This window comes from Lolium perenne, chromosome 3 (genome assembly GCF_019359855.2).
Source record: "Lolium perenne isolate Kyuss_39 chromosome 3, Kyuss_2.0, whole genome shotgun sequence".
NCBI classification, from domain to species: domain Eukaryota; kingdom Viridiplantae; phylum Streptophyta; class Magnoliopsida; order Poales; family Poaceae; genus Lolium; species Lolium perenne.
In genome coordinates, this window is record NC_067246.2 from 41,706,828 (window position 1) to 41,778,916 (window position 72,089).

General features: G+C 45.3%; 1 protein-coding gene across 1 annotated transcript; it reads right to left on the reverse strand.

Moving 5' to 3' along the window:
- Nucleotides 1-508: 508 nt before the first annotated feature.
- Nucleotides 509-58,626, reverse strand: LOC139837854 (uncharacterized). Its single transcript, XM_071827154.1, has 4 exons — nucleotides 58,515-58,626; nucleotides 1,066-1,188; nucleotides 934-987; nucleotides 509-846 (listed from the first exon to the last, which is right to left on the reverse strand). The coding sequence occupies exons 1-4, from the start codon at nucleotides 58,624-58,626 to the stop codon at nucleotides 509-511; spliced, it is 627 nt and encodes a 208-aa protein (XP_071683255.1).
- Between the last annotated feature and the right edge of the window lie 13,463 nt (nucleotides 58,627-72,089).

Genomic DNA, 72,089 nt, shown 5'->3' on the forward strand with positions numbered 1-72,089 from the left:
AGCTCCGGGTACCAGGAGCAGGCGACGCGGAGGGCGGAGTCCGCTCCAGCGCGGGCAGCAGAGCACTGCCACTCGCGGATCCTCCTGCCGGCACCTTTCAGACGGTCGCTGATGAGGGAGAAGGTGTCCGGCACCGCCTCGCCAGGCCACAAAGTCCTGTATAGCTGGGTAGCTACATCAGGGATGTCCCAAAGATTGCGGTCTATGCAGCGCATATGGGACACCCGCGCGTTAAGCGCGACCAGATGGTCCTTCGGCGTCCATGGCACAGTAAGATCCGCTTGGCCTTTGTCCTTGCGTTGCGCATCGACCTTCTTGACAGCGTACCTCTGCGAGTCCGGAAAGAGGCCTATGCAAAGAAAGAAAAAGTTTAAGGAAAAGAGTCCGGAAGAAAAGAGACCGGAAGGAGAAGGGTCCGGAAGAAAAAGAGACCGGAAGGAAAAGAGTCCGGAATGAAAGATAACGGAAAGAGAATGGGGTAGAAAGAAAAAAGGCTCGTATGCAGTAGTCAAAATGTAAAAGAAAACAACTTACGGAGGGCAAGTGTGTCGGTCTGCAGGATCAGCTGATCGCACTCCTTGTGCCCCTCCTCCAGCCGCGCGGCCTTCTCCTCGGCACCCTTCCGGGCCTTGGTCATCTCCTCCAGCTCTGCCCGCAACACCACAGTGGCATTGCAGGCATTCTCCAGAGCCTCGTCCAACTTGGCCGCTGCAGTCACTTCAGCGGCCTTGAGGGCCTTGGCGTGGTCAAGCCCCAGCTGAATCAACTGAGACTTGAGCTCCTGGTAGCTGGTCTTGAGGGCGTTTAGCTCCTCCTGGTGCTGCCGGCTGAGCTCATCCTTCTCCCCTGTAACCGGAAAAATGAGTGTTAGCAAGGCTACACTAGTAAAACTGAAAAGAAACCAAGTTCAAAGGAGAAAGGAAAAAATAGTACGTTGGGCCGTGGCGAGCTGCTCCTTGAGAGCATCGATGGAAGCTTCCGGGATCACTGTTGAACAGAAATTGTAAATATCACAAGGAAAAGAGGTTTCCGGTAGCAAAGATGCCGGTGAAACGAAAAACTTACCTTGGCACTTGTCATGTGCCTCAGCGAGCTCCCGGTGCTCCCATAAAAGCTCCTCGAAGAGGGCCTTCCGAGTGTCAGCGGTGACCTGTTCAAGAAAAAGAAGAAATAAGGTAAAATTTTGCGCTAAGAACAAAGTTCTTAACCCGAAACTCGGGGACTGGCAGTGCCGGTTTTGCGTTTCTAAATTAAGTTTTGCGCTAAGAACAAAGTTCTTAACCCGAAACTCGGGGACTGGCAGTGCCGGTTTTGCGCATTTCTAAGGTAAATTATGTGTTAAGAAGAAGATGTTTAACCCGAAACTCGGGGACTGGCAGTGCCGGTTTTGCGCTAGAAACTTAAGTTAAGTTTTGCGCTAAGAGCTGCGCTCTCACCACAAAACTCGGGGACTGGGAAGATAGACAAGAGAGAAACCGGCATGAAACTAAGGAAAAGATAAAGCAGAACCGGAAACGAAGAAACCGGCAAAGGTTGAAAGTTAATAGAACATACCGTCAGATTGTTCGTGGAATCGTACCACGCGCTGTCAAGCTCTTTTACGGCAGCCCGGAGCCGCATGAAGTGCTCCTCGTAACACCGATCCCCGACAGGATCAGGTGCCGCAGCCGATCCTTGCCCATGCCGCGGGTCGCCGGAGTGATGTCCGCGGCGTTCCACTTTTGGGCGTACGGCAGGAGGTGCCCCAGGTCCCGGCCTTGGCGCTGAAACTCCGTAATGCGGCCGAGGAGGCCGGTGGCCTTCATGCTGGCGCTTTTGGCAGCCTTGGAGACGTGCAGCACCAAGGGCTGCTGGCCGCCCGAAGGGGCGCTGGAGGCCGTCGCCTTCCCCTTGATGAGCTTGGAGGGCTTGGGCGGCGGCGCGGTAGAAGAGGCCCCGGAAGTCTTAGCCGGCGGCGCGCCAGGAGCGGCCTTGGAGGGCTGGGCGCGAGGAGCCTCAGGCGGAGGCATGAGGATGGTGCGTGGAGAAGGGGGAGCGCTAGGAGCGTCACCCGTCTTGGAGCCTTCCGGCGCGGAAGATTCCGGCGCGGAAGTTGTCTTTTCGAGGACGGGAGGAGCAAAAGGCTCCGCCCGCCCGGCAGCTTCTTCTTCTCCGGCGCCGGTGTTGCTGGCGCCGGTGTCTTGGTGTTCCGGGAGGAAGGAAAGATCCTCCTCCGTGCGGTGATCCGATGGTGAAGGGGCCGCACGCCCGACTAGTTGTGCCCCCGAAAGGGAGGCAGAGGTGTTGCCGGCACCAGATGGTGCCGGGCTTGAACGAGGAGGAGGGGTTGAGGTCCTTGCGGATCCCTCAGAGCCCGATGGCCTCGGGCCAAGTTTGAGAGCGGGGCTGAGAAAAAGAGAAAAGACAAGTGGTTGAGAAAAAGCAACCGGAAAAGGAACTTAGCAAAAAAGGAGGCAAGCCGGAAAAGGAAATTACCCGGAAGCGGTTGGCATCGCTTTGCGCCCGTAGCGGCGCACGCCCACTGCTTTCTCGCCCCAGGGCTCCGTCCGAAGCGCTTGGAGGGAGGAGCATGGCTGGAGCCGGCAGTAGATGCCGGCTGCTTGTTCTTCTGGCCCTGGGCCATGAGTTTGTCCACAAACTCAGGACCGGCATCGGCGCGCAGGGGCGGCACGCGCTCGTGGATCTGTGAGTTGGATATGGCTAAGAAGCGATTCGCGAGAAAGCGATAATGGCAAAGTATAAGAAGCCGGAAAAGAAAATACCTCGAGCACAACCAGCTCCTCGGGGTTTCCGGTGGGCTCCGGCGGGTCCCGGCCAAGGCGTGCAGCCGGGGTCTTCCCCATCTTCAGGTCCTTCCAATAGATGTAGGGATCCGGGTCGAAGGAGTCAAAGGCACGCTTCCGGAGAGGTCCTCGCGGCTCTGCCGGGATAGAGGGAAGCGGTCCCCGGCCTGAAACAAGGTAAAAGAAGGTTAGCAAAAGCAGAAACTTACCGGCAAAGACAACCCCAAGTGCGTAATCTCTTACTTCTTGGGTCGGACGGTTAGAGGAACTGAGGGGAAGGAGGCCCCATTCCCAAGTAAAAGGCATAGCAGTTTGACAAATCTGCTTAGCCTTGAGAACAACATCTTTCTTGCAGAGAGCACGGCCGGTGATCTTGGTAGGATCGCCTGGGCCATACATCTCGCTCATCCTATGTGCGCGGCGCTTAAGAGGAAGCACCCGGCGCGATATGAAAGTCCGGATGACATCGTCGGAACAGATGTTGGTCTCCTTCTTCAAAGAGGCCAAGAAGCGCACCACCCGATTGGTTTCGGCATGTTCTGTCCTCGGGTTGTAGCTCCAGTTGGCTCTGCTGGGGGGCCCCTCTTGGTATGGAGGAAGGTTGATGCGATCGGCGCGGCCGGTGTTCTTCACGTAGAAGAAAGTTCCTTGCCAGGTGCGGCAAGACTCGAGGCCGGTAAACTTAAGAAAAGTGCTCCCTTGGCGGGAGCCGACGATGCAGGAGCCGCACTGCACGGGCGGCTTGGGCTTAGGAATCTCCTTGCCCTGGACGGAGTTGATCCGCAAGTTGAAGAAGCGGGCAAACGTCTCACAAGTGGGACGAATGCCGATGTAAGCCTCCATGAAGGTGGCATAACAAGAGAGATAGAAAATGGCGTTGCCAGGAAGGTGGTGAGGTTGGAGTTCGTAGAAATCTAGGAACTCCCGGAAAAAAGTAGAGGCAGGAAGGCCGAAGCCACGCTCAAAGTGAGCAAGAAAAACAACAAACTCGTCGTCTTCCGGATCCGGTTCGATCTCGTCATCCGGAATCCGACAGGAAACTCCTTCCGGAATCCTTCGAGACCGGTACAGCCAATCAATCTCGAACTCAGTAACGTTGGAGCCCATCCAGGCTCCGCGAGTGGGTGGGGAAGGCTCCTCGCCGGAAGATTGGCTGGAGCTGCTAGAGGCTTGGCCAGAGCTGCTGGCCTCTTGGCTACCGGAAGCTTGGCTAAAGCTACCGGATTCTAGGTTGCCGCCGGACTCTTGGGGGTTCTGGGATTCCTGGCTGCCGGAATCGGTTTCCATTGGATCTGAGGCCGTAGATTCACCGGGAGAAGGTCTACGGCGCTTAAGAGAAAGGGAAGAAGAAGATGCGGAGGAGGATTCCTCGTCGGACATCGCGAGGGTAGGTGGAGAAACAGAAATCCCAGACTCGAACCCCGCGTGAAGATCTACGAGTAAGAGGAAAACCAAAGAAAAAGGAGCAAATGAGAACACCAAAGGCTCAAGATCTGGAAAGCAAGCGAACGGCGAGTAAAGAGAAATTAATACCAACCTTGAGCGGCGCGGTCGCTGGGGAGAGAGTTTGCTGGCGAAGAAGCGGGTCTACAGCCGCCGGCGAGCACCGTCGACGGCGAGGCGGAGAAGCTCGCGAAGAAGCACAAATGCGGCAGACGCGAAGAAGTTGCTGCCGAAGATCTCCGCACAGCGAAGTCCGGCGGCGGCACGGCGTGAGTTCGCCGGGCACCGAAGCTCGAACGGGCGACGGCGGACGGAGAGCGGCGGAGGCGCAAAGGCGTGGAGCTCTGTGCGCGAAGGAGAAGAATGCGAAGAAGATGAAGAGGAACGGGCAGTTGCGTTTATATACGCGAGCGAACGTGGGGGTGGAACCGCGGGGCCGCGGCGGTTCGCCTCGCGGCCCACGGCGGTTCGCATCATGGGCCGCCACGTGTCAAGGAGATACACGCAAAAACAGGAGGCCACACGGAGATACCCAAAGGATCCAGAGCGGCTAGTGGGATCCGCTGCGCTGCATTTAATGCGTGCGCGGGAGTCGAAACGATGTGACAGCGGACACTGGCGCGTCAGTTACAGTGCGCATGTCACTGGCAGGCGCGGGACCCGATATATTCTCGACTTCGCCGAGGAGGGAGTAAAGACACAAGGTGCCGGAGAAAAGAGGTGCCGGAACAAGCCTTGCGAAGAGAAGAAAAGGAACAAGGGTAAAGGTGCCGGAACCAAGCTCAAAAGATGAGTGACTAAACCGGTATCTTAAAAAGATGAAAACCTGGCATGGTCCGTAGGATAGGATCCTCCAGACTATACCAGCTTCGGGGACTAATGTTGGGGGGATAACCCCCGGTATGCCAAAGGCATGCCAAACCGGATGGTTTGAGCCATCAAGATACCGGTTTAATGTTCTTGCCGGAAGCCTAGTAGGAATCCGGGAGAGCAAGGCTAAACCGGTATCCCCAAAGGGGTATGCCGGAACCCGGTATAGAAGATACCGGAAAGGAGAGCCTGTCGGCAGGTCTGGTCAAAGATTCTCTTCAGAGCAAGAAGACAAGGATGAGCCAAGCAAAGTAACTTTATTCAGAGCCCTGGCGCCAAAGAGAGAGGTGACGTCCAAAGAAGCCGGAGGACATCAGCAGCCCTGATAAAAGAAGGCCCCGGTGTCATCTATGATTAAAGTAGCTTTGTACAGTAGCTCTGTAAAGTAGTTTGTCCAGTCAAAGATGCCGTTAGGGTTTCTTGCAGTGTAAGCCACCCTCTCCCCTATATAAGGAGAGGGGGCAGCCCTTCTCAAAGAGAGAGCAAGTATGTACGCGCGTGTGTAGGAAGGCAGAGCCTGTAGCTTGTGCATCAATGAAAATGGTGATCTAGAGGGAGTTCTACCTTGTGTCTTTCTTCTTCAACCTCTGGCCTTGGCCAAGTTCTTGAGGAAACCATCCGGAATCTCTTCCCACCTGATCGCAAACCCTCCCCCGAATCCTCTTGCGTCCATTCGGCCCCAATCTAAGCCATCCTATGGCATCTGCTCGTTCACCACGACGACATTTCTTCTTCGTTAAATTGTTATATGGTTGGAATTGGAAAATGATACATGTAGTAATTGCTATAAATGTCTTGGGTAATGTGATACTTGGCAATTGTTGTGCTCATGATTAAGCTCTTGCATCATATGCTTTGCACCCATTAATGAAGAAATACATAGAGCATGCTATAATTTGGTTTGCATATTTGGTTTCTCTAAGGTCTAGATAATTTCTAGTATTGAGTTTGAACAACAAGGAAGACGGTGTAGAGTCTTATAATGTTTTCAATATGTCTTTTATGTGAGTTTTGCTGCGCCGTTCATCCTTGTGTTTGTTTCAAATAAGCCTTGCTAGCCTAAACCTTGTATCGAGAGGGAATACTTCTCATGCATCCAAAATACTTGAGCCAACCACTATGCCATTTGTGTCCACCATACCTACCTACTACATGGTATTTTCCGCCATTCCAAAGTAAATTGCTTGAGTGCTACCTTTAAAATTCCATCATTCGCCTTACAATATATAGCTCATGGGACAAATAGCTTAAAAACTATTGTGGTATTGAATATGTAATTATGCACTTTATCTCTTATTAAGTTGCTTGTTGTGCGATAACCATGTTCACTGGGGACGCCATCAACTATTCATTGTTGAATTTCATGTGAGTTGCTATGCATGTTCGTCTTGTCTGAAGTAAGAGCGATCTACCACCTTATGGTTGAGCATGCATATTGTTAGAGAAGAACATTGGGCCGCTAACTTAAGCCATGATCCATGGTGGAAGTTTCAGTTTTGGACATATATCCTCAATCTCAAATGAGAAAATTATTAATTGTTGTTACATGCTTATGCATAAAAGAGGAGTCCATTATCTCTGTCTATGTTGTCCCGGTATGGATGTCTAAGTTGAAGAATAATCAATAGCGAGAAATCCAATGCGAGCTTTCTCCTTAGACCTTTGTACAGGCGGCATAGAGGTACCCCTTTGTGACACTTGGTTAAAACATGTGCATTGTGATGATCCGGTAGTCCAAGCTAATTAGGACAAGGTGCGGACACTATTAGTATACTATGCATGAGGCTTGCAACTTATAAGATATAATTTACATGATACATATGCTTTATTACTACCGTTGACAAAATTGTTTCATGTTTTCAAAATTAAAGCTCTAGCACAAATATAGCAATCGATGCTTTTCCTCTATGGAGGACCATTCTTTTACTTTATTGTTGAGTCAGTTCACCTATTTCTCTCCACCTCAAGAAGCAAACACTTGTGTGAACTGTGCATTGATTCCTACATACTTGCTTATTGCACTTATTATATTACTCTATGTTGACAATATCCATGAGATATGCATGTTACAAGTTGAAAGCAACCGCTGAAACTTAATCTTCTTTTGTGTTGCTTCAATGCCTTTACTTTGAATTATTGCTTTATGAGTTAACTCTTATGCAAGACTTATTGATGCTTGTCTTGAAGTGCTATTCATGAAAAGTCTTTGCTATATGATTCACTTGTTTACTCATGTCATATACATTGTTTTGATCGCTGCATTCACTACATATGCTTTACAAATAGTATGATCAAGGTTATGATGGCATGTCACTCCAGAAATTATCTGTGTTATCGTTTTACCTGCTCGGGACGAGCAGAACTAAGCTTGGGGATGCTGATACGTCTCCGACGTATCGATAATTTCTTATGTTCCATGCCACATTATTGATGTTATCTACATGTTTTATGCACACTTTATGTCATATTCGTGCATTTTCTGGAACTAACCTATTAACAAGATGCCGAAGTGCCAGTTGCTGTTTTCTGCTGTTTTTGGTTTCAGAAATCCTAGTAACGAAATATTCTCGGAATTGAACGAAATCAACGCCCAGGGTCCTATTTTGCCACGAAGCTTCCAGAAGTCCGAAGAGGAGTCGAAGAGGGGCCACGAGGGGGCCACACCCTAGGGCGGCGCGGCCCCCCCCTTGGCCGCGTGGCCCTGTGGTGTGGGGCCCTCGTGCCGCCTCTTGACCTGCCCTTCCGCCTACAAATAGCCTCTGTGACGAAACCCCCAGTACCGAGAGCCACGATACGGAAAACCTTACTGAGATGCCGCCGCCGCCGATCCCATCTCGGGGGATCCAGGAGATCGCCTCCGGCACCCTGCCGGAGAGGGGATTCATATCCCGGAGGACTCTACGCCGCCATGGTCGCCTCCGGAGTGATGTGTGAGTAGTCTACCCCTGGACTATGGGTCCATAGCAGTAGCTAGATGGTTGTCTTCTCCCCATTGTGCTATCATTGTCGGATCTTGTGAGCTGCCTAACATGATCAAGATCATCTATCTGTAATTCTATATGTTGCGTTTGTTGGGATCCGATGAATAGAGAATACTTGTTATGTTGATTATCAAAGTTATATCTATGTGTTGTTTATGATCTTGCATGCTCTCCGTTACTAGTAGATGCTCTGGCCAAGTAGATACTTGTAACTCCAAGAGGGAGTATTTATGCTCGATAGTGGGTTCATGCCTGCATTGACACCTGGGACAGTGACAGAAAGTTCTAAGGTTGTGTTGTGCTGTTGCCACTAGGGATAAAACATTGATGCTATGTCTAAGGATGTAGTTGTTGATTACATTACGCACCATACTTAATGCAATTGTCTGTTGCTTTGCAACTTAATACTGGAGGGGGTTCGGATGATAACCTGAAGGTGGACTTTTTAGGCATAGATGCAGTTGGATGGCGGTCTATGTACTTTGTCGTAATGCCCAATTAAATCTCACTATACTCATCATGATATGTATGTGCATGGTCATGCCCTCTTTATTTGTCAATTGCCCAACTGTAATTTGTTCACCCAACATGTTGTTTATCTTATGGGAGAGACACCTCTAGTGAACTGTGGACCCCGGTCCAATTCTCTTTACTGAAATACAATCTACTGCAATACTTGTTCTACTGTTTTCTGCAAACAATCATCTTCCACACAAAACGGTTAATCCTTTGTTACAGCAAGCCGGTGAGATTGACAACCTCACTGTTTCGTTGGGGCAAAGTACTTTGGTTGTGTTGTGCAGGTTCCACGTTGGCGCCGGAATCTCTGGTGTTGCGCCGCACTACATCCCGCCGCCATCAACCTTCAACGTGCTTCTTGACTCCTACTGGTTCGATTAAACCTTGGTTTCTTACTGAGGGAAACTTGCCGCTGTGCGCATCACACCTTCCTCTTGGGGTTCCCAACGGACGTGTCAACCACACGCATCACTCGGCTTCTTCCAAGTTACGTAGCCTCTGAACCCTACGCTTTTGGGAATGACTGAGTCCATCAGGGCACCACCTTGGCCGGTGGTATCTATCTTCTTCTTCATCTTCTGACTCCTCGAAGTCTTCCTCTCGAGATGACTCAGCTCGTCGGTTCTGAGGTGGGAGAGGCCCTAGATGCTTGAACACTGAAACCTCACTTGTGCCCTTCCTCTGCTGTCTACATTCCGGGTAGTTGTCGATTGTAGGAAATCGGCTCATTCCTGAGTCCCAGCAATGCTTAAAGAAAGGACAATCCCAGTGTCTATCCATGTCTTCCTGCTCTCTTGACTTCTCCTTAGCGCAGTGCTCATATCTTTCGTCATTTCTATCATAGCGACGATATTTTCTGCTGTCAACATCAGACCGACGATATCTTTCGTCATCTACGTCGTACCACCGGCGTCGGTCGTACTGATGTTCATATTTGTTAAGGAGATGCGTGGAGAGCAGTCGTTGATACCGCAATTTTCTCACTTGTTCCTCGGTCACATACCGTCTGTCATCATATCGGGGCCGGTCGCGTGGATCGGCCTCCTCCTTTTCCATGCCACGGGAGTGACCGATTTCTTTTTTATCCTTGCCATGGCGGTCTACAGACCCTGCCATGTTAACATCGAATGAGAAACCTGGCTCGCACCTCGTGGAGTGATTGAGTTCCACCATGTTGACGCCAGGAAACGGTTGCGTGTCCACTTTCATGGCAAACTGACCGAGGATCAGATGGCCTTGTTCTATCGCCATTTGGATCTACCGACGCAACTCTTTGCAGTCGTTGGTGATATGGGTGAACGAGTGATGCCACTTGCAGTATGGTCTCCCATTCATTTCTTGCGCTGTAGGAATTATATGGCCTTCGGGTAACTTCAACTGTTTTTCCTTCAGCAATAAATCGAATATCTGCTCAGCTTTGCTTATATCAAAGTCAAACCCTTTTGCAGGCCCTTGTTGTTTCACCCATTTGCAGGACACGGGAGCTGCCCCCCGAGCCCATTCAGCCACGGCTACTTCCTGGTGTTCTGCAAAGTCCTCAACATCTTCTGTCTCGACCAGGCCCGGGCGTTTGAACTTGTCTTGGTACAATTCTGGGTGGCGCTGCTCATACAATGTTAATTTCTGGACCATGTGCGCCAGTGAATTGTATTCCACTTGGAAGGCCAGATCCTTGATCGGCGCTGCGAGGCCCAATGCTGCCAAATCGACTGCTTCTTTCTCAGTTAAACGAGCCGAATAACATCGGTTCTTGACAGTCCTGAAACGCTGAATGTATTCCGACACCGTCTCTCCCCGCTTCTGCCGCACTTGCGCCAGATCAACAATGCCAGCCTCGGTAGCTTCTGAGTGATACTGAACGTGAAACTGCTCCTCCAGTTGCTTCCATGTCCGGACTGAATCTGGTGGCAACGAGGTGTACCACCCAAAAGCTGGTCCTGTGAGAGATTGCGCAAAAAACCTCACACGTAACGGGTCCGAAGCTGAAATCATGCCTAACTGCGCCAAATATCGGCTTACATGCTCAATTGAGCTAGCCCCTTCGGATCCATTGAATTTTGAGAACTCAGGGAGCCGATACTTGGGTGGCAGCAGAATCAAATCATATTCATTGGGATACGGCTTGGAATAGCCGACTGTTCTCCTCTTTGGTAGGATACCGAACTGGTCTCTCAAGATCGTACTGATTTGTTCCATGGTATGAGCTGCAGGGGTTGAGTTTCCTTGACTCGTTCCGGTGGCATATTTAGCTAGCCACGCCTGTTTATCGGCATCTGCTCCAGACATCCCTCCCGCTGCAATCTGGTTCGTGCGCGCCCAATTATTGCAGTCCGGCACGTATGTGCACACGTATCCATGTGGGATCTCCTTAGGCGGCTCATACAGGAATTGGCAATCGCCAGGATCGCCTCCAACCTTGTAGACGACGTATGCCGGTGAACCCTGTTGCTCTGGAGCTGCAAGCGTGAATGGTAGTTGCGGTCTGGTGTGGAACGGTATCTCTCCCTGGTGAGTTCCTAGGGCAGGCCCTGACGGAGAGTACTGATGCTTCATGATTTCCAGAACCACGCGAACCGCAATACGCTCCAAAGTGTTCACCAGGCTCTCAGAATGACGGTGTAGAGAATGAGCCACCATGTAATTAACTTCCTGGCGCAGAGCTCTGGTGCATTCCTCCGAAGGGAGAGACAGATCTACTTCATCGAGAATGCCTTCGGGTGAGAATCCTTTAAACCTAATGCCATGTGTACGGGTCCCTTCGAAAGAGCCGATGAGATCGGCTTCGAAGAGAGCTTTAAGTTCATCATATTTCTTCTTGTGATCTTCAGGCAGATCTTCGTACTTGACTGGTTCGTCCGACATCTCAGCCGCGGATGTTGACGTAGTTGCTGTAGAATGTCCCACCGGGCGTGCCAGAATGTGTTGCCTGCCAAAACCCACCGGCGAGCAGCGACGAGCAACACGGAGAGCCGGGAGGCTCCCAGGACTGCTGGTGGGCCCTGGTCCCTCGGGCGATGGCCCGCAATGCTCCGGCACACATCCTGGCGGTTGCAAGGGCGTGCCACCTGACCTATACCTGGTCAGGAAGGTGTTGGATTGCTTCGATTAGTTCCCTGCATGGCAGACACGTAAACATTAAATGAGCCTCGATCGGGTCTCAGGTTACCCTGTGAATCGGCTCAAAGAGCCGATTAACCCATGGTTCATGTTGGATCTACGATAACATGGGGATCCTGCTTTATCAAAACCAAGTTAAACTGATCTACGACAGTTTAGGGTTTTCACCGCATAACCGGAACGTCCTACGCGTAGTTGAGCCTGGCAGATACGAAAGATAACAGAAAACTAGTCCTAGAGGAGGCCTAAAAACCAACATGGAGTCGATTCCCGGAGCATCCCTTCTTGGATCGGCAAACCATACCTTACGCACTATTGGATCATTCAACCCGTTTGCAAGGCCTAACTATGCAGATGTCAAACTAAACCTTGAATAACAAGAAACAACCATAACAGATCAGATCTACTAAATAAAGATGAAGCAAGATGCTGCCCTTACACCCAAGATAAGTGTAGAGGCAGCTAGATATTGAGGGGCAGCATAACTAAGCAAACATATCAGAAGAGAATCGATGTAAGCCCCAAAACATCTATGATAAATGGTATTGCTCGCCATCAACAAGGCTTCAGTACGAGCAACACCAGACAACGAATAAACCGATACTGCCTAGATCGCAAGATGCGATCTAGGCAGCATGATGCTTACCCGGAAGAAACCCTCAAAACAAGGGGTGGTGATGCGCCTAGATTGTGTTTGTTGTGAACATGATCGTCCTCCTTTCTCAATAACCCTAGGTACATATTTATAGTCCGTGGACTTTCTATCTTTGGAATAAACCTAATTGTGTACGAACCAAACTCTATCTCTTAATTCTACTATAATGTACAGATACACGGGCAAACTAGCCCAAATTCTCGCACGAGGCCGATTCATAAACGCTTCATGTGCATATCTTCCAAGCCCATCTCAATCACGGCCCATCTTCTGATTTGGCTCAAATCTGGTGATAACAGATACATAGATAACTAACTAAAAGAGATATACTTCCATACTGCAACACATCTTATACGATAACTTCCCTACTCATGATATGACACTACTTGATAGTAAAAAGGTAAAAGATAGTGATGATGTGATACCGCGGCACTCCCCCCAAGCTTGGAACAAACCAAGGGGGTGCCAATACCGATGATGAATTACTCCTTCGGCGGTGGTGATGATGAATTCTTGATAAGCTTCTTAACAAGCTCCTTTAGCTCATCAATTTCGTACATGAGGTTGCGGATCATCTCCGAATTGTGCTCGACGCGGTTAAGAAGTATGTCCGACGGCGAGTCCCAACTATTAGAGTTGTTTCCCCACTCTTCAGCTTCAGGCTTCATCCTTCCTGTAGTGTTAGAACAATCTATATCCCAATTGCTAGGCAATACTGCCTTGGGAACCCTTTCAGTTTGACTATTATGAATTAGAATGTGGAAGGGGTGGTAGGTGCCTGGAGGAGATGTCCTTGGAGCTAGGTAGTGACGTGGGACTCCTCCTCCGGTGCTAATCCGTGCGCTTTTCTTGGTGTTGAACGGATTTGCCACCACTCCGATGCTTGCGACGGTGGCACGCGGGTATACTCGCGGAACTTCCTCAACTTCTCCGTCATCCTCGCTCTCGACTTCTTCCTTCAAATCGGGGTCTTGAATATCCTCCTCCAAAGGCCCCTTATCCTTGTTGTTGGAGACCATGGTGCTTCTAGATCAAAAACAGATCCTGGCAGAAAACAGCTCGAAACAAAACACGACGAGAAAACGATATACGGACCTCTAGGGGTCCGGGGGATTATATAGCAGAAATTTTCACGACAGAAGGAAAGTACCAGGTCGAACCAGAGTCGGAGAGGGACACTGAGGGGCCGTCCTCATAGGGCGGCGCGGCCAGGCTGGGGCCCGCGCCGGCCTATGGGGGCACTCCCTCGTGCGCCTTCTCCACTCCGTTTCGATCTCGTAATTTTTCATATTTTCCGAAAATAGCAAAAACATTGTTCGGAAAGTTAAACGCGGACTTTTATTACCAGTACTGTTACCTATTCAAAGTCGAACTCTGCAGAACTGTCAATTTGACCTTTGATGAAAGCTTCCGGAGTCACCACTTGAATAACATCAACATCTTCATTATAAGAATCACCAGAGATATATGCTTGAGTCTTTGTCCATTCACCACTTGTGTGGCATCTCCTTGCAGAGAACTAATTTTAATTGCCCCTGAACGATACACCTCCACAATGACATATGGTCCTTCCCATTTTGAGAGCAATTTCCCTGCAAAAAATCTGAGACGAGACCGATACAATAGGACTTTATCTCCAACATTAAATTCTCTTTTGATAATTCTTCTATCATGCCATTTCTTAACTTTCTCTTTAAAGAGTTTAGCATTTTCATAAGCTTCACTTCTCCATTCATCTAGAGAACTCAATTGTAGCAATCTCTTCTTACCGGCAAGTTTAGGATCTTTATTTAGTTCTCTTACAGCCCAATAAGCTTTGTGCTCTAGTTCTAAAGGTAAATGACAAGCTTTCCCATAAACCATTTTATAAGGTGACATACCCATGGGATTTTTATAAGCAGTTCTATAAGCCCATAGTGCTTCCTTCAATTTACTAGCCAAGTTCTTTCTAGATTTATTAACAGTCTTTCCCAAGATAGATTTAATTTCTCTATTTGATAATTCTACTTGCCCACTAGTTTGAGGATGATAAGCGGAAGCAATCCTATGATTAATACCGTATTTAGCAAGAGTTTTTCTAAAACCACCATGAATAAAATGAGAACCTCCATCAGTCATAATATATCTAGGTACTCCAAACCTAGGAAAAATAATATCTAAAAGCATTTTTAAAGAAGTCTCACCATCAGCACTTTTTGTGGGTATGGCTTCCACCCATTTAGTAACATAATCAACAGCGACAAGTATATGAGTGTTACCTTCTGAAGAAGGGAAAGGACCCATGAAGTCAAATCCCCAACAATCGAATGGTTCAATAACAAGAGTATAATTCATAGGCATTTCATTGCGTCTGGAGATATTACCAACCCTTTGACATTCATCACAAGATAAAATAAACTTTCTTGCATCTTTGAAGAGAGTTGGCCAATAGAAACCTGATTGTAGAACTTTTTGCGCGGTTCTATCTCCGGCGTGATGTCCTCCATAAGCACTACCATGACACTTACTCAATATCTCTTGTTGTTCATATTCGGGAACACATCTTAGCATAATACCATCCACTCCTTCTTTATATAAGTGTGGGTCATCCCAAAAATAATGCCTCAAGTCATAAAAGAATTTCCTCCTTTGCTGAGCTGAAAAGTTTGTTGGCAAGTACTTGGAAACAATAAAGTTAGCATAATCAGCGTACCAAGGACTATCTCGCGAGCTCACCTTTATTACAGCCAATTGTTCGTTTGGAAAACTATCATTAACAGGAACATGATCATAAGCAATATTTTCCAATCTAGACAAATTATTAGCAACAGGATTATCAGCACCTTTCCTATCTATAATATGTAAATCAAATTCTTGCAAAAGAAGCACCCAATTAATAAGCCTAGGTTAGCATCTTTCTTTTCCATAAGGTACCTAATTGCAGCATGATCAGTATGAATTGTGACTTTTGAATCAACAATATAGGATCTAAACTTGTCACAAGCAAACACTACAGCTAATAATTTTTTTCAGTTGTAGCATAATTTCTTTGAGCAGCATCAAGAGTTTTGCTAGCATAATTAATAACATTCAATTTTTTATCTACTCGCTGTCCAAGAACAGCACCTACAGCAAAATCACTAGCATCACACATAATTTCAAAAGGTAAATTCCAATCAGGAGGTTCAACTACAGGAGCAGTTGTTAAGGCTTTCTTTAGAGTTTCAAAAGCTTCCTTACAATCATCATCAAAAACAAAAGGTACATCTTTTTGAAGAAGATTAGTAAGAGGCTTTGAAATCTTGGAGAAATGTTTAATAAATCTCCTATAAAACCCAGCATGACCAAGAACACTACGAATACCTTTAACGTCCCTAGGATAGGGCATCTTCTCAATTGCTTCAACTTTAGCTCTATCAACCTCAATACCTCTCTCGGAAATTTTATGTCCCAATACAATTCCTTCATTAACCATAAAGTGGCATTTCTCCCAATTAAGAACAAGGTTAGTTTCTTCACATCTCTGCAAAACTTTATCAAGGTTTCGCAAGCAATTATCAAGAATTCCCATAGACAGAAAAATCATCCATGAATACCTCTACAATCTTTTCACAAAAGCCATGAAAAATAGCAGACATGCATCTTTGAAATGTAGCAGGAGCATTACATAAACCAAAAGGCATACGCCTATAAGCATAAGTTCCATAGGGACAAGTGAAAGTTGTTTTCTCTTGATCTTTAGCTCTAACAGCAATTTGTGAAAACCCAGAATAACCATCAAGAAAGCAAAAATGATTATTTTTAGACAACCTTTCTAACATTTGATCAATAAATGGTAAAGGGTAATGATCTTTCTTAGTAACTTTATTAACTTTTCGAAAATCAATGCACATTCTATACCCTACAACTACTCTTTGAGGGATGAGCTCATCATTATCATTAGGCACAACAGTTACTCCTCCTTTCTTAGGAACACAATGCACAAGACTAACCCATCTACTACCAGCAATAGGATATATAATACCTGCTTCAAGAAGTTTTAATACCTCATTCCTTACCACATCCTTCATCTTAGGAATTAGACGACGCTGATGTTCAACAACAGGCTTTGCATCATCTTCCATGTTGATGGCATGTTGGCAAATAGAGGGAGAAATCCCCTTCAAATCATCAAGAGTATAGCCAATTGCTCCTCGGTGTTTCTTCAATATTTCCAATAACCTTTCTTCCTCAAATTCTGAAAGCTTAGAACTAATAATAATAGGATATTTTTTTTTATCATCAATATGAACATACTTAAGATTATCAGGTAATGGTTTCAAGTCGAAAACAAGATCTTCCTTTGGTGGTGGTATTGTACCTAGATCTTCAACCGGCAAGTAATGTTTAAGAATAGGTTGACGAAGGAAAATTTCATCAAGCTCATTCCTTTCTTCCCTAAAAACTTCACTCTCACTATCCTCCAAATGTTGTTGCAAAGGATTATTAGGAGCAAGAGCAATAGACGCACACTGTTCAACTCTAAAATCATTATTAGGAAAATCAGCTTTATAAAGAGTTTTGGCAAATTTAGAGAAATTAAACTCATAAGATTCACCAGCAAATTTAGTCACAATTTTTTCCTTCTTGCAATCTATAACAGCTCCACAAGTATTTAGAAAAGGTCTACCAAAAATAATAGGACAAGACTTACTAGCGGCAGAACCAAGTACCAAAAAGTCAGCAGGATATTTAATCTTACCACATAGAACTTCCACATCTCGAACAATACCAATAGGAGAGATAGTTTCTCTATTAGCTAGCCGAATAACCACATCAATATCTTCAAGTTCACAAGAACCAATTTCATGCATGATTTCCGTATAAAGCTCATAAGGTATGGCACTAATACTTGCACCAATGTCGCATAAACCATAATAACAATGATCACCAATTCTAACAGAGAGCATAGGAACACTGGCTTTCCTAGACTTATTAGGATGCGAAACAATATTAGAAGCATCTTCACAGAAAATAATATGACCATCTTCTACATTTTCAGTCACAAGATCCTTAACTATTGCAATAGCAGGTTCAACCTTTATTTGTTCTTCAGGTTCTATTGGTTTCTTTGCACTTTTATTAACCGCACTAGTTATAACAGAATACTCCTTCATTTTAACAGGGAAAGGAGTTTTTTCTATATAAGCTTCAGGAAGAATATGATCAACAGTTTCAATTACAGCACATTTATTTATAGATGAATCAGTTTTATCTTTGTACGGTTCATGATACTTATCAAAATTCTTCCTAGGCAATTCAAAATGAGAGGCAAAAGCTTTATAAAAATTTGCAATAACTTGAGGGTCAAGACCATAAGTAGCACTCATATTACGAAATTTATCAGTATCCATATAAATTTCAATGCATTTATAATCATAGTTTATACCTGACTCTCTATCTTTGTCATTCTCCCATCCTTCAGTATTCTCCTGAATCCGATCAAGAAGGTCCCTTTTAAACTCTTCTTTGTTGCGTGTAAATGATCCAGAACAAGTAGTATCCAGCAAGGTTTTATCTTGAAAAGAAAGTCTTGCATAGAAATTATCAATGATAATATTACCAGGAAACTCATGAATGGGGCATTTGAGCATTAAAGACTTCAATCTCCCCCATGCTTGGGCAATACTCTCTCCATCATGAGGCCAGAAATTATATATGCGGTTCCGGTCTTTGTGAATTTCACTTGGAGGATAGAATTTAGAATAAAATAGAGGCACAATATCCTTCCAATCAAGAGAATCCCCATTCTTCAGCAATTTATACCAATGCGCTGCTTTACCAGACAGCGATATAGAGAATAGTTTTTTCCTAACTTCATCCATAGCAATACCTGCACACTTTAATAACCCGCATAATTCATGTAAAAACAGTAAATGATCTCCAGGATGGGCAGTTCCATCCCCTTCATAGCGGTTATCCACAACACGTTCAATAATTTTCATAGGTATTTTGTATGGAACCTTGATGTCTACGGGTGCTTCTATTCTTGTAGACAGTGTTGGGCCTCCAAGAACAGAGGTTTGTAGAACAGCAGCAAGTTTCCCTTAAGTGGACCACCCAAGGTTTATCGAACTCAGGGAGGAAGAGGTCAAAGATATCCCTCTCAAGCAACCCTGCAATCACGATACAAGAAATCTCTTGTGTCCCCAACACACCTAATACACTTGTCAGATGTTTAGGGTGTTGCGGTCAGAAACCCACCGGCGAGCAACGACGGGCAACACAGGAGAGCCGGGAACAACTTAGGGCTGCGGCTGGCCCTGGTCCCTCCGAGCGACGGCCCGCAAAGAACTCCGGCACGCACGTCCGATGCTGGTGCAAGGGCGTGCCACCTGACCTATACCTGGTCAGGAAGGTGATGGAGATGCCTCGCTTAGTTTCCTGCATGGCATACACGTAAACATTAAATACGAGCCTCGATCGGCTCTCAGGTTGTCCTGTGAATCGGCTCAAGGAGCCGATCCACCCATGATTCATACGAGGTGCACGAATATATGGTGGTCCTGCTTGATCAAGATAAAGCTAAAACGATCTACGACGATCTGGGGTTTTCACCGCATAATCGGATCATCCTACTCACGATTGGGCCTCGCGGCCACGCACGGTGATCGTAAGCCAATCCTAGATAGGGCCTAAAAACCAACAGGAGGTTGATCCCCGGAACATCCTGTCTAGGACTAGCAAACGACACCCTACGCGCCGCTGGATCCTCCAACCCTTTGTAAGGCCTAACTATTGCAGATATTAAACTAATCCTTGAAGAACAAGGAGCAACCGTAACGGATCGGATCTACTAAATAATGATCAAGCGGGGTGCCGCCCCTACACCTAAAATAGGTGTAAGGGCGGCTAGATGCATAAGGGTTGCACTACGACAGCATATGATACGAAGAACAATGCAAACCCTAACACATCTAAGATAACTACGTCGCTCACCATCAAAAAGGCTTCAGTACGAGCAACGCATGAACAACATATAAGCTTGTGCTGCCTAGATCGCAAGATGCGATCTAGGCAGCATGATGCTTACCGGTAGAAACCCTCGAGACGAAGGAGTTGGCGATGCGCCGAGATTGATTTGGGGTGAACGTTGGTTGTTGTTTATTTCATAAACCCTAGATACATATTTATAGTCCAGGGGACTTTCTAATTTAGGCGTGCACCTAACCGTGCACGAGTTAAACTCTATCTTTTAATCTAAGATGCGATCTACTATATTACAAATACACGGGCAATCATAGCCTAAACTCTTCGTGCAAGGCCGCTTCAGAGATCTTCCACGTGTAATCTTTCAAACCTATCTCCCTTACGGCCCATCTCCTGATTTGGCCAAAACCTGGTGATAACACATGCCCCCCTGGTTTTGGTAATGATAATTTCAAAACCACTCTACTTTATCGTCGTCGGGTCATGTCGTGGCAGAGCAGAAACGTCGCAGCAACCTTCATCATGATGCCTTGTCTTCTCAACTTCTCTGCACAACTTGATAGCTTTAGCATCACTTCCTTGGAAACTACAATGGCATTAAACCTCCACTAGGCTCCTCTTTATTTAACTGTGCCGATTGATTAGCCCTCTTCATCCCCTTCCTCTGTTCTAGCTATCGGCACCAAAAAACCCTCTTCCCCTGTAGCCATGTCTTCTTCTTCCTCCGTCTCCTCCGGCCTTTCTTTCCAATCTTCCTCCTCGAGTGAGCCGATGTCAGAGCCCGAGTGGGACTTCGACTTCTTGTCAGATGGCGACATGCCCCAGACTGATGAAGAGGACGACCTCCAGTTCCTCATTGAAGGGGAACTGGAGAGCGAGAACGAGGATGACCTCCACTCATGGAGGAACCCCACTTCCTCTGATAAGGAGGAGGAAGAGGAAAACGAGGAGGAAGAGGAAGAAGAGGAGGAAGATGACTCCTCCTCCTCCGCCGGGTACCCGCCGGCGAAGCGCTTCCATGCTTGGGCGGACAGTGAAGATGACGATGATGACACAGAGGAAGAAGCTCCGGCCGAAGGCTGGGGCAGCGGTGACGAAGAGTTCTCCGGAAGCAGCGCCGGCGGCAGCTACGACGCCGACGATGAGGGCAGCGAGGATTAGTCGAATAGGATCAGTAGTATGCGAGCAATCGGCTCTTCTTTTGTTCCTCTTTTCTTTGAGCAATCAGCTCTTCATTGTAAAAACCCTCCTTTTGTTAATGAAGAAGTATTTCCCGTCAACTTTTTGCCGATAGTCAAAGTCAAACGATCTCCCAAAAGAGCCGATGGCATCGCATCGGCCTCTACCATAAAAACGCGAGTAAGGTCGACCTAGCCGCCCCTCCAAACGGTAACCTGCGACCTCCGTCCGAGAAAGCAAACTCAGATCCCCAAATCGCCGCCTGAGCAGTTCCAACTCACGGCCGCCTGCATCCCAGATCCCGACCGTGCCGTCTGCAACTCTACAGTGCATCCAATGGCGGAATCATCCAACACCAACGCCATGGTCTCCGATCTGAAGGTAATCCTTAATCTCCTCTGGCAAATCGAATCGACGTTAGGATTAATAGCAAACACCTGAATTAATGTTTTGCTCCGTTACTAATTTTAGGTTTCAGACATCCTACTGCCACATCCTTCTCTCGCAAATTCTATGTGCCTCGGTCCTCGTTCTTCCGAGAGTCCCGCCCTCTTAATTTCATGCGAAGCTAACCGAATCCCCTTCGTGAATCAGAACTTAGATCTGACTTCCTGGGCCGACTGCCTGCGAGCCTGGCCTAATCCTCCTGACGGTTGGGTGGCATGGTACAATAGAGTATCCAAAACCCATTATGCCACCTGGGAAACCATAGGGATAGCCGATGCATTGTCATTATCATTGTCTCCTCTTGAGAAGAATGAAAATATTCTGAAAACCATCGGCTACTTCTGGTCCGACGCACTGAACTGCTTCATGTTCGGCCATGGCCCCATGACACCAACTCTGCTGGATGTGGCCATGATCACAGGCCTAGACATTGCATCCCCAAGCCCTTCTGCATTCAAACTGCCGAAAGTCCCTTTCACCCTGTCTTCTAAAAAAGAGTGTACCAGCTGGGGTGCCTACCTTAGTCGTTATATGAAGACCAAGGGCCCTGTGACAGAGAGAGAACACACAGCCTTCCTGAACTTCTGGTTGGAGCACTTCATATTCTGTGGCCCATCACTTGCCCCTACCAAGAATTACCTTTCCCTGGCCTATGAACTTGCCAAAGGCACCCAACTTGGCCTAGGCAAACTGTTTCTTGGAGAAGTCTATCGATCTCTTCAACTGATGTCTGTCAAACTGTTCTCGCAAAAGACAGTTAAAACTGGCGGCCCTTGGTGGTTTATTCAGTTATGGGCGCAGCTATACTTTCAGAACCAGATCCCAGACTTCCCACCTTTGACCACCTGCACCTTTCCAGATGTTAATGGAAAGGATATCCGATGCACCAGCTATGGCCAAGCTTTGTATGGTCTCCCAGGCAGCAAGCTGATCCCTAAGGAAGCGGCAGGGTGGTTCAAGATTTTCTTCCAAGGTTTGGACAACCCCCTGTTCTTTCCTTATACTGAATCGGCGAACTTTGAAAGCCCAGTCTCCTTTCGATTGGATAATTTTGCCGATGACGCTAGCACCCAGCATCTGTATTCCATCGTGATTCGTCCTTGCTTCCTCCCTGTTGGCATGAGTACATCGAACCGGATCATCAAGCCCGGTTATGAGTGTTACCAACCGGTAGTGGTAGCCCGACAGCTTGGTCTCGGGCAGGTGCCTCCACACTTCTTCTTACACCACCTGACAGCAAGCCGAGCTGAACTGCCTGACGTCCTTACTGGCCAAAGGTGTTATACCTTCTTTGATGCTTTGGCCATTCCAATTCCCCACAACCTCCATTTCTCCTTCACTACCGATGGTTTCGAGACTTGGTGGTCCATGTGGAAGACCCATGTCTTCAGAAGGGCCCTAGGACCGCTGGTGAGACAACTTGATGCCGAGTATGACCTCCCTGCAGACCAGGTACCATTACTTAAACATTTCTTGTAACAGCTTATGGTGATTGTCTGTGACCTGACTCCATCTCCTGGCAGCAACAAGATGGCCCGGCTCCCACACAAGCCGATGGCTCCCCCTTCGTATTCCTTCCTCCGGCACCAGTGGTTCTCTTCTGCCAGAGCTCGCCACCCCTGAAGAAAGTCATAATGCAGAGTCAGCCGATTTCACCGAAATCGGCTCCCAAGGGTAAAGCATCTTCGGGGCCAGTTGCCCCCCGAGCCTTGACTCAGGCGAGGACAGCAGTGAGGAAGGTGGCTGCTAGGAAGACCCTGAAGCGCAAAGCCCCCGCCCAAGAAAGCTTGCACGTAAGTTGGTTCGTGCACTGTCCACATTCATATTTGCTTTCCCAGTCTTTTGCAACACGCTCGCATTCTTTTCTCCAGACTTCTACCGAGGAAACCTCCAGCGGGGCCGCAGAATCCAGCCAGAGGGACTCGAGCTCGGGCAATTCCGAGAGGTCCACCACCCAGAGCCAGACGGCTTCGCCAGCGCCGGCTTCTAAGAAAAGGTCGACTCCCGAGCCTCCTGCTCCCCCAGCCCCGACCAAATCGGGGTCACGTATGAAGCGTCGATGCGTCAAAAGGGCTCGTAAAAACCCACGAGCTTCTCCATCAAACCAGGAGGTCTCAAATGTAATTATCTCCCCGGTCACACTTCATGCTAACCCATTGTCATTTGGATCGGTAACCACTTCCTCCTGCAGACCGAAGAAACCTCTAGCGGAGATGTCGAGGAGGTACTGATGCCCACAGAAAAGCCGATTATCACCACATCGGCTGCTCCTCCTACCTTGGGAGAGGTATACCCCCTTTTCTTGGCTCTATCACCTTCTTCGTTGTATGCTAAACTCACTTTGTTTGCCCTGTCAGGGTTGTGATCTCTCGAGCTTGCTGACGTTCGATCCAGAATCCATTGAACCGACTACTTCCAAGGCAAGTGGAGAGCCGAGTCCTAGCACGATCCATGGTCCACTCCAGCGTCTCAAGGATTTGCTCTCTTCCTCAATTGAGACCCTGATTGCAAATTCTGAGGAAGTTAAAGGCATCCTCGAAGATATCCAGCCCCAGCTCCCTATGACACTGCAAGTGAAGCTCTGGCCAGCTGTTACTCTGTCAGTCTTCAAGTCAAGGGTGCAATCGGCTCGACAAAGGATTACTCTTTGCCACACCCAGCTTCCGTTGAGAGCCGATATTGCAGAAAAGTGTCAACGGCTCAACGAGAAGAAGGCTGCTTTGGACGCCAAGACGGACACTTCTGCCAATCGCGCCGCACTCGAGACCCTGCGCAAGGAACTGGAGAGCCTTGAGGAGAGGGTCAGGGCGACCAAGCAGCTTATCCAAGACAAGGAAGCCCTTATCGCCCGTTCTCAAGAGGAAGCAAAAGGCCTCACAGCCGATCTGAAGACCGATCTGGCTGAAATTCGTACCCTGAGCAGTCAGCTGGTGACAGGTAAAGATGAGGACGACGAGGCTGAGATCGCCGAGGTGGATCACATCCGTGTTGACGCCCTTTACGCTCTCAGCGCGTTTCTTCAGTAGGGCCTTCAGAGACAAATGTTTCGCTGAACTTGATCTTCTAAAGTCGATGCGCTTCGGCTGTATTTGATACATTTTTTTTACTGGCCGATTTTCCATCGGCTACTACTATTTTATTGCACACATGTCCATCCGCACATGTTCACCTGATTAGATGCCCCCCGAGCCGAATCTGCCGGGTGACTGCAGATATCGGCTTTGTGGTTAACCAAGGCACCGCATTTGTACGTCGGCTCCCTTAGGATTCGTGTTGACTCTCATCCGCCGACGTGACCGCCGCCCAGTAGATCGATGCTGAACACAAGTAGAACATGTGGTGAGGATAATTTTAGCCGATTGCTGGAATCGGCCTCCATATTGAATCGCTCAGTGAAGGTTTTGTAACGTTCCTTCATAGATCCTTGGGGCCGATCCCAAGGATCGGCATCGCCACGTTTGCTCATCGGTCCGTTCTTGCTACACGGTCAGGCCGGTGGATAAGACCAGCCTAACCCCATCCTTTTGTCACGTCGATGCGCTCGCCGTCGTCCAAATTGAGTGCATCGTTTAATCCTGGAGTACTAAACTCTGTTGGAAGGATGAGCACCATGTTTGTGCCAGCCGATGTTTCATCATCGGCTTTCCTTTGCTTGGGGCGCCACTCCATTTTCTGTGGTCGACCCTCTTCGTCCCACCGGGCGTGCCAGAATGTGTTGCGGTCAGAAACCCACCAGCGAGCAACGACGGGCAACACAGGAGAGCCGGGAACAACTTAGGGCTGCGGCTGGCCCTAGTCCCTCCGAGCGACGGCCCGCAAAGAACTCCGGCACGCACGTCCGATGCTGGTGCAAGGGCGTGCCACCTGACCTATACCTGGTCAGGAAGGTGATGGAGATGCCTCGCTTAGTTTCCTGTATGGCATACACGTAAACATTAAATACGAGCCTCGATCGGCTCTCAGGTTGTCCTGTGAATCAGCTCAAGGAGCCGATCCACCCATGATTCGTATGAGGTGCACGAATATATGGTGGTCCTTCTTGATCAAGATAAAGCTAAAACGATCTACGACGATCTGGGGTTTTCACCGCATAATCGGATCATCCTACTCACGATTGGGCCTCGCGGCCACGCACGGTGATCGTAAGCCGATCCTAGATAGGGCCTAAAAACCAACACGAGGTTGATCCCCGGAACATCCTGTCTAGGACTAGCAAACGACACCCTACGCGCCGCTGGATCCTCCAACCCTTTGTAAGGCCTAACTATTGCAGATATTAAACTAATCCTTGAAGAACAAGGAGCAACCGTAATGGATCGGATCTACTAAATAATGATCAAGCGGGGTGCCGCCCCTACACCTAAAATAGGTGTAAAGGCGGCTAGATGCATAAGGGTTGCACTACGACAGCATATGATACGAAGAACAATGCTAACCCTAACACATCTAAGATAACTACGTCGCTCGCCATCAAAAAGGCTTCAGTACGAGCAACGCATGAACAACATATAAGCTTGTGCTGCCTAGATCGCAAGATGCGATCTAGGCAGCATGATGCTTACCGGTAGAAACCCTCGAGACGAAGGAGTTGGCGATGCGCCGAGATTGATTTGGGGTGAACGTTGGTTGTTGTTTATTTCATAAACCCTAGATACATATTTATAGTCCAGGGGACTTTCTAATTTAGGCGTGCACCTAACCGTGCACGAGTTAAACTCTATCTTTTAATCTAAGATGCGATCTACTATATTACAAATACACGGGCAATCATAGCCCAAACTCTTCGTGCAAGGCCGCTTCAGAGATCTTCCACGTGTAATCTTTCAAACCTATCTCCCTTACGGCCCATCTCCTGATTTGGCCAAAACCTGGTGATAACATAGGTGCATGATGTCTACGCCTCCTCCTTTTCCTGTAGACAGTGTTGGGCCTCCAAGAGCAGAGGTTTGTAGAACAGCAGCAAGTTTTCCCTTAAGTGGATCACCCAAGGTTTATCGAACTCAGGGAGGAAGAGGTCAAAGATATCCCTCTCATGCAACCCTGCAACCACAAAGCAAGAAGTCTCTTGTGTCCCCAACACACCAAATAGGTGCACTAGTTCGGCGAAGAGATAGTGAAATACAGGTGGTATAAATAAGTATGAGCAGTAGCAACGGTGCCAGAAAATAGCTTGCTGGCGTGTAGTGGATGGTGGTAGTATTGCAGCAGTAGTAACGCAGTAAAACAGTAAACAAGCAGCGATAGCAGTATTTAGGAACAAGGCCTAGGGATTAGACTTTCACTAGTGGACACTCTCAACTTTGATCACATAACAGAATAGATAAATGCATACTCTACACTCTTGTTGGATGATGAACACATTGCGTAGGATTACACGAACCCTCAATGCCGGAGTTAACAAGCTCCACAATTCAATGTTCATATTTAAATAACCTTAGAGTGCATGAAAGATCAATTCGACTAAACCAAGTACTAACATAGCATGCACACTATCACCTTCATGCTATGTAGGAGGAATAATACACATCAATACTATCATAGCAATAGTTAACTTCATAATCTACAAGAGATCATAATCATAGCATAAACCAAGTACTAACACGGATGCACACACTGTCACCATTACACCGTGCAGGAGGAATAAAACTACTTTAATAACATTGCTAGAGTAGCACATAGATAAATTGTGATACAAAATACATTGCAATCATAAAGAGATATAAATAAGCACTTCACTATGCCATTCATAACAGTGAATAAGTATTCTGTGAAATATAGCCTAAGAGACCCACACGGTGCACACACTGTCACCTTTACACACGTGGGACAAGGAGTCTCCGGAGATCACATGAGTAAAATTCACTTGACTAGCATAACGACATCTAGATTACAAGCATCATCATATGAATCTCAATCATGTAAGGCAGCTCATGAGATTATTGTATTGAAGTACATAGGAGAGAGATGAACCACATAGCTACCGGTACAGCCCCGAGCCTCGATGGAGAACTACTCCCTCCTCATGGGAGCAGCAGCGGTGATGAAGATGGCGGTGGAGATGGCAGCGGTGTCGATGGAGAAGCCTTCCGGGGGCACTTCCCCGTTCCGGCGGCGTGCCGGAACAGAGACTCCTGTCCCCCAGATCTTGGCTTCACAATGGCGGCGGCTCTGGAAGGTTTCTGTGGGTTTCGTCGAACGTCTCAGGGTTTTCGCGACGGAGGCTTTAAATAGGCGAAGAGGCGGCGCAGGAGGGCTGACAAGGTGGCCACACTATAGGGGGGCGCGGGCCCCCCCCTTGGCCGCGCCGGCCTAGGGTTTGGTGGCCCTGTGCCCCCTCTCTGGCGGTTCTCGTGTGTTCTGGATGCTTCCGGGCAAAATAGGAACCTGGGCGTTGATTTCGTCCAATTCCGAGAATATTTCCTTACTAGGATTTCTGAAACCAAAAACAGCAGAAAACAGGAACTGGCACTGCGGCATCTCGTCAATAGGTTAGTTCCGGAAAACGCATAAATATGACATAAAGTGTGCATAAAACATGTAGATATCATCAATAATGTGGCATGGAACATAAGAAATTATCAATACGTCGCAGACGTATCAGCATCCCCAAGCTTAGTTCTGCTCGTCCCGAGCAGGTAAAACGATAACAAAGATAATTTCTGAAGTGACATGCCATCATAAACTTGATCATATTGTAAACATATGTAATGAATGCAGCGATCAAAACAATGGTAATGACATGAGTAAACAACTGAATCATAAAGCAAAGACTTTTCATGAATAGTACTTTCAAGACAAGCATCAATAAGTCTTGCATAAGAGTTAACTCATAAAGCAATAATTCAAAGTAAAGGCATTGAAGCAACACAAAGGAAGATTAAGTTTCAGCGGTTGCTTTCAACTTATAACATGTGTATCTCATGGATATTGTCAATGCAAAGCAATATAACAAGTGCAATAAGCAAGTATGTAAGAATCAATGCACAGTTCACACAAGTGTTTGCTTGTTGAGGTGGAGAGAGATAGGTGAACTGACTCAACATAAAAGTAAAAGAAAGGTCCTTCAAAGAGGAAACCATCGATTGCTATATTTGTGCTAGAGCTTTTATTTTGAAAACATGAAACAATTTTGTCAACGGTAGTAATAAAGCATATGTATCATGTAAATTATATCTTACAAGTTGCAAGCCTCATGCATAGTTTACTAATAGTGCCCGCACCTTGTCCTAATTAGCTTGGGTTAACACCGATCATCATTGCATAACATATGTTTCAACCAAGTGTCACAAAGGGGTACCTCTATGCCGCCTGTACAAGGGTCTAAGGAGAAAGTTCGCATTGGATTTCTCACTTTTGATCATTCTTCAACTTAGACACCCATACCGGGACAACATAGACAACAGATAATGGACTCCTCTTTTAATGCTTAAGCATTCAACAACAGTTAATATTCTCATAAGAGATTGAGGTTTTATGTCCAAACTGAAACTTCCACCATGATTCATGGCTTTAGTTAGCGGCCCAATGTTCTTCTCTAACAGTATGCATACTCAAACCATTTGATTGTGAAAACCGCCCTTACTTCAGACAAGACAAACATGCATAGCAACTCACATGATATTCAACAAAGAGTTGATGGCGTCCCCAGGAGCATGGTTATCGCACAACAAGCAACTTAATAAGAGATAAAGTGCATAAGTACATATTCAATACCACAATAGTTTTTAAGGCTATTTTGTCCCATGAGCTATATATTGCAAAGGCGAATGATGGAAATTTAAAGGTAGCACTCAAGCAATTTACTTTGGAATGGCGGAGAAATACCATGTAGTAGGTAGGTATGGTGGACACAAATGGCATAGTGGTTGGCTCAAGGATTTTGGATGCATGAGAAGTATTCCCTCTCGATACAAGGTTTAGGCTAGCAAGGTTATTTGAAACAAACACAAGGATGAACCGGTGCAGCAAAACTCACATAAAAGAAATATTGTAAACATTATAAGACTCTACACCGTCTTCCTTGTTGTTCAAAACTCAATACTAGAAATTATCTAGACTTTAGAGAGACCAAATATGCAAACCAAATTTTAGCAAGCTCTATGTATTTCTTCATTAATAGGTGCAAAGTATATGATGCAAGAGCTTAAACATGAGCACAACAATTGCCAAGTATCAAATTATCCAAGACATTTTACCAATTACTACATGTAGCATTTTCCAATTCCAACCATATAACAATTTAACGAAGAAGAAACTTCGCCATGAATACTATGAGTAGAAACTAAGGACATACTTGTCCATATGCAACAGCGGAGCGTGTCTCTCTCCCACACAAAGAATGCTAGGATCCATTTTATTCAAACAAAACAAAAACTAAAACAAACCGACGCTCCAAGCAAAGCACATAAGCTGTGATGGAATAAAAATATAGTTTCAGGGGAGGAACCTGATAATGTTGTCGATGAAGAAGGGGATGCCTTGGGCATCCCCAAGCCTAGACGCTTGAGTCTTCTTGATATATGCAGGGGTGAACCACCGGGGCATCCCCAAGCTTAGACTCTTCACTCTTCTTGATCATAGTATATCATCCTCCTCTCTTGACCCTTGAAAACTTCCTCCACACCAAACTCGAAACAAACTCATTAGAGGGTTAGTGCATAATCAAAAACTCACATGTTCAGAGGTGACACAATCATTCTTAACACTTCTGGACATTGCCCAAAGCTACTGGAAGGTAATGGAACAAAGAAATCCACCCAACACAGCGAAAGAAGCAATGCGAAATAAAAGGCAGAATCTATCAAAACAGAACAGTCCGTAAAGACGAATTTTAAAATGGCACCAGACTTGCTCAGATGAAAAAGCCCATATTGAATGAAAGTTGCGTACATATCTGAGGATCAAGCACGTAAATTGGCAGATTTTTCTGAGTTACCTACAGAGAGGCAGGTCGAAATTCGTTACAGCAAGAAATCTGTTTCTGCGCAGTAATCCAAATCTAGTATCAACCTTGCTATCAACGACTTTACTTGGCACAACAAAACACAAAACTAAGATAAGGAGAGGTTGCTACAGTAGTAAACAACTTCCAAGACACAAATCTAAAACAAATTACTGTAGCAAAATAACACATGGGTTATCTCCCAAGAAGTTCTTTCTTTATAGCCATTAAGATGGGCTCAGCAGTTTTAATGATGCACTCGCAAGAAATTGTATTTGAAGCAAAAGAGAGCATCAAGAGGAAAATTAGAAACACATTTAAGTCTAACATGCTTCCTATGCATAGGAGTTTTGTAAATAAACAAGTTCATGAAGAGCAAAGTAACAAGCATAGGAAGATAAAACCAGTGTAACTTCAAAAATTTCAGCATATAGAGAGGTGTTTTAGTAACATGAAAATTTCTACAACCATATTTTCCTCTCTCATAATAACTTTCAGTAGCATCATGAGCAAACTCAACAATATAACTATCACAGAAAGCATTCTTATCATGAGTCTCATGCATGAAATTATTACTCTCCACATAGGCATAATCAATTTTATTAGTAATAGTGGGAGCAAATTCAACAAAGTAGCTATCATTATTATTCTCATCATCAAATATAGGAGGCATATTATAATCATAATCAAATTTATCCTCCATAACAGGCGGTAACAAAAGACTACTATCATTATAATCATCATAAATAGGAGGCAAAGTATCATCAAAGAAAATTTTCTCCTCAATGCTTGGGGGACTAAAAAGATCATGAAAACCAGCTTCCCCAAGCTTAGAACTTTCTATATTATTATCAACAATGGTGTTCAAAGCATTCATACTAATATTACTACCAGCATGCAAATAAGATTCCATAGGTTTTTTAATTTTCGCATCAAACAATCCATGTTTTAAATCAGGAAATAGAATAAGAAGCTCATTCTTGTCCATTATGCCAAACTAGTGTAAACAAGAAACAAAAAGATGCAATTGCAGGATCTAAAGGAAATAGCTTCGAGTACTTACAACGGCGAAAATAGCTTAGTAGCCGAGATCCGGAGTGTGAGTACCTTTTACCTTTCCTCCCCGGCAACGGCGCCAGAAAATAGCTTGATGTCTACGCCTCCTCCTTTTCCTGTAGACAGTGTTGGGCCTCCAAGAGCAGAGGTTTGTAGAACAGCAGCAAGTTTTCCCTTAAGTAGATCACCCAAGGTTTATCGAACTCAGGGAGGAAGAGGTCAAAGATATCCCTCTCATGCAACCCTGCAACCACAAAGCAAGAAGTCTCTTGTGTCCCCAACACACCAAATAGGTGCACTAGTTCGGCGAAGAGATAGTGAAATACAGGTGGTATAAATAAGTATGAGCAGTAGCAACGGTGCCAGAAAATAGCTTGCTGGCGTGTAGTTGATGGTGGTAGTATTGCAGCAGTAGTAACGCAGTAAAACAGTAAACAAGCAGCGATAGCAGTATTTAGGAACAAGGCCTAGGGATTAGACTTTCACTAGTGGACACTCTCAACTTTGATCACATAACAGAATAGATAAATGCATACTCTACACTCTTGTTGGATGATGAACACATTGCGTAGGATTACACGAACCCTCAATGCTGGAGTTAACAAGCTCCACAATTCAATGTTCATATTTAAATAACCTTAGAGTGCATGAAAGATCAATTTGACTAAACCAAGTACTAACATAGCATGCACACTGTCACCTTCATGCTATGTAGGAGGAATAATACACATCAATACTATCATAGCACTAGTTAACTTCATAATCTACAAGAGATCATAATCATAGCATAAACCAAGTACTAACACGGATGCACACACTGTCACCATTACACCGTGCAGGAGGAATACAACTACTTTAATAACATTGCTAGAGTAGCACATAGATAAATTGTGATACAAAATACATTGCAATCATAAAGAGATATAAATAAGCACTTCACTATGCCATTCATAACAGTGAATAAGTATTCTGTAAAATATAGCCTAAGAGACCCACACGGTGCACACACTGTCACCTTTACACACGTGGGACAAGGAGTCTCCGGAGATCACATGAGTAAAATTCACTTGACTAGCATAACGACATCTAGATTACAAGCATCATCATATGAATCTCAATCATGTAAGGCAGCTCATGAGATTATTGTATTGAAGTACATAGGAGAGAGATGAACCACATAGCTACCGGTACAGCCCCGAGCCTCGATGGAGAACTACTCCCTCCTCATGGGAGCAGCAGCGGTGATGAAGATGGCGGTGGAGATTGCATCGGTGTCGATGGAGAAGCCTTCCGGGGGCACTTCCCCGTTCCGGCGGCGTGCCGGAACAGAGACACCTGTCCCCCAGATCTTGGCTTCACGATGGCGGCGGCTCTGGAAGGTTTCTGTGGGTTTCGTCGAACGTCTCAGGGTTTTCGCGACGGAGGCTTTAAATAGGCGAAGAGGCGGCGCAGGAGGGCTGACAGGGTGGCCACACTATAGGGGGGCGCGGGCCCCCCCTTGGCCGCGCCGGCCTAGGGTTTGGTGGCCCTGTGCCCCCTCTCTGGCGGTTCTCGTGTGTTCTGGATGCTTCCGGGCAAAATAGGAACCTGGGCGTTGATTTCGTCCAATTCCGAGAATATTTCCTTACTAGGATTTCTGAAACCAAAAACAGCAGAAAACAGGAACTGGCACTGCGGCATCTCGTCAGTAGGTTAGTTCCGGAAAACGCATAAATATGACATAAAGTGTGCATAAAACATGTAGATATCATCAATAATGTGGCATGGAACATAAGAAATTATCGATACGTCGCAGACGTATCAGTGCACTAGTTCGGCGAAGAGATAGTGAAATACAAGTGGTATGAATGAATATGAGCAGTAGTAACGGCGCCAGAAAAGTACTTGCTGGCGTGCAGTTGATGGTAGTAATATTGCAGGAAGTAAAGATGCAGTAAAACAGTAAACAAGCGATGATTGCAGTATTTGGAAACAAGGCCTAGGGATCGTACTTTCACTAGTGGACACTCTCAACATTGATCACATAATAAATAAGTTCTCTTCCTTTGTGCTACATATACTCTTGTTTGATAATGAACACCATTCGTTGTGTAGGGCTACAAGAGAACCTCAATGCCGGAGTTAACAAGCTCCACAACATTCGGCATTCATATTTAAGTAACCTTAGAGCATAATAGATCTTTGCAATTTAAACTGAGTACTAACATAGCATACACACTGTCACCTTTACACTATGAAGGGGGAATAAATCACATCAATACTATCATAGTAATAATTAACTCCATAACCTACAAGAGATTATGATCATAACCTACGCCAAGTACTACACGATGCACACACTGTCACCATTACACCGTGAAGGAGGAATAGACTACTTTAATAACATCACAAGAGTAGCACATAGACTAATAGTGATACAAAACTCATATGAATCTCAATCATGTAAGGCAGCTCATGAGATCATTGTATTGAAGTACATAGGAGAGAGATTAACCACATAGCTACCGGTACAGCCCTTAGCCTCGATGGAGAACTACTCCGTCCTCATGGGAGACAGCAGCGTTGATGAAGATGGCGGTGGTGTCGATGGAGAAGCCTTCCGGGGGCACTTCCCCGTCCCGGCGGCGTGCCGGAACAGAGACTCCTGTCCCCCAGATCTTGGCTTTGCGATGGCGGTCGCTCTGGAAGGTTTCTCGTACCGTGGCTTTTTCTTATCGAAGATTTAGGTCAGGGACCTTTAAATAGGTGAAGAGGCGGAGTCGGAGGGCTGACGAGGCGGTGACACAATAGGGGGGCGCGGCCCAGGCCCTGGCCGCGCTACCCTGTCATCTGGTGGCCCTGTGGCCCTCCTCTGCTGGCTCTCGGGTGTTCTGGAAGCTTCGTGGAAAAATAGGATGCTGGGCATTGATTTCGTCCGATTCCGAGAATATTTCCTTACTAGGATTTCTGAAACCAAAAACAGCAGAAAACAGCAACTGGCCCTTTGGCATCTCGTCAATAGGTTAGTTCCGGAAAACGCATCAAAACGATATAAAGTATGAACAAAACATGTAGGTAATGTCATAAAACTAGCATGGAACATAAGAAATTATAGATACGTTTGAGACGTATCAAGCATCCCCAAGCTTAGTTCCTACTCGCCCTCGAGTAGGTAAACGATAACAATGATAATTTCTTAAGTGACATGCTACCAACATAATCTTGATCAACATTATTGTAAAGCATATGAGATGAATGCAGCGATTCAAAGCGATGATGAAGATAATGAGTAAACAAATGAATCATATAGCAAAGACTTTTCATGAATAGTACTTTCAAGACAAGCATCAATAAGTCTTGCATAACAGTTAACTCATAAAGCAATAAATTCAAAGTAAAGGCATTGAAGCAACACAAAGGAAGATATAAGTTTCAGCAATTGCTTTCAACTTGCAACATGTATATCTCATGGATAGTTGTCAACATAAAGCCATATAACAAGTGCAATAGGTAAACATGTAAGAATCAATGCACACAGTTTACACAAGTGTTTGCTTCTAAGATAGAAGGAAGTAGGTAAACTGACTCAACAATAAAGTAGAAGAATGGCCCTTCGCAGAGGGAAGCATGGATTACTATTTTTGTGCTAGAGCTTTTCATTTTGAAAACATAGAAACAATTTTGTCAACGGTAGTAATAAAGCATATGTATTATATATAAGACATCCTATAAGTTGCAAGCCTCATGCATAGTATACTAATAGTGCTCGCACCTTGTCCTAATTAGCTTGGATTAACACGGATTATCATTGCATAGCATATGTTTCAACCAAGTGTCACAAAGGGGTACCTCTATGCCGCCTGTACAAGGGTCTAAGGAGAAGGTTCGCATTGGATTTCTCGCTTTTGATCATTCTCAACTTAGACACCCATACCGGGACAACATAGACAACAGATAATGGACTCCTCTTTTAATGCTTAAGAATTCAACAACAGTTAATATTCTCATAAGAGATTGAGGATTTGTGTCCAAACTGAAACTTCCACCATGATTCATGGCTTTAGTTAGCGGCCCAATGTTCTTCTCTAACAATATGCATACTCAAACCATTTGATCATGAAAATCGCCCTTACATCAGACAAGACGAACATGCATAGCAACTCACATGATATTCAACAAAGGTAAAAGTTGATGGCGTCCCCAGAAACATGGTTACCGCTCAACAAGCAACTTATTAAGAAATAAGATACATAAGTACATATTCTTCACCACAATAGTTTTTAAGGCTATTTTCCCATGAGCTGTGTATTGTAAAGGCAAAGAATAGAATTTTAAAGGTAGCACTCAAGTAATTTACTTTGGAATGGCAGAGAAATACCATGTAGTAGGTAGGTATGGTGGACACAAATGGCATAGTTTTGGCTCAAGGATTTGGATGCACGAGAAGAATTCCTCTCAATACAAGGCTAGGCTAGCAAGGTTGTTTGAGGCAAACTCAAGTATAAAACGGTGCAGCAAGACTCACATATGAACATATTGTTAGCATTATAAGACTTTACATCGTCTTCCTTGTTGTTCAAACACCTTAACCAGACAATATCTAGACTTAGAGAGACCAATCATGCAAACCAAATTTTAACAAGCTCTATGTAGTTCTTCATTAATAGGTGCAAAGTACATGATGCAAGAGCTTAAACATGATCTATATCACAACAATTGCCAAGTATCAAATTATTCAAGACATTATACCAATTACCACATGAAGCATTTCCTGTTTCCAACCAAATAGTAATTACGAAGCGGTTTTCAACTCCGCCATGAACATTAAAGATAGAACTAAGAACACCAGTGTTCATATGAAACAGCGGAGCGTGTCTCTCTCCCACACAAGCATGAATTTATTCAAACATAAACAAAAATAAAAGCAAACAGACGCTCCAAGTAAAGCACATAAGATGTGACCGAATAAAAATATAGTTTCAAGAGAAGAAACCTGATAAATTGTTGATGAAGAAGGGGATGCCTTGGGCATCCCCAAGCTTAGATGCTTGAGTCTTCTTGAAATATGCAGGGATGAACCACGGGGCATCCCCAAGCTTAGACTTTTCACTCTTCTTGATCATAGTATATCATCCTCCTCTCTTGACCCTTGAAAACTTCCTCCACACCAAACTTAAAACAAACTCATTAGAGGGTTAGTGCATAATCAAAAATTCACATGTTCAGAGGTAACACAATCATTCTTAACACTACTGGACATTGCCCAAAGCTACTGGAAGTCAATGGAACAAAGAAATCCATCCAACGCAGCAAAAGAGGCAATACGAAATAAAAGGCAGAATCTGTCAAAACAGAACAGTCCGTAAAGACGAATTGTTTAGAGGCACTGAACTTGCTCAGATGAAAATGCTCAAATTGAATGAAAGTTGCGTACATATCTGAGGATCACACACGTAAATTGGCAGATTTTTCAGAGTTACCTACAGAGAACCCTGCCCAAATTCGTGACAGACAGAAATCTGTTTCTGCGCAGTAATCCAAATCTAGTATCAACATTACTATCAAAGACTTTAATTGGCACAACAATGCAATAAAATAAAGATAAGGAGAGGTTGCTACAGTAGTAACAACTTCCAAGACACAACAAAACAGTAGCAAAATAAAGACATGGGTTATCTCCCAAGAAGTTCTTTCTTTATAGCCATTAAGATGGGCTCAGCAATTTTAATGATGCATTCGCAAGAAATAAGAGTTGAAGCAAAAGAGAGCATCAAGAAGCAAATTCAAAACACTTTTAAGTCTAATATGCTTCCTATGCATAGGAATCTTGTAAATAAACAAGTTCATGAAGAGCAAAGTAACAAGAATAGGAAGATAAAATCAGTGTAACTTCAAAAATTTCAGCATATAGAGAGGTGTTTTAGTAACATGAAAATTTCTACAACCATATTTTCCTCTCTCATAATAATTTTCAGAGGCATCATGAACAAACTCAACAATATAAGTAGCACATAAAGCATTCTTATTCACATGCATAAAAGTATCATTACTCTCCACATAAGCATAATCAATTTTATTAGTTGTAGTGGGAGCAAATTCAACAAAGTAGCTATCATTATTATTCTCATCAAGTGTAGGAGGCATATTGTAATCATAATTAAACTTATCCTCCATAGTAGGCGGCACCAAAAGACCACTATCATTATAATCATCATATATGGGAGGCATATCGTAATCAACATAAACTTTCTCCTCAATACCCGGAGGGCTAAAGAGATCATTTTCATCAAAACCGACCTCCCCAAGCTTAGAATTTTCTATATTATTATCAACAATGGTGTTCAAAGCGTTCATACTAATTTTACTACTAGCATGCAAATAAGATTCCATATGTTTTTTAATTTTCGCATTAAACCATTCATGTCTTGACTCAGGAAATAGTTTAAAAAGCTCACAGATGTTTTCCATTATGCCTTACTAGTGTTTAACAAGAAACAAAAAGATGCAATTGCAGGATCTAAAGGAAATAGCTTCGAGCACACACACAACGGCAATAGAAAAGTACTTAGTTACCTGGGACCGGAGTATGAGTGCCTTTTACCTTTCCTCCCCGGCAACGGCGCCAGAAAAGTGCTTGATGTCTACGGGTGCTACTATTCTTGTAGACAGTGTTGGGCCTCCAAGAGCAGAGGTTTGTAGAATAGCAGCAAGTTTCCCTTAAGTGGATCACCCAAGGTTTATCGAACTCAGGGAGGAAGAGGTCAAAGATATCCCTCTCAAGCAACCCTGCAATCACGATACAAGAAGTCTCTTGTGTCCCCAACACACCTAATACACTTGTCAGATGTATAGGTGCACTAGTTCGGCGAAGAGATAGTGAAATACAAGTGGTATGAATGAATATGAGCAGTAGTAACGGCGCCAGAAAAGTACTTGCTGGCGTGCAGTTGATGGTAGTAATATTGCAAGAAGTAAAGATGCAGTAAAACAGTAAACAAGCGATGATTGCAGTATTTGGAAACAAGGCCTAGGGATCATACTTTCACTAGTGGACACTCTCAACATTGATCACATAATAAATAAGTTCTCTTCCTTTGTGCTACATATACTCTTGTTTGATAATGAACACCATTCGTTGTGTAGGGCTACAAGAGCACCTCAATGTCGGAGTTAACAAGCTCCACAACATTCAGCATTCATATTTAAGTAACCTTAGAGCATAATAGATCTTTGCAATTTAAACCGAGTACTAACATAGCATACACACTGTCACCTTTACACTATGAAGGGGGAATAAATCACATCAATACTATCATAGTAATAATTAACTCCATAACCTACAAGAGATTATGATCATAACCTACGCCAAGTACTACACGATGCACACATTGTCACCATTACACCGTGAAGGAGGAATAAACTACTTTAATAACATCACAAGAGTAGCACATAGACTAATAGTGATACAAAACTCATATGAATCTCAATCATGTAAGGCAGCTCATGAGATCATTGTATTGAAGTACATAGGAGAGAGATTAACCACATAGCTACCGGTACAGCCCTTAGCCTCGATGGAGAACTACTCCCTCCTCATGGGAGACAGCAGCGTTGATGAAGATGGCGGTGGTGTCGATGGAGAAGCCTTCCGGTGGCACTTCCCCGTCCCGGCGGCGTGCCGGAACAGAGACTCCTGGCCCCCGGATCTTGGCTTCGTGATGGCGGCGGCTCTGGAAGATTTCTCGTACCGTGGCTTTTTCGTATCGAAGATTTAGGTCAGGGACCTTTAAATAGGCGAAGAGGCGGAGTCGGAGGGCTGACGAGGCGGTGACACAATAGGGGGCGCGGCCCAGGCCCTGGCCGCGCCACCCTGTCATCTGGTGGCCCTGTGGCCCTCCTCTGCTGGCTCTCGGGTGTTCTGGAAGCTTCGTGGAAAAATAGGATGCTGGGCATTGATTTCGTCCGATTCCGAGAATATTTCCTTACTAGGATTTCTGAAACCAAAAACAGCAGAAAACAGCAACTGGCCCTTCGGCATCTCATCAATAGGTTAGTTCCGGAAAACGCATCAAAACGATATAAATATGAACAAAACATGTAGGTAATGTCATAAAACTAGCATGGAACATAAGAAATTATAGATACGTTTGAGACGTATCAAACCTCTTTCTTACCTGGCGCCTCATCCACTACCTTTACAGTAGTAGTAGATTTTCCAAATAGGAATTCAAGAGAAGACCTCTCCGTAATGAATTATAGCAGCATGCAGAAATAAAATCAGCACGTACAGTAAAGGTTTCCCTTACCAATTCCACTTACCAATAGCGCTTCACTCCCCGGCAACGGCGCCAGAAAATAGTCTTGATGACCCACAAGTATAGGGGGTGTATCGTAGTACTTTCGATAAATAAGAGTGTCGAACCCAACGAGGAGCAGAAGGTGTTGACAAGCAGTTTCGATGAAGGATTCACTGTAAATGCTCACAGACAAGTATTCAGGGGGTTTTGATATAGAAGATAAATAAAGTACAAGTAAATAAAATGCGAGAGTAATAGTTGCAGCAAGTGGCCCAATCCTTTTTAGCACAAAGGACAAGCCGGTTTGTTTACTTATAATGACCAAACGTTCTTGAGGACACACGGGAATTTAGTCTAGTGCTTTCGCTTCATATAGCTGATTAATCTTCATTGTTTTGATAAGTGTTGTGTGGGTGAACCTATGCTAATGCACCGCCCTTCCTAGGACTAATACATACTTGTGATTATACCCCTTGCAAGCATCCGCAAATACAAGAAAGTAATTAAGATAAATCTAACCACAGCCTTAAACTCTGAGATCCTGCTATCCCTCCTGCATCGATATACCAACGGGGGTTCAGGTTGCTGTCACTCCGGCAACCCCACAATTAGCAAACGAATACAAGATGTATTCCCCTAGGCCCATAAAGGTGAAGTATCATGTAGTCGACGTTCACATGACACCACTAGAAGAATAACACCACAACTTAAATATCATAACGTTGAATATTACTCAACATAGTTCACTACTAACATTTAGACTTCACCCATGTCCTCAAGAACTAAACGAACTACTCACGAGACATCATATGGAACATGATCAGAGGTGATATGATGATGAATAACAATCTGAACATAAACCTTGGTTCAATAGTTTCACTCAATAGCATCAATAACAAGGAGTAATCAATACCGGGAGAGTTTCCCCTATCAAACAATCAAGATTCAACCCTAGATGTTACAGCGGTGACGAGGTGCAGCGGTGAAGATGGCGGTGACGGTGGTGGAGATGATGGTGATGATGATCCCAATGAAGTCCAGCTCGATGACGGTGACGATGGCGTCGATTTCCCCCTCCGGGAGGGAATTTCCCCGGCGGATTTCAGCCTGCCGGAGAGCTCTTTTCTCTCTGGTGTTTTCCGCCCCGCAGAGGCGGCTGTGTCTCCTCGCGATTCTCCTTTGGAGCTTAGGTTTTCGGGGAGAAGAAGTACGCGAAAGAGAGGCGGCCGAAGGGGGCTGTGGGCACCCTCCCCACAAGGCGGCGCGGCCAGGCCAGGGCCTGCGCCGGCCTATGGGGGGGCCCATGGCGGCCCTCCTCGGCTCCTCCTTTTGGATGGCTCATTCTTCTGGAAGAATAAGATCTTCGGTGTAATTTCCGTCAATTATTGATCTCCAGAAATATTGCATTCTGACGGTGCTTTTTCCAGCAGAATCCTGACTCCGGTGAATGATCCTCCAATAATCATGAAACATGCAAAATAGATGAAATAACATAAGTATCATCTCTAAATATGAAATATATCAATGAATAACAGTAAATTATGATATAAAATAGTGATGCGAAATGGACGTATCAGTGCGTAGGTGGTCTACAATCATCGCACGGAGGTTTCACATCATACTAAAATACGCCCCATGTAGCTGCTTCACAAATAAAAACCGTTTGGGCATGCGAAAAATGAAAAGATGGTCGTCCGTGGGTCAGATTAGAAATCCGCGTTCGGGGTCTTGCTTCCCATCCTAGGGTCCACACAAGTGCCAAATATGACCTTGTTTCAGCAAACTATGCCATGCCGAGACCGTTTCCCACCTTATTTCACTTGAAATCCATAAAACTCCGGACGTGATAGTCCTTTTCATGAAGGGTTTTTTAAAATAATTGCCGTAACCCAGTTTTGACAAATGGAATAGTTACTATGACATACAAAATGATGCACCCGGCTCCGTGGGATTTTTTTGACTTCGTTCAAAAAGCCATTTGGCCAAAACAGGGGCCCCGGGACATGCGGTATAGCCGTACCGAGCGTGCGGGTGCACCCATTCGTGAACAAACTAAACGGACAAAAAATAGCACATATAATGATGCGTCGTTGAACTAAAAACAATTTTTTCGGAATTTCTGGAGCGACGGATAGTTGACCCCTAGTTCAAATCCGGTCAGTTTCCAACGGATTCGGCGGGACACCGCCAGAAGCCGCATGGGTTTCCAAAAAGCTAACGCGTGCATATGTCATGTGATAGGTGGTGCGTAGGTGGTCTACTATCATTGCACGGAGATTTCATGTCATACTAAAATGCGCCCCATGTAGCTGCTTCACAAATAAAAACCGTTTGGACACGCTAAAAATGAAAAGATGGTCGTCTGTTGGTCGGATTAGAAATACGCGTCCGGGGTCTTACTTCCCATCCTAGGGCCCACACACGTGCCAAATATGATCTCGTTTCGGCAAACTATGTCATGCCGAGGCCGTTTCCCACCTCATTTCCCCTAAAATCCATAGAACTCCGGACGTGATAGACCTTTTCGTGAAGGGTTTTTAAAAATAATTGCTGTATCCCGGTTTTCACAAACGGAATAGTTACTATGACATATAAAATGACATCACGCGGCTCCGTGGTATTTTTTGACTTCCTTCAAATTGCCATCTTGCCAAAATAGGACCCCCAGAACATGCGGTATCGTCGTACCGGGCATGCGGGTGCACCCATTCGCGAACAAACTAAACGGACAAAAATTAGCACATATAATGATGCGTCGTTGAACTAAAAATAATTTTTTCGGAATTTCTGGAGCGACGGATAGTTCACCCCTAGTTCAAATCCGGTCAGTTTCCAGCGGATTCGGCGGGACACCGCCGGAAGCCGCATGGGTTCACAAAAATCTAACGCGTGCACATGTCATGTGAAAGGTTGTGCGTAGGTGGTCTACTATCATCGCACGGAGGTTTCACGTCATACTAAAATGTGCCCCATGTAGCTGCTTCACAAATAAAAACCGTTTAGAAACGCTAAAAATGAAAAGATGGTTGTCCGTGGGTCGGATTACAAATCCGCGTCCGGGGTCTTGCTTCCCATCCTAGGGTCCATACACGTGCCAAATATGACCTTGTTTCGGCAAACTATGCCATGCCGAGGCCGTTTCCCACCTCATTTTCGATAAAGTCAGTCAAATTTAAACTAGAGGTACTTGATCTAATGCTCATGATTTTTGGGTAAGTTAGATGTCATATTTGTATTCCTCTCATTTTTTGATCAATTTAGACATATTATTTGCCAAATTCGCATTTACTGATATTAATTATTCCATATTAAATAAAAAGACAAAAATAAAAATATTTAATTGTTTTCAAATTCTATATTATTATTATTTATATATATTCATTGTTGTTTACTTAAGTAATTGTTTAGAATTCAAAAATATAGAGGTGTGACATCACGGTCAAAGGGTTAATATGATAGATATGGTAATATTAACATCAACGTGTCATTCCTTTCATTGAAGCTCATCCGAACAGAACCAAGAAATTAAGCGTGCCGAGGCGCGAATAGTGTGATGATGGGTGACCAATTGGGAAGTAGTGCAATTTGACCTAAGATTAAGTGTAGTAAGTGTTATTGTGAAAGATTAACAAGTAAAAAAGTAGAAGAAGAAAGGTAAAAAAATAAAAAAAAAATTTATTTTTTTCAAAAAAAAATTAAAATATTTTTTCGAAAATAAATTTGAAAATTTTGAAATACTATGCCGACGGTTTAACCGTCGGCAAGTCTGTCGACGACGGTATGCCGACGGTCACCGTCGGCACAGCCTGTGCCGACGGCCTTCTAGGCTGTGCCGACGGCTGTCGGCCGTCGGCATACTCCATCTCTCCCGTAGTGTTTGAATTTTAAGTATAGCTTAATTTATTGTGGAGTTTTCATTTGTAAAATTGTAAGGGCATCTCCAACGGGGCACGGACGTAGTGCGACCGTTTGCGTCCGAGCGGACCGAAAATGCGTCTGCACCCTGCTCCAGCGGGCTGACTTATCGTGTACGAGGCGTCTGCCGCGATGCAAACGCGACGGAAATATGCGGCACGTTTGCATCTCCGCGGACGCTGCGGGGTCGCGCCTAGCGTCCGCTCGCTTCCCCCACGGGCCGCGGGCCTGGTTCGATCGGCCTCGAATTAAAGCACAGCAAGCGCGCCAATGTCAACCGTCGGAGTGGCAACTGCGCCGATCAACCCGCCAACCGCCGGAATGGAGCGCCGAACCGCCGCGGAAGAGCAACCGCAGGTCTCTTCGTTATACACGCCGGCATTAATCCCGCAGAATATAACCCATGCGTCTACTGTAATTCACGTCGAACCGCTTGGCTTCGAGTAATCTATCCAGTGAACTGTTTATGGCAGCAACAAAGATCATTCAGTACTACTTATTTTCGCGTTTAAACTTGATCATTCAAATTGGGAAATCTTTCAACAAAAATAAAAAGGAGCAGGAAAACATAAAGTTACATGTCCAAAATGTGTCGAACCGCTGGGTAGCCCCGTCGCAAACGAACATTTCGCTCCTCGTGGACATTTACGCGTCCGCCAGACGACGGAAATGGACAGCCGCGGATAATTTAGACATCCAAAATGTGTCGCCTTTTGAATCTTATATATTTACTAATTGGAGACTCCCATCAAACCACCACGTTAATCCTGAAGGTTATCAAATTTTACCCATCCGATTAACCTTTAATTGCTCTACAGTCGTCCGATGTCATGCTGCCCTCGCGTGAAGCGTTTCCATCCTAGAAAAGAAAAAGAAAAACATATCTAACCATCCCCCCGCCACAATCTGGCGACAAGGAGATCTTCGGGGACATCCGATCTGGGTAGAAGGAGATTGATCTCCAAGATCGTCATAGATGCCACCTCTGTCCTGGTCTTCGCTGGCTGGCCGTAGCCTCCTCCACATCGTGCAGGTCGTGTGCAATGGCGGCAGCAGCTAGCAGCCAAAGTTCGCCCATCTCCGATATATACAACAGCGTTGGACGCTGGACTTGGAAGTGATCACCCTAATCTCAAGTATATATTCCAATCTCCTATATCGAACTAATTAGATCGGCGAGCTGCTCGACCTGCAATCTTGCATCTGTTTATTACGTGAGTTCATGACTCTAGCAATAACTTTGAGACAATTAAATTGCATCTATTTGTATCAGATACTGATTTCGCACACCACCGGTCCAGCGCCGCTCAATCTTTGTCTTAATCATGATGGTGACACGATGGTTCTCCTCTTAATTCTCTATGTTGTTTCGCTATGCAGAGATTGATTTTTCTGCTGGGCGACCCTTTCCAGATTTTTGACCTGAGGTGAAAAAAAGAGTTTGCATTTCTTCTCCATCCGCTAACATTTTTTTATCCATCAAGCTTTGCAAAGAAACTACGGCATGCCATCGTATTTTCATGATGCAAGTTGATGAATATTATATAGCCTAAGCCTGAAACGTTGTTTGATAGACACCGGTTGTTGCTGGAAGTGCTGCCTTCTCTGCATGTCAGTGTAGATGAGTTAGCCTGGCCTATACAAGAGCTACTCTGATACGTTGAGATGAAGAAGACGGTGGCAAGCACATGCATGTGGTTGCAGCCTGCCGGAGACATGGAATAATTATTAGTAGCAGTGATGCTCTTTCGCCGGGGAAACAATCTCAAACCGATAGCAGCATCGTTTTGATACTCATATCAAGTAATATTTGACATTGTTGATTGCTTTACTTGACTTAAAGATTTAAAGATTTAAATTAGTTAAAAGTGGAACCTGTCTTTTGGTTGCAGCGACGCAAGTTAATCCGAGGTGCTTTTATCTAAAAAAAAAAGTTAATCCGAAGTGATCATAGTTTGCAAGTACCCAAAAACAGTTCCAAGCGGCATCAGAGATGGATTATTCCAAGAGAGACACTCAAATTTATTTTGCTTATAGATTGAATGTATGCATATATCTTTCTCGGCCAAAGGAAATTCCATGTTTAGAGTAAGATCTTATATATATACTAATCTACTGCCAATGCGTGCATGAAAGGTAAACTTAATTACTTGATTATTATTTTTTGTAATGCTTAGTTTTCACACGGTTGTTCTGTGTACATCAAAAGCACTCATCGCTTTTTTTTTAGCATTCAGGATTCTTAATTTAAGTCCATGCTCACCACAATCCGACAATTTTTGGTCAAATTATGTCAACAGTGGTGGCTGATGTGGCTCGGGGGACAGTGGTTCGCCTTCTTTAATTACGACACTCATGTTGGTCACTCCTATTAAAAGTTTTAATCTCTTTGTAATTTGTTTAGATAGGATTCTAGGCTCTAATCCAGCCTAGGCTCACCAGAACTCAATAATTTCCAGGAAAATTATATCTACGGTGGCAACTGACATTGCTCAGGGGCGCGGTGGTTCGCCTTCTTTACAACGTTCCAGTTGGTCGCTCCCCAACTAAACATGCAAGTAACTCCAAATGCCATTTCCCTACTTTATTCTCCATCATATTGAATTCATCACAAAACACAACACAAATCGGCTTGGTTTGCATCCTTCAGATTTTGCATCACATAGGAAGCAATGTTCTGCTGAATCTAATCAAAGCTGTCTCTTTTCTTATCTTTTGGAAATGAATCTCCAAGATATCCACATGGGACTTCAACTAGGGGAAAAGCACTCTCTTTGTCTGATGGTTTGCTTGGTGTAGTTATGATGCATAAGTTCATGTCAATGTAGAGAAGAGTAAAGGAGAGCACGTGAGGTATGCATTATATGGTTTGTTCCCAAATTTTATCCGTCGTTATGACAAAATAGGTAAGTGTTGATTGTTAATCCCGCAGTAAAGGAGGCTATTATTTCAAAAAAGGACAAATACAACAACTATTACTAAGGATCTCATCTTTGGACTAAAAGAAAGCAAGAGGTGCAATACCAAAAAGAGAATGTGTTGAAGGAGATATGCCCTAGAGGCAATAATAAAGTGGTTATTATTTATATCTTTATGTTTATGATAAATGTTTATATATCATGCTATAATTGTATTAACCGAAACATTAGTACATGTGTGATATATAGACAAACAAGAAGTCCCTATTATGCCTCTTAAACTAGCTTGTTGATTAATGGATGATTAGTTTCATAATCATGAACATTGGATGTTATTAATAACAAGGTTATGTCATTGTATGAATGATATAATGGACACACCCAATTAAGCGTAGCATAAGATCTCGTCATTAAGTTATTTGCTATAAGCTTTCAATACATAATTACCTAGTCCTTATGACCATGAGATCATGTAAATCACTTATACCGGAAAGGTACTTTGATTACACCAAACACCACTGCGTAAATGGGTGGCTATAAAGGTGGGATTAAGTATCCGGAAAGTATGAGTTGAGGCATATGGATCAACAGTGGGATTTGTCCATCCCGATGACGGATAGATATACTCTGGGCCCTCTCGGTGGAATATCGTCTAATGTCTTACAAGCATATGAATGAGTTCATAAGAGACCACATACCACGGTACGAGTAAAGAGTACTTGTCAGGAGACGAGGTTGAACAAGGTATAGAGTGATACCGAAGATCAAACCTCGGACAAGTAAAATATCGCGAGACAAAGGGAATTGGTATTGTATGTGAATGGTTCATTCGATCACTAAAGTCATCGTTGAATATGTGGGAGCCATTATGGATCTCCAGATCCCGCTATTGGTTATTGGTCGGAGTGAGTACTCAACCATGTCCGCATAGTTCACGAACCGTAGGGTGACACACTTAAAGTTGGATGTTGAAATGGTAGTACTTGAATATGGAATGGAGTTCGAATATTTGTTCGGAGTCCCGGATGAGATCCCGGACATCACGAGGAGATCCGGAATGGTCCGGAGAATAAGATTCATATATAGGATGTCATTTTATGTGAATTAAAATGTCGCGGAAGGTTATATGGATGGTTCTAGAAGGTTCTAGAAAAGTCCGGAAGAAACCACCAAGGAAGGTGGAGTCCACATGGGACTCCACCTCCATGGCCGGCCAACCCTAGTGGGGGAGGAGTCCCAAGTGGACTCCCCCTTAGGGGGCCGGCCACCCCCCCATATGGGAGGTGGAACTCCCACCTTGGTGGGAGTCCTAGCTTGGCTAGGTTTCCCCCTCTTATGGGAAGTTTTTGGTTCGGGTCTTATTCGAAGACTTGGAGACTAACTCTTGGGAATCCACCTATATAATGAGGGGCCAAGGGAGGGGGCCGGCCACCTCAAGACCACAAGCTGGCCGCCCCCCTTGAGTGGCCGGCCACCCCCTCCCAAACCCTAGCCGCCCCCCTCTCCTCCATATCTCCCGCGTAGCTTAGCGAAGCTCCGCCGGACTTCTTCACCGCCACCGACACCACGCCGTCGTGCTGTCGGATTCAAGAGGAGCTACTACTTCCGCTGCCCGCTGGAACGGGGAGGTGGACGTCGTCTTCATCAACAACCGAACGTGTGACCGAGTACGGAGGTGCTGCCCGTTCGTGGCGCCGGAACCGATCGTGATCAAGATCTTCTACGCGCTTTTGCAAGCGGCAAGTGAACGTCTACCGCAGCAACAAGAGCCTCTTCTTGTAGGCTTTGGAATCTCTTCAAGGGTGAGACTCGATAATCCCCTCGTTGCTACCGTCTTCTAGATTGCATCTTGGCTTGGATTTCGTGTTCGCGGTAGGAAATTTTTTGTTTTCTATGCAACGTTATCCTACAGTGGTATCAGAGCCGTGTCTATGCATAGATGGTTGCACGAGTAGAACACAATGGTTTGTGGGCGTTGATGCTTTTGTTATCTTTAGTTGAGTACTTTGCATCTTTGTGGCATAGTGGGATGAAGCGGCTCGGGCTAACTTTACATGACCGCGTTCATGAGATTTGCTCCACGCTCGACATGCAACTTGTATTGCATAAGTGGCTTTGCGGGTGTCTGTCTCTCCTACTATAGTGAAGATTCAATTTACTCTTCTATTGACAACACTAGTATCACCGTTGTGGTTCATGTTCGTAGGTAGATTGGATCTTACTAAAAACCCTAAACCACGTAAAATATGCAAACCAAATTAGAGAACGTCTAACTTGTTTTTGCAGGGTTTGGTGATGTGATATGGCCATAATATGATGATGACTATGTATGAGATGATCATTATTGTATTGTGGCAACCGGCAGGAGCCTTATGGTTGTCTTTAAATTTCATGTTGAGTAGTATTTCAAAGTAGTTGTAATAGTTGCTACATGGAGGACAATCATGAAGACGGCGCCATTGACCTTGGTGCTTCGCCGACGATGATGGAGATCATGCCCGTTGATGATGGAGATCTTGTCCGTGCTTTGGAGATGAAGATCAAAGGCGCAAAGACAAAAGGGCCATATCATATCACATATGAACTGCATGTGATGTTAATCCTTTTATGCATCTTATTTTGCTTAGATCGCGACGGTAGCATTATAAGATGATCCCTCTCACTAAAATCTCAAGATAATAAAGTGTTCATCCTTAGTAGCACCGTTGCCAAGACTTGTCGTTTCGAAGCATCTCGTGATGATCGGGTGTGATAGAATCAACAAGTGCATACAACGGGTGCAAGCCAGTTTTGCACATGCGGATACTAAGGTGGCCTTGACGAGCCTAGCATGTACAGACATGGTCTCGGAACACGTGATACCGAAAGGTAGAGCATGAATCATATGATTGATATGATGAACACTTTGAATGTTCGCCATTGAAATCACACCTTGTCTCGTGATGATCGGACATAGGTGCGGTGGATTTGGTTCGTGTGATCACTAAGACAATGCGAGGGATATTGTTTTGAGTGGGACTTCACCTAGTTTTTAATTAAGTTGAATTAAAATTTGAACTCAATTTGTCATAAACTTAGTCTAAACTATTGCAAATATATGTTGTAGATATGGCGTCCTCAATCAATTTTAACCAGTTCCTAGAGAAAGAAAAGCTTAAGAGCAACGGTAGCAACTTCACCGACTGGTTCCGTCATGTGAGGATTTTCCTCAATGGCGGAAATCTGCAATATGTGCTTGATGCACCGCTAGGTGACCCTCCTGCAGAAACTGAAACCGATGAAGTAAAAGCTGTTTACGCAACTCAGAAAACTCGGTACTCTCAAGTTCAGTGTGCCATCTTATGCAGTCTGGAAGCCGATCTTCAAAAACGTTTTGAGCACCACGATCCACATGAGTTAATCAATGAGTTGAAGACTATATTTGAGACTCATGCGGCCGTGGAATGCTATGAAGCATCGAAACACTTCTTCAGCTGCATGATGGAAGAAGGCAGCTCCGTTAGTGAGCACATGCTCGCCATGACCGGGCATGCGAAGAAACTCAGTGACTTGGGAATAGTGATTCCTAATAGACTGTGGATTAATCGTGTCCTTCAATCACTGCCACCTAGTTACAAGAACTTTGTGATGAACTACAATATGCAGAACATGAACAAAGAGTTACCTGAACTCTTCTCCATGCTAAAATCTGCTGAGATTGAGATCAAGAAAGAGCACCAAGTGTTGATGGTCAACAAGACCACCAGCTTCAAGAAACAGGGCAAGTCTAAAGGCAAGAACAGGAAGAGTTGCAAGAAAGCTGCCACGCCTCCTGTGAAACCTAAGACTGGCCCTAAGCCTGATGCTGAGTGCTATTACTGCAAGGAGAAGGGACACTGGAAGCGTAATTGCTCCAAGTATTTGGCGGATCTGAAGAGCGGCCTTGTCAAGAAGAAGAAAGAAGGTATATCTGATATACATGTTATAGATGTTTATCTTATCGGTTCTCGTACTAGTACCTGGTATTTGATACGGGTTCGGTTGCTCATATTTGTAACTCGAAACAGGAACTAAAGAATAAACGAAGACTACTAAAGGATGAAGTGACCATGCGCGTTGGAAATGGATCCAAAGTCGATGTGATCGCTGTCGGCACACTTCCTCTACATCTACCTTCGGGATTAGTTTTAAGCCTCAATAATTGTTATTTTGTACCCGCGTTGAGCATGAACATTATATCTGGATCTTGTTTAATGCAAGACGGTTATTCATTTAAGTCTGAGAATAATGGTTGTTCTATTTTTATGAATAATATCTTTTATGGTCGAGCACCTGAAAAGAATGGCTTATTTCTGTTAGATCTCGATAGTAATGATACACATATACATAACATTGATGCTAAGCGAATTAAATTGAATGATAATTCTGCTTATATGTGGCACTGTCGTCTTGGTCATATTGGAGTGAAACGCATGAAGAAACTCCATACCGATGGATTACTTGAATCACTTGATTTTGAGTCACTTGATAGATGCGAAGCATGTCTAATGGGAAAAATGACTAAGACTCCATTCTCTGGTATTATGGAGCGAGCTACTGACTTATTGGAAATCATACATACTGATGTGTGCGGACCAATGAGTGTAGCATCGCGCGGTGGTTATCGTTATGTTCTAACCTTCACAGATGATCTGAGTAGATATGGGTATATCTATTTCATGAAACATAAATCCGAGACTTTTAAGAAGTTTAAGGAATTCCAAAGTGAAGTAGAAAATCAACGTAATAAGAAGATTAAATTTCTACGATCTGATCACGGAGGTGAATATCTGAGTTATGAGTTTGGCATGCATTTAAAGAAATGCGGAATACTTTCACAATTGACACCGCCGGGAACACCACAACGAAACGGTGTGTCCGAACGTCATAATCAAACTCTCTTAGATATGGTTCGTTCTATGATGTCTCTTACTGATTTGCCGTTATCATTTTGGAGTTATGCATTAGAGACAGCCGCATTCACTTTAAATAGAGCACCATCAAAATCCGTAGAAACGACACCGTATGAATTATGGTTTAATAAGAAACCTAAGCTGTCGTTCCTGAAAGTTTGGGGTTGCGAAGCCTATGTAAAGAAGTTACAACCGGACAAGCTAGAACCCAAAGCGGAGAAATGCGTCTTCATAGGATACCCTAAGGAAACTATAGGGTACACTTTCTATCACAGATCCGAAGTCAAAATCTTTGTTGCTAAGAACGGAACCTTTCTTGAGAAAGAATTTCTCACTAAAGAAGTGACTGGAAGAAAAGTAGAACTCGATGAGATTGATGAATCTATACTCGTTGATCAGAGTAGCGCAGTACCGGAAGTTGTACCTGTACCGCCTACACCGGCAACAGAGGAAGCTAATGATAATGATCATGAAACTTCGAACGAGGAAACTACTGAACCTCGCAGATCGACAAGGGAACGTGCCACTCCTGATTGGTATGATCCTTGTCTAAATGTCATGATTGTGGATAACAATGATGAGGACCCTGCGACGTATGAAGAAGCGATGATGAGCCTAGATTCCAACAAATGGCAAGAAGCCATGAAATCCGAAATGGGATCCATGTATGATAACAAAGTATGGACTTTGGTAGACTTACCTGATAGCCGAAAGGCTGTCGAGAATAAATGGATCTTCAAGAGAAAAACAGGTGCTGATGGTAATATTACTGTCTATAAAGCTCGACTTGTCGCAAAGGGTTTCCGACAAATTCAAGGAGTTGACTACGATGAGACTTTCTCACCTGTAGCGAAGCTAAAATCTGTGAGGATTTTGTTAGCAATAGCTGCATTTTTCGATTATGAGATTTGGCAGATGGATGTCAAAACGGCGTTCCTTAATGGAGATATTGAGGAAGAGTTGTATATGGTACAACCCAAAGGTTTTGTCGATCCTAAAAATGCTGACAAAGTATGCAAACTTCAGCGTTCAATTTATGGACTGAAGCAAGCATCGAGAAGTTGGAACCGACGCTTTGATAAGGTGATCAAAGACTTCGGGTTTATACAAAGGTGTCATGGAGAGGCCTGTATTTACAAGAAAGTGAGTGGGAGCTCTGTAGCATTCCTGATATTATATGTAGATGACATATTATTGATTGGGAATGATATAGAACTATTAAGCAGTGTAAAGGGTTATTTGAATAATAGTTTTTCAATGAAAGACCTTGGTGAAGCATCATATATATTAGGCATCAAGATTTATAGAGATAGATCAAGACGTCTAATAGGGCTATCACAGAGTACATATCTGGACAAGATTCTAAAGAAGTTTAGAATGGACGAAAGTAAGAAAGGATTCTTACCTATGTTACTGTGCAAGGTCTTGAGTAAGACTCAAGGTCCGGCTACGCAGAAGAAAGAGAAAGGATGAGTCAGATCCCCTATGCCTCGGCAGTAGGCTCTATCATGTATGCCATGCTATGTACAAGACCGGATATAGCACATGCTGTTAGTTTGACTAGCAGATATCAAAGTGATCCAGGAATGGAACACTGGACAGCGGTCAAGAATATCCTGAAGTACTTGAAAAGAACTAAGGATATGTTTCTTTGTTATGGAGGTGACCAAGAGCTCGTTGTAACAAGTTACACCGATGCAAGTTGGAACACTGATCCTGATGACTCTAAGTCACAATCTGGGTACGTGTTTATATTGAATGGTGCTGCAGTAAGCTGGGCAAGCTCGAAGCAGTGCACGGTGGCGAAATCCTCAACAGAATCAGAGTACATAGCGGCTTCAGAGGCTTCATCAGAAGCGGTATGGATGAAGAGGTTCATTATAGAGCTCGGTGTGGTTCCTAGTGCATTGGACCCATTAATCATTTACTGTGATAACATGGGTGCCATCGCCAATGCACAAGAACCAAGGTCACACAAGAGGCTGAAGCATATCAAGCTGCGTTACCACTCGATTCGCGAGTACATCGAAGATGGAGAAGTAAAGATTTGCAAAGTACACACTGATCTGAATGTAGCAGATCCGTTGACTAAAGCTCTCCCTAGGGCAAAGCATGACCAACACCAGAATGCCATGGGTGTTAGGTATATTACAATGTAATCTAGATTATTGACTCTAGTGCAAGTGGGAGACTGAAGGAGATATGCCCTAGAGGCAATAATAAAGTGGTTATTATTTATATCTTTATGTTTATGATAAATGTTTATATATCATGCTATAATTGTATTAACCGAAACATTAGTACATGTGTGATATATAGACAAACAAGAAGTCCCTAGTATGCCTCTTAAACTAGCTTGTTGATTAATGGATGATTAGTTTCATAATCATGAACATTGGATGTTATTAATAACAAGGTTATGTCATTGTATGAATGATATAATGGACACACCCAATTAAGCGTAGCATAAGATCTCGTCATTAAGTTATTTGCTATAAGCTTTCAATACATAATTACCTAGTCCTTATGACCATGAGATCATGTAAATCACTTATACCGGAAAGGTACTTTGATTACACCAAACACCACTGCGTAAATGGGTGGCTATAAAGGTGGGATTAAGTATCCGGAAAGTATGAGTTGAGGCATATGGATCAACAGTGGGATTTGTCCATCCCGATGACGGATAGATATACTCTGGGCCCTCTCGGTGGAATGTCGTCTAATGTCTTGCAAGCATATGAATGAGTTCATAAGAGACCACATACCACGGTACGAGTAAAGAGTACTTGTCAGGAGACGAGGTTGAACAAGGTATAGAGTGATACCGAAGATCAAACCTCGGACAAGTAAAATATCGCGACACAAAGGGAATTGGTATTGTATGTGAATGGTTCATTCGATCACTAAAGTCATCGTTGAATATGTGGGAGCCATTATGGATCTCCAGATCCCGCTATTGGTTATTGGTCGGAGTGAGTACTCAACCATGTCCGCATAGTTCACGAACCGTAGGGTGACACACTTAAAGTTGGATGTTGAAATGGTAGTACTTGAATATGGAATGGAGTTCGAATATTTGTTCGGAGTCCCGGATGAGATCCCGGACATCACGAGGAGATCCGGAATGGTCCGGAGAATAAGATTCATATATAGGATGTCATTTTATGTGAATTAAAATGTCGCGGAAGGTTCTATGGAAGGTTCTAGAAAAGTCCGAAAGAAACCACCAAGGAAGGTGGAGTCCACATGGGACTCCACCTCCATGGCCGGCCAACCCTAGTGGGGGAGGAGTCCCAAGTGGACTCCCCCTTAGGGGGCCGGCCACCCCCCCCATATGGGAGGTGGAACTCCCACCTTGGTGGGAGTCCTAGCTTGGCTAGGTTTCCCCCTCTTATGGGAAGTTTTTGGTTCGGGTCTAATTCGAAGACTTGGAGACTAACTCTTGGGAATCCACCTATATAATGAGGGGCCAAGGGAGGGGGCCGGCCACCTCAAGACCACAAGCTGGCCGCCCCCCTTGAGTGGCCGGCCACCCCCTCCCAAACCCTAGCCGCCCCCCTCTCCTCCATATCTCCCGCGTAGCTTAGCGAAGCTCCGCCGGACTTCTTCACCGCCACCGACACCACGCCGTCGTGCTGTCGGATTCAAGAGGAGCTACTACTTCCGCTGCCCGCTGGAACGGGGAGGTGGACGTCGTCTTCATCAACAACCGAACGTGTGACCGAGTACGGAGGTGCTGCCCGTTCGTGGCGCCGGAACCGATCGTGATCAAGATCTTCTACGCGCTTTTGCAAGCGGCAAGTGAACGTCTACCGCAGCAACAAGAGCCTCTTCTTGTAGGCTTTGGAATCTCTTCAAGGGTGAGACTCGATAATCCCCTCGTTGCTACCGTCTTCTAGATTGCATCTTGGCTTGGATTTCGTGTTCGCGGTAGGAAAATTTTTGTTTTCTATGCAACGTTATCCTACATGTGTAGCCCATAAAAAGTGGGAATATATTTTCTTACTCTTATCCGGTGAATGTCCAAGAAGAGGTTCCACTGAAGGAATAATGAATCTTGAGCCATAGAACAACAAAACGTTTTAATAAGCATGAGTGATCAAATGAAATAAAGCAATTTGATAAGAACCAATACCTAGAGCTAACATATCATAAGCCAATTGAGACATTGTACAACATGTTAATTTACTTTTAATATATCTTTGACAAAGAGCTAAAATAGCTCATAACAAGAGTTTTATATTACTTACTAGAGAAACCAAACTCATTATCAGTCAAAGAAATTACAAAACATGAAAATTCCATAAGTATACATTTATTCTTTCTAGGCTAACTAATTAATCTGCTGCTATCCTTTTGGATAGTCAGATTTTTTGACCAAATCATGAAAGATACATATATAATTTTAAGGCACTGTCCATATTGAACATACAGTAGTATATATTTACATATCAATACGAGAAATTAATAGTGTAATTTTTTATAACATTCCGCTATAACTATTATATGTTAGAACGATTTTGTCTAAAGAATCATACACTATATACAAGACTGAGTAGTAAACAATATATATGGAATTCCCTATTTAAAACATGGCATTAGTTGATCATGTACATGCCAATCTTCGTGAGATGATTCTCATAAATCTTGGGATTGCAAACTACAATGTTGGCTATGACATTTCCTTCTCAGTAGTATCTCATATATGTACTAAAAAACTTATCAACTACGAGAAATGTTATTGAAGCTACAATTGTCATCTCTAACATAGCTAGCCTGTGCAGATGCATGGGTTGATGACTAGTATGCCATAATTTAAATACACCCCACTGAGCTTTTCGGATGGAGAAAGTACGTCGTTATCGCTATCCGGCCCATCGGCTCGTCTACAGGCCAGCGACCATATATATCGATCAATCGACGGCATCCACGTGCCGCATAGGCGCCCATGATGCTGATGCATGTCCAGCACGTGCGTCAGGAGTGCCGCTGACGCGAGCAAGGGTGACGTACGCACCAAGATCGATCGAGCAAGAGCAGCAGTCACTTTAATTGCTCTTGGCCGGTGCACACGTACTCGATCTGTACATTGCGCACGCGCTACCTAGAACAAACGATCGATCGTTTGCGTGCATGACAGTCGCATGGCACATGCTTGATTTAGTTTACCCACTTGTGCCCACACTCTTAGTTTAGCAAAACCTTGATAAAAGAATAGCGCCAAAGCTTTTGTCGTTTTTGTCCTTCTTACAACACTTAGGCTGGTGCCAGTGCATCACCTGTTATAGCCTCGCCACGTCAGCTTTTACCCTCACTCTCACCCTACTCTCACCTCACTCTCTCACGGTGCCAGTGCACAGGCTACAGTGCCAGCTCTCACTTCTCTCTCCTCCACATCACCATTTCTTTTTCAGATTAAGTTATTTCGCTCGATTTTTTTTAGACATTCAAAATAATGCAAGAAAATTATTTTATTCAACTCAAAATGTTACCGATTACGTAATAATAAATAAATTTGCATAATAAATTTTAAAAATTACATAATAAATAAAAAATAAATTCTAATCCTCTTCCTCCTCCTCGTTGTCATCATCTTCCAGACCAAGCTCTTTTTCCACCATCTGGATAGCCTTCGCATGTTTGCGCTTTTATGCTTCGTTCATGTCGGCGGTTGATCTGTCTTTCATTTTGTTCCATTGCTTGAGTAGCTTAGCCTTTACTAAACCATTCCACATGTTCTTCATCGCGAAGGATTTACTTGCTACCTCACTGCTTGATGAGGATTCCTTCCCCTTCCTCCTATCCTTACGTGTCGCGGCCTTGGCCCTATCGCGACCCGTTGGACGCTCCTCCTCCGTCGTCGCCTCGCTAGAGCTGTACTCACCAGAAACTCCCAAACGGCTTCTCTTGGCAGTGGAATCGGATCCACTACCAGGACCATGTTGTCCTTTTCACTTCGCTTCATTGCGAACAGCTTCCCACCAGTGGTGCCGTCTGAAAGGCTGAGTCACTCTTTTGTCATTCGCGTACCTCGCCATTGCCGCCTTCATGACCATTGCATCGTCTGCTCCACTCTGACGTAACGCTTCTTCTTGGATGTGGTATGCATTGAACAGGGACACCTCCTTGTTGTAGGCGTTGCAATGACCGATTACGGGCAGGATCCGAGGTAGAGTTGAAGGTTGCAGCTATCTGACCCCAAAAACTAGGGCTGGTCTTGCAATTACCGGCGACAGAGTCCTTGGAGTGAAAAAAGCCAAGCATGAACCTACCCCGAAATAGATATTGTTAGTGAAAAATCCAAGGAAGAACCAACCCCGAAATAAATATGTGATGGGGAAGTAAAGTACCAGTTTTTCCTCGTCCGCAGTTGTCCAGTCAAGCCTCTTTGGACGCGTTGGTAGGATTGTTTCCGCGGCATCGGACTCGAAGCTTGGAGCACTGGCTTCAGGAGGTGGTGGAGGGTACGGACCATATGGCGCGTATGGATACGGAGGTGGAGCGTATGAACCGTACGAAGGTGGTGGGTAAGGAGGTACAGTCCCACTCCCGCTACCTGTAGGTGGAGCATGTGGAGGTGGTGGGGGTATGGATACGGAGGCGGAGGGTATGAACCATATGACGCCGGAGGTGGAGCGTATGGCCCATATGGCCCCGGAGGTGGTGTGCCAAAGGAGTATAAAACTCGGGGAAGCGGCGAAGAACCGACATTGGAGCGATGATGTGTCGGAGAGACATCATCTAGGTGTAAGGATGGTGACCCGTCGGGCTGCAAGAGATCCGTGAATGAGGTCATATCTGGAGTCCAACCAGACATGGTGGAGAAGATTTGAGAGAGTGAAGGAGATGAATGAGATGAAATGGGTGTGGAGTGAGTGAAACCATATGGGGGGTATTTATAGGGGGTGGGGATGAAATTTTGGGGTTTTTGGCTTTTTTTTCCAATTTTTTGAGCCAGCAATGGCTACCCCAACGGCTAGCTGACGTGGACGAATCAGATCGCACCACGTCAGCTAGCCGTTACCCCCTCCCTCTCGCCCCCGCTCTCGCCCTGACCCGCCAGCGCACCGCCTCGCTCTCTCCCCCCTCTCGGCGCCAGCGCGGGCGGCAGCCGGGCGGTAGCGGGCGCTACCGCCGGGCGGTGGATCCATCGCCCCGCGCTGCCGTCTTGCCTCACTATCACCTCCCTATCACCTCCCGGCGGGCGGTATCGCCCGCCCTAACGCCTGCGTTGGCACCAGCCTTATAGGTGAGCATCTCGAGCAGGACGACGCGGCTGTTTGCGCGCGCGCAGCTGTTTCAGCAGTGTGATGTATAGTGATCGGATCGCGAAGACGGGCAAACGCGACCCAAATATGCAGTACGTTTGCGTCTCCGCGGACGCCGCGTGGTCGCGCCGAGCGTTCGTCTTTTCTTACCTGGTCCTGCACGTCAGGGCAACGAAATCGATCACGCGAATTTGCTGCCTCTTCCCCTTCTTTGCTGCCCTAGTGCGACGCCACCACCCCACCCCCGCTGCACCGTCGCAGTACAAGCCGTCTGCTCGGGCCTCGCCGCGTCGCAGAACCTGAGTCGGGTAGGTTCTGGGGCGCACCTGTCGGGGCCAAACATGTGTCGGTTGCGCCGCCCGGCCTCGCCAACCATGACCTGTTCGGTCAATTGCGTCGGTAGGTTTCTTACTCATCTTTTCGGTGATATTGTAGGTGACCATTGATCTGCAGTTGCTACTCACGCAGATGGACATGTGGAAAATGCTAGACAAGTTCCGCGCTGAGGTCATCGACTCCTCTTCCGACGAAAAGTCCGATCACACGACGTAGACCATGGCTACTGCTCCGGCCTCCATCCTCCACGAGCACAATAACAACCAAATGAAGGGCCGCTCAAAAAACCTTCCGCGCACTACTGGCTCCACAGAAGGACTACTTCGACCGCACCAATCCGGTGTTCCCAGAAAAAATGTTCCGACGCTGGTACATGATGTCAAGGGACATGTTCATGGTCATTCTACGGGGCGTCAGAGACTACGACCCGTACTTCATTTCAGGTGTTGCCGACATGCATGTCGATCGCACGAACAGGCTTCAGGTCGACTCTATGTTCGACACTATTTCCTTCGCCGTGAACTCGAACGACCAAATCCAAGAACTTCTGAAAAAGGCAAAGGCAGCTCTTTCGAACCTAGTTTCCTTAGTATTCCCGAAGCTAGAGTAGAAGAAAACCTTGGAAGAATTGGTGAACGCCTTCTTCGTCGATGCTGACTGCACTATTGAGGTACTGAAAAGCACTTCACGTCTCTATGGAGCGCTTCTTGCGTTCCATCTTCTAATGAGGTAGGGCTTCGAAGCCGGCGTAGAGTAGCTAACAAAAGCGCTACCAAGGAACAGAGATGGCTCAGCTGTCGACCTTGGTATCTACAGCGATCAGGCGCGCAGCTGTGCGCGCCAGCTCCTCAAGTTGGTAGAAGCTCATAAGAAACAAACCGCTTCCGAAGCTTCCCCAAGTGCATCTACGCAAACTCAGGCTCCTTGATCCTGCTATCTCCCTTAGTTATAATCTGATACACTTAAATATCTTTTGACCAAATGTTTTGTAATATCATGTTGGCTTTGTTGCCAGCACCTACTTTTCTTTATGCACTTTTGAATGGAATGCATTTTATTTGATACTCCCGATGGGAGTTGAAATTTGTAATCCTGTTATTGATTATTCTGAATATGCATGCTTGATGGTTTGCTCCAGGTGGCTTCAACTATTCCCCGTGCCGAATATTCTCTGGGTTCTGCGGCTGGCAATAATCTGAACTTGTGCGACAGCTAGGCAGTAAAATATCCCAGGTTGAGAAAGACTTGGTTGGTATGCATGCCATGGCAGCGTTAGTGAAGAAGAAGGGCTTGTGTGGTGCCACGCCGGGGCTAAGGCCTTGTGTATTTTAATGCCACGAGAGTAGGCTTTGGTTCTCGGGCTTGGCTTATGCCGAGTTGGTTTGTAAGACCTTTCTAAACTTCTCCTTAATCAATGGAAAATGGCAAATCTTTTGCCTTGTTTCAAAAAAGAAGAAGGGCAAACTAGCCACCGAAGTCGAGCAGTGTGCACTGGACGAACTGCAGAAGGCCAACAAAAACCTGAATTGTAAGTAATCGATGTTTCATGTCTTTCAAGTTCTGATGCTCTTGCCTTTTGTTGGACCGATTTTTCTTTCTTTTCGACAGTCATTGCTTTGAATGCACTAGAGGAGAATAAGCGTGTGCACAGAGAAAATCAAAGCTATCACTGACATGTTGCAACTGCAGAGCACAATCTAGACTAATAGGTCAAAGGCTGCGATTATTGCCAAGTTTAAGTATCGGATGGAGCAGGTGCATGATTTCTTTGATAAGTGTCATGCAAACCTGACCATGGTGTGGCAAACCATGTTCCTTCTTGATCCATCCCGTTTAACTTTGTTGGCTTTGATGGCAAAATTCAAGAATTCTGCCAGAGTTCAAACTTTGGTACGCAAGCACCTTCTTGCTGGAGCCGAACTTGCATTTGCCTTTGTATTAGCTCGTTATCGGACGCTTGATTTGGGGTTGATTTCTATGGCCGGCGTGGAGCTTCACCAGTATTATCCTGCCGCAAGCCGCAATGCTTCAATTATAGTTGCCAGAATGGAAGCGGGCACTGAAGCAGACTTGCGGACCCGAACCAATCAAGGAGCATGACAGCCAAATTGAAGCAAGCAAAGAATACGTCAAGCGTTCGTGCACATGGTGCGATGCTTGTCTTGTAATTGATAAAACATATTGATGTCTTCGGCCCTTGACAATTGGGTTGTACTTGTAATTTGATGGAAATTTGAAAACAATCCTTATCGTGCAAATGATGTATTCTTGGCGTCTTGACTTTGTTGATAGCGAAGTTCGCAGAAGTGTCGGAGTCATATTGCCGATCGATCTGTAGTGAATTTTATTGCGATGATGATCTTCTTTTGTAACATCATATTAGAGGTATTGGGTGTCGGCAACAGCCCCCGAGTTTTTGGGTGGGCCGTAAGCTCGAGGAGTTCGCGGCTTGAGTATCGTAAAAACGATTTTTTGGCGCAGAACTGTGCTTTAGTTTGTATGATGCCGACAACATCTTTATGAGTTATCAAGTCATGTTCCAAGTTTGACGGACTCGTTGCAACGATGTATCTTGCGAAGCCGTACTTATTTTGATTTGCATCGGCAATAGTCCTCAAGCCAATGAGGAACTTATACGCGTGATGGACTCGTAACCCAAGTATCGTAAGAACGACGTGTTGTCATGAGACGTAGTTTTCTGTGTAATTTTGTCGGCGGTAGGTTCCAAATGCTCGGGTGCACTACGGGGCTCGATGGACTCATAGCATTTTTATCGTTAGGGCGATGTTTCACGCGGAGCCACACGTTTAGTATTTGATATTGTATTGACTGGAGCCCCGGGATATGCTTGCGGAGACGATGATCCAAAAGATTTTATCGTATAAACGATGTTTATTTTGTGGGCCAGTGCTCCCGATGGGAGTTGATGTGGCAGTCAAAGTGGCTTCCAGGAGCTCCTGAGTGATTTCAGGATGTCTTGATTAGAAATTAAAATACTTGTAAGGGAGAACTTCGAACTGTATTGATAATCCGTATCTAACGTATACATTGTATTGGATATGGCTAAGAAGTCTTATTGAATGAAATAAAGGAAGGTAAAAAGTCCTAAACATAGAACCATCGCAGTTGCGCAACGTTCCATGGGTTGCTGTAACATCCCAGTATTTGGGGTTATAAAAATAGAGGAAACTGATGTGTGCATTGCATTCATGCATAGAAAATCTGGGGAATTTTCGCGCTTTAAAGTAAAACAGTCACAGTAATTGAAGTTTCACTTGACTTTGGTGGAATTGAAGTAGCTCATCAAGTCAAGCGTTATAAACCTCAATGTGACCTTTGTTAAAACTTTGTTTTGGGTAGAGATGATTTGATCTAAGGGGTTAGATCAAATGAAACTAAAATCAAAACAACAACACTTTAATCAAGGATCAAATGCTTGATCTTATAAAAGATCATAATATGGCAATCCTTTCCATAACATATGAACATCTATCCAATTGCAAATCAAGTAACAATAAAATGGAGAAACCATTCTTGACTTATCTTTTCCATGTCTTAAACTAATTCCTGCTCATATCATGAACTTCATGATATTCATTCTACTTTATTCTTGGAAACAAGACAAGGAGATCAACTCTAGAAATATATATTCTTCACTATTACAATTTATTATACATCAAATCTAGAGAAGTGAGAGTTCTATATTATGTATTAGAGAAGCCATCACCAACCTTGAGCTAAACCTTGGATATACATCCATGTGTTCGGATCATCATCTTTAAGAGGAATCTTAGGATATTATTCAAGATATTCCCAAGAGAGAGGACCTAACTATGTTAAACATAGATATTGATGATCACATCAACCCCTATGGAGCCTATCCTTAGGATAGCATGGAAGTCCTTCCTAAATGAGAGAGACCATTCATACCAATTTTAGCCTTACCTATGTAAGAATAAAGGACAACCATTGAGCTAAAGTATTAGGTTGTAAACCATTTCCCCTGGGAGTGGTGAGAGAACCTAATATCACATGGAATAAGATTATATCCATGAAATGATAAAGTAAGGAGGAAACCAATCCAATTAAGTTAGACAAATGGAATCTTAGCTTAGATACCTAAGGAAATATTAGGAGTACACCATAAACCCTAGAATAAACTGTTCCTATGAGAGAGAGCTCAAGCTAAGGTGTTACACTCAAGAAAGTTAAGCCAACACTTGATTGTGATGGAGAGAACTATTCATATACCCAGATGATTATATCAACATTGTTTAAGTAAAACCCTAACAGAATATCTCAGGCATTCTACTGGGAGATAAACTACTGAGACAACCATAGTAGACCCATCCTAGATAATAAAATAGAAGTGTTAGACCCTAGTTGATCAAGACAATGCTTGATCATGAAAGTGAGAACTCATTTAATGAGAGATACCTTAGGAAGCTCAACCTTGATCATTATAAATTGAGTAATGATCATAAACCCTAAGAACTTGGAGTAGAAGCCATTAAGAACAAATTGATCATATCTAATCCATGATCAGACCTTGGAGATATATACTTACCAGTTAAACCCTAGTGGGTTAAGCAGATATTATCCAGCACACAAAATCATAGGGGAACTACTAGCAAACCTAAACCATTTCCAATACGTTAATTGGAGAAACAAATGAATATTAACAAACCTTTGTATAGTTCAGTCCCTATATCAATCCAAATGATCTTGGATTGAATCATCCTATGTGGTGAGGAAGAGCAATCCTAGCCATAGTAATGTGGTGTTAAATCGCATATAAAACCTATCCCCATATCTCAAACTAACTTGTGAATTATTTGATGATCACAAGTAAAACCCTAAACCATACCTCAATTGTAGTTTGTGCATCACCTGGGTGATCACACTTAAAACCTATATCCTATTTGAGATTCAAACCATGTTCCATTAGGTAAATATGATTAGAGCCCTAGAATTGCTCACTAGTTATTTCTTATGCTTCAATTATTGAAGATAAGAAACACCTAGTGTCAAACCCTTTAATAAAACTATGTGTGGTTATCAACAACCTATCTTTAAGACCAACCCACAATGAGAGTAGCATCTACTTTAGGTATTTCAAGGTGTTATTAAAATATGGTACTAGTATTAACCTTGAAATAGGGTTATAATCAAGCCTACAAGACCTGAATAAATAAGTATTCACATAAAATCATATGCAAGTAACCAGATTCCCAAATATGAGATCAAGTCCTTAGAAATATTGTAGCACATGAAATCATGCCATTAAAACACTTCTTAATAGAAATCCATAAGTAAATATTACTTTGAAATTGTTTCTTGCAAAATAATACCAAATAAAACTCTATATATCACTAAGTAAGAAAATTATCATTGGAAAACAATTTGAATATTTACAAAGATAATATTCAAATTCATGTCCATATGGGTATTTAAATTCAAGTTCCAATAATAATAAGTAAACCAATGTTATAATACCCATCTTAACATTCTAATACACCACTAAAGTATCTGCAGTATCTTGTACTAATCTTTGTATGACTCAAATAAGCAAGACCTGCAAAATAGAAAGGAATTCAAATTTGAATTCAAAACAGAATTATAAAACAGAAAAAGAAAAACAGATAAAAGAAAAAGAGGGAAAGGAGCCTTACCTGGCCGTGGCAGCCCAGCAGCAGCCCATGGTCCAGCCCCAAAACACGGCCCAAACCAGCCCAGTACCCCTTCGCGTGGATAAAGACGAGGGAGATGTCGTCGTCTTCGTCTCCTTTACTGGACGCGCGGGAGCTCGCCACCGAGCCGGCCATCTCCACGTCCCGCGGTCGCCGCCGCAGTTGTTGACCGCCAGTGCATGTCGGAAGACGTATAAAACGCACGGGAGACCTCCATTTCTTCCTCCTCTGCGTAATTTCTCCCCAACGCCGAAACCCTAACCCTCAGACCACCACCTATCGCCACCGCTTGGAGCTTCCCCGAGCCTCGCCGTGACCACCATCAGCACCGCCGTGGTCGACATGCCCACGGTGCGAGAGGAATCGAGCCGGAACCCCTCAGAGCATCCTCACCGAGCTCATCTCTCCGGCGGCCGGAGCCATGAAATCCGGTGAACCAGACCTCCATCCACCACGTCGTCAAGCGCGTCGTGCTCCTGGTGAGCCACTGATCTCCCTAGCATGCTCGCCGAGCTCGATTGCACGCCGTAGCGCCACCGCGTCGCTAGCCCGTGTGCGCCGCCGCAGCACCTCGTCACCGGGCACGCTTCGGTGACCAAACCGGAGCGGCGCCGCCACCACTCGGTCCGTCTCACCTCCCTGGTTCCAACGAGCACGCGGACGCCCCCGCGGGAACTCGAAATCGCCGGCGCCGTCGACCACTGGCCGCCGGTGATGCACATGGTTGCCACATCGGCACCACGTGGCAGCCAACGTGGCACTGCCCCACCTGTCTGACTCTGTGAGTAGCACAGGGCCGGGTGCGTTTAGTAATTTCCTTGTTTTAATTCAAATTCAATAACTACTGAAATTTTGCAGATATATAAAAAATTCATTTTAACTCAAAAAAATATAAATGAGATATCAAAATTCTTATAAAATAAAATCTATCCAATAAAAATATAATATGAAATTTTTATTTTTAAATACAAAATTAATTATTTAATACTTATTAATTAAGCCTTTTCTTTTATTCTTAATTGAATTAAAAATTCAATAATTAGGAAAACTTTCCAAATTAAATAAAAACCAGTAAATAAATAAAGAAAACATTAAAATTAATTTTCTTTATTTTGATATCTTATTAAATCCTTATTAGAAGGATTTAAACCCTGATTAATAATTAAATCCTTATTAATTTTCTTTATTTTGACTGGAGTGGCAACTCTCCTTGATGCGTCCCGAGAGCTGGTCCTGACGGCGAGTACTGGTGGCTCATGATCTCCTGGATCACGCGCAGAGCGAGACGCTCCAACACGTTGACCAAGTTTTCAGAGTGGCGGTGTAGCGAGTGAGCCACCAAGTAGTTGATCTCCTGCCGTAGGCCCCTGGTGCGTTCCTCCGACGGGGCAGAGAGATCTATCCCATCGAGTGCACCTTGTGGTGAGAATCCCTTCCATCTGATGCCATGGGTACGGGTCCTCTGAAAAGAGCCGATGAGGTCGGCTTCGAGGGTGACCTTGATCTCGTCGTATTTCTTCTTGAGCTCGGCAGGTAACTCCTCGTAGGTGACTGGCGTGCCGTCCGCCGCCATCTCAGATGTAGATGGCGATGTGGTTGATGTAGACGATGGTCCCACCGGGCGTGCCAGAATGTGTTGACTGCCAAAACCCACCGGCGGGCAGCGGCCTGTCAACACAGTGTAGAGCCGGGAAGAGCCTAGAGCTGCGGCTGGCTGAGACCCCTCCGAGCGACGGCCCGCAATGCTCTTCTGGTCACACGCGGCGATGCGAAGTGCAAGGGCGTGCCACCTGACCTATACCTGGTCAGGAAGGTGATGGGGATGCCTCGCTTAGTTCCTGCATGGCATACACGTAAACATTAAATAAGAGCCTCGATCGGCTCTCAGGTTATCCTGTGAATCGGCTCAAAGAGCCGATCCACCCATGATTCGTACGGGGTGCACGAATACTTGGTGATCCTGCTTGATCAAGATAAAGCTAATGAGATCTACGACGATTTAGGGTTTTCACCGCATAATCGGATCATCCTACTCCAGGTTGGGCCTCGCGGCCACGCACGGTGCTCGTAAGCCGATCCTAAACAAGGCCAAAAAACCAACATGGCGTTGATCCTCGGAACATCCTGTTTAGGACTTGCGAACGCCACCCTACGTGCCGCTGGATCCTCCCCCCCTTTGTAAGGCCTAACTATTGCAGATGTTAAACTAATCCTTGCAGAGCAAGGAGCAATCGTAACGGATCAGATCTACTAAATAATGAACAAGCAGGGTGCCGCCCCCACACCTGAGATAGGTGTGAGGGCGGCTAGACATGCAAGGGTTGCACTACGTAAGCATGTTATACGGAGAACTATGCTAACCCTAACACATCTATGATAACTACGTTGCCCGCCATCAAAGACGCTTCAGTACGGGCAACGCATGAACAACGTGGAGCTTGTGCTGCCTAGATCGCAAGATGCGATCTAGGCAGCATGTCGCTTACCTGATTGAAACCCTCGAGACGAAGGAGTTGGCGATGCGCCGAGATTGGTTTGTTTTGGGGTGAACGTTGTGTTGTTGTTTATTCCATAAACCCTAGATACATATTTATAGTCCAGGGGACTTTCTAACGTGGGAATATCCCACCGTGCACGATACAAACTCTAATCTTGATCTAAGATACAATCTACTATAATTAAAGATACACGGGCAACCTAGCCCAAATTCTCCGTGCAAGGCCGCTTCAGAAATCTTCCACGTGTAGTCTTCCAAGCCCATCTCTCTTACGGCCCACCTCTGGATTTGTCCAAAATCTGGTGATAACACATGCCCCCCTGGTTTTGGAAATAACATTTCCAAAATCATTATACTTTCCTTCGTCGGGTCATGTCGTGGCAGAGCAGAGCTGTTGCAGTATCCGTTATCATTATGCCCCGTCTTCTCAGCTTCTCTGCAAAATTCGATAGCTCTGGCGTCATCTCCTTGGAAACTGTAATGACAATAAATTTCCACCAGGCTCCTCATTATTTAACTGTGCCGATCGATTAGCTTTCTTCATCCCCTTCCCCTGTTCCAGCCATCGGCAGCCAAAAAAACCCTCTTCTCCCTCAGCTATGTCTTCCTCTTCCTCCTCCTTCTCTTGCAGCGACAGGACGGTCCAAACAACAAAACCGACGGCCTCCAATCCTGATTCAGAGGAGATCACAATGCAGGGCCAGTCGATGCGCCTCCAATCGGTTTTCCAAAAACAGAGCAGCCACCAGGCCAGCTGCCCCCCGAGTCTGAGTCGAAGTGAGAACAGTAATGGATCAGCCCAATGCGCCGCCTATGCAGAGTTAGCCGATTTCAATAAAATCGGCTTCCCAAAGCAGAGAACCTTCAGGGTGAGCTGCCCCCCGAGTTTCTTCAGTCTACTTCGCGTCTTGCAGGTCAAATCGGCTCCTCCCCTGCACTGACCGTCGATATCGATATGAACTCTGAGCGTATAAACAACCGGTCTAGCTTCGCTTCTTAGTTCTGAAGTCGATGCCCCTGCATCGGCTGGATAAAGCTAATTTATTTGGCCGATCTTTCTCAATCGGCCCTCAATCGGCCCCCACTGTTCCACTGCACGCGTGTTACCTGCACACGTTCATCTGACTATATGCCCCCCGAGCCGAGTCTGCTAAATGACTGCAGATATCGGCTTTCATGGTTAGTCAGGGCACTGCACTTGCACGTCGGCTTCGCAAAGATTCATGCTGACTTTCATCTGCCGACGTGGCCGCCGCCCAGTAGATCGTTGCTGACCACAAACAGAATATGTGCAGAAGATAATTTTGGCCGATTGCTGGAATCGGCCTCCACATTGCTTGTTCGATGAAGGTTTTGTAATGTTCCTCCATAAAAATTTTCGGGGCCGATCACAAGGATCAGCCTCACCCGGTTTGCTTATTGTTTTAACCTTGCTACTCGGTTAGGCTGGATAAAACCAACCCAACCTCTGACTTGATGCGCCTGCTGTCATCCACCTTTAGTGCATCGTATAATCGTGGAGCACTAAGCTCTGTCGGCAAGACAAGCACCATGTTTGTGCCAGCCGATGTTTCATCATCGGCTTTCTTTTGCTTGGGACGCCACTCCATTCTCCGTGGACGACCCTCCTCATCCAGGGCTCGCTGAACCTTTGCAGCCAGATCAGGCCGTGCCTTCCTTAGCGTGTGCAAGTATAACCTTTCGGCTTCCTCCAGGCCGCGCAACCGCTGAACCCTGCGTTTTTGTGAACGGCTGAGTCTGTCAGGGCACCACCTTGGACGGTGGTACCTGTCTTCTTCTTCTTCTAGTCCCTCGTCTTCGGAATCCTCCAGATCTGCCCAACGAGGTGACTTAGCACGTTTGCTCTGTGGCGGGAGAGGCCCTAAGCGCTTGAACACAGACACGTTGGCTGCCTCCTTCTTCTTCTGGTTGCATTCTGGGCAATTGCCGATTGTGGGCAATCGGCTCATTCCTGAATCCCAGCAGTGTCTGAAGAAAGGGCAGTCCCAGTGTCTGGCGTTGTCATCTTGCTCCCTTGACTTGTCTGTGGCACGGCGCTCGTGCTCCTCCTCATCGCGATCCTGCCGACGATGTCTTCTGGCTTCTCTAGCCAGACGATCTCCTTCATCATCATAGTTGGACCGTCGGCGTTGGTCATACTGACTCACATATTTGTTGAGGAGGTGATCAGAGAGAGGTCGTTGATATCTTATGTTCTTCACTTCTCCCTCTGTGACGTAGCGCTTGCCGTCATGATGGAGCCGATCGCGTGGAGCGGCCTCCTCTGTGTCCTTGCTATGAGAGCAGCTGCCCTCATCTCCATCTTTGCCAGAGTAGTTCCCAGGTCCTACCATGTTGATGCTGAACGTGGGACCTGGCTGGCAACCCTCAGGGTAGATGACTTCTACCATGTTAACGGCGGGGAAGGGCTGGGTGTCTACCTTCATGGCGTACTGGTTGAAAATTAAACGCCCCTTCTCTATCGCCGCTTGGATGTGCTGACGCCACACCCTGCAGTCGTTGGTGGCATGGGAAAGCGAGTTGTGGAATTTGCAGTACGGCTTTCCGTTTAGCTCTTGCGCCGTGGGGAACTTGAGACCTTCAGGAATCGTCAACTGTTTCTCCTTGAGCAGGAGGTCGAAGATTGGTTCAGTCTTGGTCACGTCAAAATCAAATCCCCTGGGCGGCCCTGGTGGCTTTACCCATTTGCAGGACACGGGGGTTCCTCCCCGAGTCCACTCAGCCACTGCTACTTCTTGGTCTCCCGCAGGCACTTCACCTTCCTCTGTATCGACCATGACTACTGCACGCTTGAACTTGTCTTGGTACAGGTCTGGGTGGCGCTGTTCATATGCTGATAGTTTCTGAACCATGTGCGCCAGCGAGGGATAATCTGCTTGGGAGGCCATGTCCTTGAGCTGTGTTGCAAGGCCTGCTACTGCCAACTCGACTGCTTCCTTTTCAGTTATACGAACCGAATAACATCGGTTCCTAAGATTCCTGAAGCGCTGGATGTACTCTGTCACCGTTTCTCCGCGCTTCTGACGTAGTTGTGCTAGATCGGCAATGCTAGACTCGGAAGCTTCTGAATGGTATTGCGTATGGAATTGTTCTTCCAATTGCTTCCAAGACTGGATGGAGTTTGCTGGCAAAGAAGTGTACCATCCGAGCGCCGATCCCGTGAGGGACTGTGAAAAGAGCCTCACGCGTAGCTGATCCGACACTGAAGCCGGCCCTAGTTGCGCCAAATATCGGCCGACGTGCTCGATGGAGCTGGAGCCATCTGATCCACTGAATTTGGAGAAGTCAGGGAGCCGATATTTAGGTGGCAGCGGGATCATCTCGTACTCGCTGTGGTACGGCTTGGAATAGCCGATTGCCCTTCTTTTCGGCACCATGCCGAACTGGTCTCTCAGTATGGTACTGATCTGATCCGCTGTGCTGGCTGCAGGAGATGCACTCTGAAGACTCGCCGGGGTGGCGTACTTAGCCAGCCATGTTTGCTTTTCCAGCTCTGAGCCAACTGCAGGAGCTGGGCTCGGGAGTTTCGTCGGGGTGGCGTACTTAGTTAGCCACGTCTGCTTCTCAAGCTCTGTTGTTGACGTTCCTCCTGTTTGCGCCGGAGTCCCTGACGTTGTGGCCTGGTTTGAGAGTGGCCAGTTGCCACAATCTGGCACATATGTGCACGCGTATCCTTGAGGGATCTCCTTAGGCGCCTCAGCCAAGAACTGGTAGTCACTGGGGTCACCACCGATCTTGTAGACGACGAATGCCGGTGTAGCCGGCACTTCAGCTGGTGCTGCCAACGCATATGGCAGCGGTGGACGGGACTGGAGTGGCAACTCTCCTTGATGCATCCCGAGAGCTGGTCCTGACGGCGAGTACTGGTGGCTCATGATCTCCTGGATCACGCGCAGAGCGAGACGCTCCAACACGTTGACCAAGTTTTCAGAGTGGCGGTGTAGCGAGTGAGCCACCAAGTAGTTGATCTCCTGCCGTAGGCCCCTGGTGCGTTCCTCCGATGGGGCAGAGAGATCTATCCCATCGAGTGCACCTTGTGGTGAGAATCCCTTCCATCTGATGCCATGGGTACGGGTCCTCTGAAAAGAGCCGATGAGGTCGGCTTCGAGGGTGACCTTGATCTCGTCGTATTTCTTCTTGAGCTCGGCAGGTAACTCCTCGTAGGTGACTGGCGTGCCGTCCGCCGCCATCTCAGATGTAGATGGCGATGTGGTTGATGTAGACGATGGTCCCACCGGCGTGCCGAGAATGTGTTGATCGCCAAAACCCACCGGCGGGCAGCGGCCTGTCAACACAGTGTAGAGCCGGGAAGAGCCTAGAGCTGCGGCTGGCTGAGACCCCTCCGAGCGACGGCCCGCAATGCTCTTCTGGTCACACGCGGCGATGCGAAGTGCAAGGGCGTGCCACCTGACCTATACCTGGTCAGGAAGGTGATGGGGATGCCTCGCTTAGTTCCTGCATGGCATACACGTAAACATTAAATAAGAGCCTCGATCGGCTCTCAGGTTATCCTGTGAATCGGCTCAAAGAGCCGATCCACCCATGATTCGTACGGGGTGCACGAATACTTGGTGATCCTGCTTGATCAAGATAAAGCTAATGAGATCTACGACGATTTAGGGTTTTCACCGCATAATCGGATCATCCTACTCCAGGTTGGGCCTCACGGCCACGCACGGTGCTCGTAAGCCGATCCTAAACAAGGCCAAAAAACCAACATGGCGTTGATCCTCGGAACATCCTGTTTAGGACTTGCGAACGCCACCCTACGTGCCGCTGGATCCTCCCCCCCTTTGTAAGGCCTAACTATTGCAGATGTTAAACTAATCCTTGCAGAGCAAGGAGCAATCGTAACGGATCAGATCTACTAAATAATGAACAAGCAGGGTGCCGCCCCCACACCTGAGATAGGTGTGAGGGCGGCTAGACATGCAAGGGTTGCACTACGTAAGCATGTTATACGAAGAACTATGCTAACCCTAACACATCTATGATAACTACGTTGCCCGCCATCAAAGACGCTTCAGTACGGGCAACGCATGAACAACGTGGAGCTTGTGCTGCCTAGATCGCAAGATGCGATCTAGGCAGCATGTCGCTTACCTGATTGAAACCCTCGAGACGAAGGAGTTGGCGATGCGCCGAGATTGGTTTGTTTTGGGGTGAACGTTGTGTTGTTGTTTATTCCATAAACCCTAGATACATATTTATAGTCCAGGGGACTTTCTAACGTGGGAATATCCCACCGTGCACGATACAAACTCTAATCTTGATCTAAGATACAATCTACTATAA

Bases quoted from the DNA above. Each gene is read 5' to 3' on its own strand.
- LOC139837854 (XM_071827154.1), bottom strand. From the start codon at position 58,626: ATGGTTGGCGAGGCCGGGCGGCGCAACCGACACATGTTTGGCCCCGAC. The intron at 1,189-58,514 runs GTACTGCGACGG...CTTTGTTCTTAG, and splicing joins GAGGCCCGAGCAGACGGCTT to CGCAAAATTTTACCTTATTT. The intron at 847-933 runs GTACTATTTTTT...TTCCGGTTACAG, and splicing joins GCAGCTCGCCACGGCCCAAC to GGGAGAAGGATGAGCTCAGC.